This window comes from Cibotium barometz, chromosome 18 (assembly GCF_041138505.1).
Source record: "Cibotium barometz isolate CiBa-2024 chromosome 18, ASM4113850v1, whole genome shotgun sequence".
NCBI classification, from domain to species: Eukaryota; Viridiplantae; Streptophyta; class Polypodiopsida; order Cyatheales; family Cibotiaceae; genus Cibotium; species Cibotium barometz.
This window is the reverse complement of record NC_141063.1, coordinates 41,164,177-41,236,265: the sequence shown is the minus strand read 5'-3', so window position 1 is coordinate 41,236,265 and position 72,089 is coordinate 41,164,177. Positions and strand designations below refer to the sequence as shown.

Here is a 72,089-nt window from a genome sequence, read left to right as displayed (position 1 = left end):
TCCTTCAGGAGCAAATTATTCACTCTCGGTTTCCTTGTTGGGAAATGAGAGATATCTATGTCAACCCCATCATTAATAGTCCAGCTCCACTTCAAAGGAAGGTGATCAGAAAGTGTGGAACTACAATCAACCAAGAGTGTGGGGCACCCACGAGGCCTGCTGTGACTAAAGAAGACTCTATCAATTATGGATGAAGAGGAAAGATATTGAAGACTAAAATAAGTGTGTCCCGGTTTGTCTCTCCAGTCACCTAGATACCAACTATCCTTGAGACCCAACCCCCTTCTAAGCTCTTCCCATTTCCCTTTTTCCTTCCCTATAAGTACAATGCTACCACCACATCTATCAACCATCTTTTCAACCATGTTGAAATCCCCAAGAACAATACAAGGAACTTGTGCATTTAAATTGGCAATCCAATTCCACATATTGCTCCTAACTTTATGATTGTGTGCCCCATATACATTAATAACCCATATTCTCTCCCCATTAACTAAGATCTCAACCACTAAGATTCTTCCCTTAGGGTGATTAGCAATACCACTGGGATTAAGGTCTCTCCTAATAACTAGAGTCATAACTCCACTATACAAAGTTAACTTTGCCATAAAATATTTCCCATTTGCTAAATCTATCTAATCTAGGAGTTTTCCCAAAAAGATTGTGCTCCTAAACAACAAAGACCGACAAGCCCCAAGATTTTACTAATCCCCAAAATAGGGCATTTTTCTTTTTGTCCTTGATGCCCTTAAGGTTCCATGTGCACCCCATAAACTCTAAAGGATTTTTCATGATAAAGCAGTTTCCGAAACCATCTCAACTTCCTCCTCATTCTTCAAACTACTCTGATCAATTTGAAATCCTTTCACAGTTTATCCAGCTAATAGATCAAAATTTTGCTCTAGCGAAGGATAGCTATCTCTATCATTCAGTGTGCTGAAAGGATAGCTATCTCTATCATTCAGTGTGCTGAAAGGATTCGAATGGAAAATAGGAGTCAGATTCCCACTATTCCCAAGCCTTTTAGACTCAGTTCCATGGTTAGGTTGAGTCTTCCTGGCCTCAGCCTTAGCCTGCCTAACACTAGGTTTTTCTTTTACTTTCACCCATCCCCCTTCCACCATATTTTTTCCCGATTCCATCACTCCTTCTTTTCCTTTTTCTTCTTTCTTCTGATTTTCCCGGAGAGTTTTATCTTTGTTGATTCCTCCCACATTATCCTCTTTTACCTCTTCCCTATTAGCGACCAATTTAGGGCAGTCTTTGGTAATATGACCAAATGCACCACACCTGAAGCATGCACTAGGGAAAGCTCCAAATTTAAGACCTAATTCCAGAGTGCCCAATTGACCTAGGTCCACATTTATCGATTTTGGGGTTTCAATGGATGAGTTCCAAGTAATACGCACACTATTACCCTGCCTCCCTCCTATCTCATCACCAGGGACATACAACACAGAACCTAGAGTTTGAGCAATATCATGCAACACAGGCCTGAGCCAGGGGGGATACCGACTACTTCTACCCATACACAACATGCATTCTGCAGGCTTTTATTAACATCAAAAAACGGATCAAAGGGAAAGACATACACCAGACGTTGCCAAAAGAACAGAGGCCCTCTAGCAAATAAGATTACACACCACTAGAGAATTGACCAAATTATCATCAAATAAGGAAAAAGGAAAGTTAAAGTGTTAATGACAACCAAAGATAAGTTAAATCTAGCTAGCCAATCTCTCCATGCCAAAGGATTAAACTACTTGGAAGGAGTAGAGGATGAGGAGGAAGAGCATATCTTAAGGAGAACCCAAGCTTGTCCTCATTATTTGAAGTGGATGTGGAACAGATCATCCTAAGGTATGATCTGAAAATGTTGACAGTGCAACCAAAAAAGCTACCTGCTCAAGAAAGTCAAGAAGATATAATTGAAGGAGAAACAGAAGACATTAGAAGATGGCATAAGGAGCCATTAGGGTAAGACAAGAGCATTCTCACATTCAAAAGGAAAAGGCACAATGTCAAATTAGGAAAATGTACTGATAGAGATCAATTTGGGTCATGATCATCAACAGCCACATATGGTTAGAGGAGGTCAATGCCAAACTGAGTCAAAACCTGAAGGAATATTGTTTACTTCATATAAGGATGTGTTTACATCATGGAGCTATACATATATGAAAGAAATTGACCTAAGCTTTTATCAGTGTAAGATAAATCTAAAGCAAGATATAATTCCTAGTTAAATCTAAAGCAAGATACAATTCCTATCTGGCAGAGTAGATACAAGTTAAATATGGATTATGTGAAAGGGAGAAATAGACAAGTTGCTAAAAGTTAGATTCATTTATCCTATGGACAAAGAAGAATGGATATCACCAATAATCATTATCTCAAGAAAGAATGGAAAGCTCAAGGTCTACATTAACTACAAAAAAGTCAATGTAGAAATAATTTTTGATCCATTTCCTCTTCCTTTTATGATGTAGTGTTAGGACATGATGATGTTATGCTACACGGTGCCCCAAGGGAGCTCGATGAAGTGCTGAAGGCCAACTACATGATGACTGTTGTCACTGGGTGGAAGAATGGTTATTAGGTGTTCAAACTAAATCATCCTACTTGTTATTTACTGATGATTTGAGCAAAGGAAAGTTTTGTAGTGAGAGTAGGGGGGATTGATGATGAAAAACAGGTAGAGGGAGAGGAGACACACACACAGGAGCAAACCTTAATGTATATTGCAAACCCTAACCATAGAGGGAAGCCATCTCCCTTCACACACAATCATAAAGCCATAATCCATAATACACAACACACACTATGTGTTTTGTCCACACACAGCTAACCCTAGCTAATGTCCACACACTATGACCAGCTGGACGCGGTCATTTATGTCTCACATATGTTCCTACCTAACATGCCAGCACATAGCATAGCTGGCACAAGCTGACATCGAGCTTGAATCTCAACAGCCCCTCTCAAGCTCATGATGTACTGCCATAGATGAAGATGTAGATGAGCTTGGGCTATCAAAGCTCTCAACACTCCCCCTCAAGCTCATTCCACGTACTCCCAACATAGTACTCAAACTTCTCCCTACTAAGTGGCTTTGTAAAGATGTCGGCCACCTGCTCTTCAGTCTTCACATACTGCAAATCCACTATACCATCCAACACTTTCTCTCTGACAAAATGATAGTGGACCTCTATGTGTTTGGTCCACGCATGAAAAACTGGATTCTTGGCCAACTGTATACTGCTCATGTTGTCACAATGAATGACAACCTTGCCATCAACAATAGGCTCACCCAAATCAGCCAAGAGACTCTTTAACCATACTCCTTCACATGTAGCAATGGCTGCACCCCTGTATTCAGCCTCTGTATACTAGATAAAGCAACAGTAGGTTGCTTCTTGCTACTCCAACTCACCACTGCACTTCCAAATGTAAAGGCATAACCACTAGTGGACCTCCTGTCATATGAGCTACCTGCCCAATCTGTGTCTATGTAGCCATGTACATCCAAGCCTTTACCATGCTCATAAAGAAGACCATAATGTGCAGTGGTCTTTACATATCGCATAATGCGTCTCACGGCATCCAAATGAGGTTTTCTGGGGCTCTGCATAAATTGGCTTACTAGCTCCACAGCATAACTGAGATCCGGGCATGTGATAGTCATGTAAATAAGACTGCCAACCATCTTTCTATACATAGATGGATCATCCAACTCTTCATCAAAATCAGCCCGCAGCTTCACATTCTGCTCCAAAGGTGTACTCATTGGCTTACACCCTGTCATTCCATATTTTTCCAACATATCCAATGCATATTGGCATTGCACACTAACCATGTACCTGCATGGTCTTTTATCATTTCAATCCCAAGAAAATATCTCAATTCACCCAAGTCTTTCATGTCAAATTGCCCACTCAATGCCTTCTTGACATGCATAACATCTGTAGCATGATCTCCTGTGACAATCAAGTCATCCACATAGATGACAAGTAAGACAATCCCATGATCTGTTTTCTTCACATAGAGTGAAGAATCTGCTGAAGAAACCTAAAATCCAAGGGAGATAAGATATCGGCTTATCTTATCACTCCAAGCACGAGGTGCTTGCTTCAAACCATATAATGCTTTCTTTAATCTGCATACATGAGTGGGATACCTCGGGTGTACATATCCTTCTGGCTGTGCCATATAAACTTCCTCTTGTAGATCACCATTTAGAAATGCATTTTTCACATCCATTTGATGCATTTCCCAACCATTTGTTGTAGCCATAACAATGACTGCTCTCACTGTTCCCATCTTTGCAACTGGACTAAATGTTTCATCATAGTCTAAGCCTTGGGTTTGTGCATAACCCTTAGCTACCAATCGTGCTTTATGGTGCTCAATAGAACCATCTGACCTGCATTTCACCTTGTAAACCCATTTGCAACCAATGACATTTTTGCCTTGTGGTAAAGCAACCAAATCCCATGTTTCATTATATGAACCAATGCGTCCATCTCAACATCCATTGCCTTCTCCCATTCCCAATAGCTTCTGTATAGCGTGTAGGTTCCACATGCTTCACCAAAGAGGTTATATATATGTAATGCATAGCAAAATCACGATATGTCAACCTGTCAACTGGATACCTGACCCTTTGGGATCTCCGCAATGCATGCGGATCACTCTCAACACCTGTCACTCTAGCATGTGGAGGCACATATCTATCCTGCCTTGCACCAGGTGTGCGTAAAACTGGTATGCCAAGTTCCTCATCCAAACTTTTTGAACTTGACGACTCATAGCCTGTAATGCCAATTCCTTCAACCTTATTTTTCTCTTTATCCACAGCACTACTCCACACTCTCATGCCTCAAGCGTCCTGGACCATGGGCGTATAGTGCTACTCTCAGACTCTGTTGGCCCAGAGATAGAAATAGAACTTGCTTGTGGAAAGTTCACATGCACATCAGCATCAAGGGAATCAATGACACCCTCATCCTTTGTTTTGTACCAACTAGCAAGTTCATCAAACACCACATCTCGTGAGATAACCACTTGCCTAGTTTGTGGATTGTAGCATTTGTATGCCTTGCGATCCTGTGTATATCCAACAAACACACACTCCTCTGCATTAGGATCCAACTTCCTCCTTCTCTTGTCAGGCACATGTACATAAGCTATGCAACCAAACACTTTGAGGTGTCCAATGTCTGGCCTAAAACCTGTAAGCCGCATCTCTGGCGTACTTCCATGTATGGCTGATGTGGGTGTCTTATTAAGTACATACACCACTGTGGCACACGCTTCTGCCCAATAATAGTCTGGCATGCTCTTTTCATTGAGCATCACCCTGGCCACATCACAAATGACTCTATTCTTCCTCTCAGCAACACCATTTTACTGAGGTGTGTACCTACAAGTTAACTGCCTTCTTATGCCATGCTTTCTTAAGAAATGCTCAAAAGCATGTGAGGTGTATTCACCACCTCCATCTGTCAAACATTTTATCCAAGAGCCATATTGCTTCTCTGTAAAAGCTTTGAAGTCCATAAACTTTCCCAACACTTCCCTTTTCTCTCTGAGAAAGTAAATCCAAGTCATTCTGCTGAAATCATCAATGAATGTCACATAATACAAGCTGCCTTTAATGGATGGGTTTTGCGCAGGACCCCATACATCGCTATGAACTATCTCAAGTGGCCTGCTACTCATGTTGCCTTCTTTAGGAAACGGTAACCTCGCCTGCTTTCCAAACTGATAGGCATCACAAACATGCATATTTCCATCATACTTGAATCTAGGCAGCCCACTAACAATGCCTCTTGCCAGCATGTTATTTAACCTTTGTATGTTCACATGTCCAATCCTTTTATGCCACATGTCAATGTCCTATACCACATTTCGGCTTTTTGAGAACATGGCTGATTTCAACTCAGGAATCCCAGCATCCAACTTAAATAACCTGCCTTCTTTCTTGCCTTTGGCAATGACTCTACATCCATTTTTGAAATCCTCAACGAAGCACAACCATGCTCGTTGAAACAAACCTATAAACCCTGTTCCACCATTTGACCAACTGAGGCCAAACTTTTTGTAATAGAAGGCACATACAAGACATCTGCCATAGACTTTGTTTCACCATTGTGCATAACCAATGGTACACTTTCAACATGTGTGATAGCATATTGGGTATCATCTCCTATCTTCACATAGCCTTTCACATCCATAGGCTTCATATGCTCAAACCATTCGCCATGACAAGTCATATGGTTTGATGCTCCAGAGTCCATATACCAAGTGTCATCGCTTTCACCATTTGTCATCATAGATCCCACAACATGTTTCATGGCAAACAAGTGATTTGCGCTGCCATCATTACTGCTTGATGCATAATTCCACCACTTGCATAATTTCCACCATGTTGTGCATAATGTCCACCATGTTGTGCTCTACCCCCTCTTAAATCATTTTGTTTGCGGAAACAATCACGTGCCATATGACCAAATTTTCCATAGTAATGGCATTCCACATTTTGCATAGATGATGTTTGTTGGCCTTGGTCCTCTACCACGAGGATTACCTCTGCCTCTCTGAGGTGTATATCCACGACCACCTCTAGCACCATATGTAGGCTGGAAATTCTGTTGTGGTGACCTATCCTGCCATCCACGACAATTACCACGGCCACGTGATGCAAATCTCCCCCTGCCTCTAAATCCCCTTTATGGATAGAAAGCCTCATTTCTGCCATTATCATCATGGCTAGTAGATGCATCATGAAAGGAGTCACTGAGTTTGATTTCCTCAACAAGCAAGAGTGAAACCAACTCATCAAAATCTGGTAAACCTGTACTCTGAACCGAGATGGACGTATCAAAAGACTTATACTCCTTACCAAGACCATGCAAGGTAATGTCTACCAAATCATCATTAGGCACGGGGGCATTGATTGTTGCCAATGCATCTGCATACTTCTTTATCTCTTCTACATAATCATGGACGCTCCTTCCTTTCCGTTTCACATTGTGAATCTATTATCTCAACTGAGACTTGCGAGCACTAGTGTTTGTATCAAACAGCTTTACCAATGTATCCCATGCATCCTTGGGATTCTCAGCATCATGTATATGTATGAGTATAGCATCCAAGATACATATAGATAGGTAATGCAAAACTTTGTATGCTCTTTCTAACCATTTCTTATGAGCTACAACCTGTTGCTGTGTAGGTTGTCGGGGTAGTTCACGCTCTGCTCCGCACACCTGTAAAACAAGGTTCCAAAAACCTTTTCCCTTCAGAAAGCTTTTGATCCTATACTTCCATGCCTGGAAGTTCTTCCTATCCAACTTTTCACATCAACACCATCCAAGGTGCATACATATCAAATTTGTCAGATCCCCTTCTCTATTTTGAGAAAAAACAATAAAACCAGAAAAGACCAGTAGAGTAAAATGGCTCTAATTCTTTTGATTCTTGTCCAAATTGAGAGACCAGGCATTCATTAGCTTAGCATTGATGTCTACTAACTCCATGTAAAAGGAATTAGACCAATTGTTTAAGATGAGAGAGTAATTAGCCGATTAATCACACTTTGTTTCACTAATCACAGTAGACAGCTTGTTTAATCAGCTCATTTCCACCTCCATAATGCATAATTGCTTCAACCAATCATATAGCTTCCTTCTCAACTGTATGTACCACACAATTGCTAAGTCAATTTTGGAATTTATCAACCATAAGACTTGATTTTTGGCCTCCACTTAGCAAAAAAGGTGAAAAACTGCTCTGTTTCCTCATGACATGCTGCGCCGCCTGCTCCTGAGGAGAATTGGTGAGTTCATAAGGTTGTTTGAAGATAGATATTGGTGCCCAACACTCCTAGGCATGTACTCAATTCATCAATTGCTTCTAGGTCAGAGGTACCTAAGGTCGAGATCTGCAACATTGAGAAGAAGGTCAGTCTATTGACTGGTGAGGGCATGTGCCATGCCTTGTTGTTTCCTCTTCTTCTTCTTCTTCTTTTGACACTGTCTCAAGGTTATATTTGATGAGAAGTGTGTTAGTGGTATGAGCAAATAAGAAGGTATGAATTTTAAATTGAGAAGGTGCACATCATGATAGTACTGTGAGATGATAGGGTATAAAACCCGTGAGGTGGGTAAACACCGTGAAAGTGCAGGGTATAATACCGTGAGATGTGTCTACTAGCCTAAACCCATGAAATGGTATTTCCGTGAAATGGCTAAAACTGTGAAAGTGCAGGTTTTAGTTTCGTGAAACATGTTTCCGTGAAATGGCTAAAACTATGAAATGGCAAAAACCGTGAAATGGCTAAAACTGTGAAAGTGTAGGTTTTAGTTCCGTGAAAGTGCAGGTTTTATACCCTGTTTGAAGAGTTAATGGGTGAGTGTAGTTTATGAAGTGGTAGGTTATGGTACAAAAGTTTCGTATGCAATAACCAATTTTTATGAATGTATAGTACCGTGAGAGTGCATGATGTGATCTATCGATAGAGTGCGGGGTTTGTGAGATGATGAGAATGTATGTAATTGAAGACAGAGGGAGCAATCAATCACGCCTATGCAATCAACCACTTTCAATTATGCAATTTATACTCAAGAAGGGAAGAACTAAAAACACCCAAAGAAAATGCAAAGGCAAGGTACGAGCTCCCACCTCAACCCGGATATGTCGATTTCGCAGGCAGATACTTAGATGGGAATCGAAATTGTTGAGATGCAAGCTTAAGGGTTGCACACACGATGAAGACGACAAACGCCAAATGCACGAAAAGGAAAAGAAAATTGATTTTATGGCACAATCGTCGGACTGGGCGCTTGCCTTAATATAACGTGGCTTCCCATGATTAGTCGATAAAAATGTAACTGTTTCACAATGTGAACCTTTGAGAACTCGTTCACGACGTGAACTGATTAGACCGTTTCATGACGTGAACCTTTGAGAACCAGTTCACGGCGTGGACTGTTTAGAGTGTTTCACGATGTGAACCTTTTAGGACCAGTTCACGGCGTGAACTATTTAGATTGTTTCACAACCTGAACTATTTTGTGCCAAGTGTGTGCAAGGTTGATACCCTACGTTTCTTTTATGCTCAGACACTTAATCATGCATTCAAAGGTTAGATGAAGTGAATGATCCCCATTTTTACCTTGTATCCATTTTTGAGTAATGAATACCTTTATTTTGTTTATTGCCATGGAAACCGATGTGGTACTTTGGCACTTCTGGGAAGTTGTTGTTGCAAGCGTTTTAACTCCGTGTGAGAGTGCTTGATCTTTCCCTCCATCCAACTGAAGAGTGCTTCTACTGAGTCCTATGGATTGGGGTTTGTATTTGTGTCCATTTGTTGCACCTTCTCCTTCTTCTTTTCAATAACATTGCCCAGCTCCTCTATCGTGGTGGTCATAAGTAGCGGGCTTGTTATATTTAGTTTATCCTGTTGGATTGGCTTCTTCCTCCACACCAATGTTTATGCATCCCTAGCATTTGTTTTAGTCGAGATTTGGCTTTGAATTCCTTTACTGCCCTTTTCTTTATATCTGTAGGTAATTGCAACAATGGGCTTTGGGTGGAATTTGGGCACCCATATTGTTGTATTGCCTTGGTAATAGCCTTGTGCTACTAGCAATTCCTTTCAAACCCATTGCTTAATGAGGGCCTTGTGGAGTGCTGTTTTGTTTATAATACTGCCAGCTTACATTTGAATACCATTTCTGTCCCTTGTCTGATCTTTAAACTTTTTTCCTTGATTCCTTATTTACGCCCTTCTCATCTTTGTATAGCTGGTTTCCAAGTTGACCCTTAGGTACCCACTACTGAGTACCTTGTGACTTTGGCTATTTTTTGCATATGGATTGTGGGGTTGATGCCTTCTCTAGTATGTGAACTGCTATTACCGTGCTTGGTGTTTCCATATATTCAAACATGGCTTGCTTCCCTTTGTTTATTGGGCTCCATAAGAGCACGGAAATGACGTTGTTGCCCTCGTTCAGTTGTGCCGTCCTCTTTTCCCATTGGATATTACATTTACTGGCACAAATCCAAGATCGTCATAGGATCATTTCCTCCTCCATCGATTCTGCAAGCATAACAAACACCTTTCCAACCAAGGGATTATTTCTGATGGAAACATTAACACTTAGAAATCCCTTGGCTTTTGTAGTTGTCAAGTGCACACTTCATACTTGTGCATCGGTGGCCTCAAGGTGCGGTTTGTCTAGAGCGACCCATGTCTCATATGAGATCAAGTTATGACTTGATCCCGTATCTATCAATGCAATGCTCAATGCATGACATTTAGTCGTAGAGACTCCCACCTTGAGCCATGCTGGCTCAATGTTTAGTTCATCCTTGTCAAGGAGAGTTAGTGAAGCCATATTCACAGGCAACATCCTCTTTTGGAGTATATGTTTGATCGTGGCCTCTCTTGCCTTAGCTTCTTCTTGATCTTGCTTGATTTTTTTCTTTTGCGAGCTCCTTTCGTTGTTTTAAAAGATGTTCTTGCAAGATGTTCTTGCAAAAGCATCTCTTGGGTCAGTGGTCCAATATATTTTTTAAGCTTGCTTCCATTGACGTAACCCTCAGTTGTTTCAATTCTAACCGACCCTTGAGGTGTGATCTTAGACACTCGGAAAGGTCCTAACCCTCTGTACTTGAGTTTCTTTTTTTTTGGGTTCTTCCTACACCATACATGAGGACAAGGTTCTAAGTTATTGTCAAACCAATGTTTTCTTTGTAATTTTTTGACCATAAGTACATGTGATGCAATTAGTCTGGTTTCATCAAGTTTCTCTAAATCTATTAGCCTTAGCTAATGCATTCTTAGTTAAACATTCTTGCACTGCAATTCTCAAGCTTGGAACTAGATACTCCATAGGCATTACCGCTTCAACACCATAAGCTAGACGGAAGGGAGTATATCCCTTGGCTACCTTATACGATGCCCAATATGCCCATAAGGCTACCATTAGCTTATGTTCCCAATCCATTCGACTTGCTTCTAATGTTTTTGTCAAGATAGTACGCAAAATCTTGTTTGTACTCTCCGCTTGACCATTAGCCTATGGATAATAAGGGGATGACTTTCGGTGGACTACAAGGAATCCAGCAAGTAAGTGATCAATCACCTAATTAATGAAGTGTAAACCACGATCACTGACTAACTCTAATGAGCAGCTGAATCTTGAAATGATTTGTTCATATAAGAACTTAGCTATTGTTTGTGCATAAGCTCGCTTAGAGGCTCTAGCTTCTGCCTATTTCGTGAAATAATCTGTGGCCACGATCACATATTAGGCTTGTGTGATGGATGCACAATTGGAATAATAGGTCCAGCATAATCAATTCCCCATTTCTTAAAAGGTTGCCTTATAATAATAAGGGTAGGTGGCATCCTGTCCCTTTGTTGCAAAATAGCAAATCGCTGACACTCTTCACACCTTTTAACAAACTCTATGGCGTCCTCGAACAACGTGGGCCACCATAGTCCTGCTTGAAACACCTTGCGAGCTGTAATCTCTCTAGCGAAATGTCCTTCAGCTACCCCTGAATGTGCTTCATCCAATATTGTGAGACGAACTCTTCTTCCCGCACACATCTCCTTAAGATATTGTCCTTACCTAGCTTGTATAGTTCTCCAGCAATTAATTGATAAGGTGCAGCCAGCTTAACAAGCCACCGCATTTCATCTTTGTTCAAGGGTCGTTCTTCCACAAAACCATAAGCTAGATAATCTGATATTTCTTCGCTCTATTCAGGCACCATGTCCAGTTTGAACACAAACAAGCATTGGAGAGGTCATCATCAACACCCATTTGCCGATTTCCCATTTGGAATCCTCGGCATATGATCAGCCACCACATGTGTTCCCTTTCTCACCGTAACTGTGAAGTCGAATTCCAATAGTAATAACAACCAGCGTGTGATTCTTCCCGTGGTGCAAGGCTTTTTCACCAAATATAATAAAGCCTGATGGTCCACAAAGAATACAAATTTGTTGGCCAATAGGTAATGTTGATACTTCTTGACTGCATAAACCATGGCCAATCCTTCTCGTTCTGTGGTGGTACCCAGCGAAGTGGACTAGGTAGTCCAATATGAACTCACCAGGCTGTGCCAATATGCATCCAATAGCAAAGTTTGATGCATCGATGTGCACATGAAATATAAGGTCCCAATTAGGTGGTCGCAGAATTAGCGCGCTAGCCAGCACTTACTTCAATCTATCATATGCTTCCTGGCATTCTTTAGTCCATTCAAAGACAATGAGTAACTTATATAATGGTGTGGCAATTTCAACATAAAATATTATAAAGCGACGGTAATACCCAACGTGGCCCATAAATCTTTACACATCTTTGTAATTCGTGGGTGGGGGCAATTCCAAGATCAACCTGACCTTGCTGTCATCAATGAATATACCGTTCTTAGAGACAATGTGTCCCTATATCACACCTTGTTTGACCCAAAATTGGCATTTTAAAGGGTTTAAGGATATACGATACAATCGACATCGCTCAAACACCTTCCTCAACCACAAGTCAAATGGTTTGTCCATCGAGAGTGTGCACATAGATCTCATCAATGATTACCTCCAACCACTTTTGCAAGTAGTCCTTTAAGGTTGTGCACATTAATCATTGAAAGGCATGAATTTGTAAGCAAACGTCTCCCACATTATATTGAAGGTTGTCTTATGCTGGTCTTTGGGTGTTATGAACACTTGATTGCAGCCTGAAAATCCGTCTAAGAAGCTGTAAGCTTCTTCACTAGCTACTCTCTCCAAAACGTGTTTCGTATAAGGCAATGGTAATGGTCCTTCCTAGTAGTAGCTGCGTTGACCTTTTTGAGATCGACACATACCCTAAGTTTCCCATTCTTCTTCGGCACTATTACGATTGGTGACAACCAATCCACATGTTCTATCTCGTAGGTGAAATCTGCAGCAATGAGTTTATCAATTTCCTCCTTTATAATTGCCACCACATATTTAGGATTCATCTAGTATGGTTTTTGCCTGGCTGGTCTTGATCCATCCATGATTAGGATCGTATGTTGCACCACTGTGTAGTTCCAGGCGAAACAATCCTTAAACTCTTTAAGGAGAGCAACAAGCTCATTCTCTTCAATCGGAGTCAAGTCCTTAGCGATATAAACAGGTTTGGTTTCCTCCCCTGGTTATGCAATATCAATTTCCTCGACTTCAGTTGGGCCATCGTATGATGTGGACAACCCATCTTCCTTAACTCTTTTGTCGTCAATCGGACCATCTTTCGTTCGTCAATTGTGTATGTTTTGAAATGGTTTGGTACTGAAAGTAGGTATGGTCTTTGATCAAATGATCAATCCCACATTTAGTACAAGTAAGTACTGGCATGTCATTGGGTGGTGCAGTTAATCCTTGAGGTTGATGCATATGAACCACATTCTTGTTATAGAACATTCAGAAATTCGATGTGGTACACTACAACCAAAACATTGTAGTGTTCCTCTCCTCATATTTGCATTTATGTCTTTACCCTTCCACTGTACCATGGTTTGAAACACAGGTACTGGCATGTTATTCTGTAAGACATAAAATTCTGGTGCAATCTCCCGCAGCTTCCTCATAGAACTCACCACTGATTTTTACTTCACGCACCATATCCATATCCTTTGATGGCTCTTCAATCAATACTTGGTTGATTTTAACCTGTGGTGTTTGTGGTGGTAGAATAGGTGGCAGCAGTGGTGAAGTGTCATGTACCCGAAACATCTCCCTAAGTAATCAATACTTGGTTGATTTTAACCTGTGGTGGTTGTGGTGGTAGAATAGGTGGCGGTAGAGGTGATGTACCCGAAACATCCGCCTAGGTAAATAGGAAGGGTTTGCCTGTCCTACAGGCTGTAGTGATTTGTACGGGTGGTGCTGGTAAGGCCAGTGGGGCTGTAGGTACCGACAGGCTATGCTACGGTTGGGAACCTTATTGCACGTGGAGGTGTCATGATTCCCTAATTTTACATAGTGCACACAATAGAGTAATGGTGGCCTTGCTCTTAACTATGGGCATTCAGTGGTAGTGTGATTCAATCTGCACATAGAACACCACACCAAATCTCTACGAGGGTAAAGATGGGTATGCCTATGGTAAGATGTTTCTCTTTCATCCTTCACCTTCAATTTTTCCAGTATGGCATTACTGAGTTCATCCACAGTCATGTTCCTCACTTGCTTGCTCCGAGTTCCAATCTCTTGGTGACTCTCAAAACTCGTGAAGTCATTGCTGCCAAAGATATTTTGACATCTTCTGGTTGTGGTAATTCCAGCATATTGTCTTCATATTCAATTGCCAGCTTACAACATAGTAGCCGGTCAGGCTAATACTAGATAATCATGCATCTTGTGGTCTCAGACTCCTCTTCGGAAGCAAGGCAATAGCTGATCATCAGTTAGCCTCTCCCGTGGTTTGCACCTTAAATTCAAGTGCTTTAGACGAGACACATATTCTCACATCGACTCCATTTCTTTTTGTTTGATGTTGTGTAGCTATGCCACATAACTCCATCTATCACCACTTCTGGCAAATCTTGGCACAAACACATTCTTGAGCCGCGTGAAATTAATCTTATCTTCTAGCTTGAGGGTTTGGAACCATTGATGAGCTTTTCCTTCTAGGGTCAGTGAGAAGGCATGAATCATGGTTACATCACTTACTGGCCCGTAGTTTTTGCATGTGGACTCAAAGATCTCTACATGCTGAATTGGATCCCCATCCCTATAGAATTTTTGTATGAGCTTTGAAATGATGTGTGGCTTCATTTGGGATGGTCTGGATTCTAGAGCAGTGCCTAGTTCCTTGACCATTCCTCGGCCCATTTCCGCAGCCATATTCAACAAATCCCTCCTCATGGTCGCATTAAGATCTATGGTTGGCCCTTGGTTTTTGAGGAGCTATTCCCCCCTACCTAGACCTCGTCCTCTTCTAACATTGGCTCTTCTAGGCATTTCCGGTCTATAGGATGGTCCGGCCACTTAATTCTGGATTGGCTCATCATTAGTCGCATATGTACGCCTTTGTAGAATTAAAAGCTCCATGTCTTGTAAGGACATGGGATGATTGATCATTTGCTCGATGTCCTTCTTGGTGTACATGCGGTCTTCTACTTCACCTGTTTCCCTTGGTAGATTATCCCCTTCATCTTGGGTTACAAAACCCTTCCTCCGCTCTTGGCTCTTCATTAATGGGCTCTAAGTTTGGAATTTCTCCCTCACTCTTGCCCATGACTATTTCAGAATCTTTACCACGTGATTGAATTAGGTTCACACTTCCCATCTCCTTTGTTTGGCCCTAGCCCTTTGAGTATCGAGCTCTTATTTCCTTAAGCTCAATTCTCATAGTTGTCATTCTACTTCAATCCTTTTTAGATCTAATTCTATTTCCTTTAGGTTGGGAAGAATTATTGACCTGTCCTAGCTGCACTTTCCACGTCTCTTCTCATTTGGAGGGTGCCAGTGTTTGACCGCCTAGAATTGGAAGGTTGGGTAGGTAATTCTTGCCTTGGACCAGGTCCAGCGCTAGTTGACAGCCGTGGATTGCACCTCCTCATCGTTTGCTGGTTTGGAGACCAAAAAATCCTTGGGCTATATCAATGATACCACTAGATCTGGTAGGGGGAGGGTGGTTTCTTCTCTTTCCCAAACCCAAAGTATCGCAACCCTTCTTTCATGGATTCTTCACTACTAGTCTCGACGGTGGTTAGATTCCTTAAGACACTCAATTGAGTGCTCATTGAGTGGCATAAACCAACGATCCTGGGTGATTTGATTCACTATTGTCAAGAGTGAGGTCATCTCCGATGAGCTTTCCAGACCTCAAGTGCATGTGAATATGATTTGATAAGCTATTTTGCTACCTTGATTAAATTCTGGTAAGATACTGTCGATTTGTTTTCTGAGGCCGTGAGAATGCAAAGAATAGTTCACAGCATGAAAAGTCAGAGAACCGTTCACATCGTGAATAAATTTTTGTACTTTCACGTGCCCAAAATTTTGCTTCGGACTCAGAAATCCACGTTACCTTGTTATAATTTTTACTGGTCTCAAGCACTTCCTTAACCTTAATCTGACAATACCAGGTTCATGAGCTAGATCTGCTTAAAGCGTGAAACTGCAGAAATAGTTCACTCTTGAAGTGGAAACCTGTTCACGTCATGTGAGTTCCTATCTAGTTCATGTCATGAAGTGGAATTGGTTCATGTTGTGAAAGAAAATTGGTTCACGCCATGAAAGGAATTTGGTTCACACTGTGAAATATAAATCGTTGACGTCGTGAAGTATTTAATGCTTCACATCTTGAAGCATTTTCTGCTAGTTCACGGATTATAATTTTGTCAGACTTGTAGTGTCAGAAGTGTTAGGATAAGATGGCCTATTTTTAGCAGGGTAGTCCCATGAAATCTCATAGCACAATCTCTCTCTCAAGACAAAAGCAAGAAATCTCAAAGCACAAAGGGGCATTGTGTCCATTCATTATGAGAAAGTTCTTTATATAACAATTGGCCCTTATTCACACTTGGGCGCCTAAAACTTACTCAACTAAGGCCTTGGGTAGCCAATATCTCATGATGTACAACTTTTATAGTGCCTTTGCATGACACTTATTAATGTCCTCAAATGGAGCATATTTGTTAATCCAAAATGGGATTAACAGAAATGCAAAATGGGATGAGCCATCACCTTGTACACATTATTCGCATGGTAAGAGGTCTAAAGTTTTTAGCCTCCAACCTGTCTCCCCCTTTGGATATCAACTTGATAATGCTAGTATAAACACATTCATGCAACATCTTCTTCCTTCTGTAGACATTCAAGAAGTTACATAGGTCCCCTCATGCGTGTGGAAATAACTCCTACAGAACTTCAGTCGGCACTCCATCAGGTCCTGGCGACTTTTCTCTCTTAAGAGGGAATACATCATGTTCAATTTCAGCCACTGAGAAGGGCATGTCCGATAATAGCCTCTTCTCCTCTGATATAACTTTGTTTATTGGCTACAAGAACTTCTCTAATCTTTCCTCCTTCATCCCTTGTGATTGACCTGTCTGGCTTCTTGATTTCCCTTATCATGTCTAGGTCTTTCTTAACTCTTACTGCCTTGAAGAAGGCCACAGTAGGAGCATCCCCTATAGTTAGCCAGTATAGACCAGCTTGCACCAGCTTCGGCCTTTTCTAGTTCCCTTCTTTTACAGTGTTATTCAAGGTCTTTCAGAGCAGCTGTTTAAGGAAGCAGTCTTCCTGATTGATATGGCCTCCTTGATAGATATCATAATCTCATTTCTCCTTCTTCTCAGCAGTTCTTTTGGATTTTTCTCTCCTTTTACCTTCTTTTTGGCCAAGTCTATAATAGCTTTCATACCATCAAGCCACACCTCCTCCTGGTCTGTACACTGTTCCATACCCTCCATCCAAGTTGTTTTCATTTGATAACATAACTTTTTATCTCTCAAAAAGGATGCATTGAATTTAAAGGGAGGTGGACCTCCATGCACCCTCCTTTCCACTTTGCACCTAAACCTCATATAGACTGGGGTATGATCTGACACAATATGGTTAAGGAGTAACCCACCAAAGGTGTCCTCCCCTAACCACAATCCTTGTTCCGATATGTACAATCTATCTAATGTTCTTGATTCAAAAGCCTTCTGATTGTTTATTGGACTAAGTGTGACCTCTTAGCCCTCCATACAAGCCACATCGATGATGATTAATACTGTAATGTAGTGAAAACAAACAAGGAAAATTTCAGCTATCTTATGGAGGTTTATGAGGAGTTTTGCAGAGTGTCAAGTTCAAAAATTGCACCAAGAAAGACTGAATGCATCTTGCTGAATTACAATGAGGAGTTTTGCAGAGTGTCAAGTTCAAAAATTGCACCAAGAGATACTGAATACATCTTGCTGAATTACAATGAGGATAACTAAAAGAAATTGGATTCAAAGATACTAGGCCTGGAAAGATTGTCATGCATCTTGGCTATCCAATTGAACTGGGGATTTCAAACCACCAGAGATATGAGTGGCTGAAGGAAAGGATTGACAAGAAGGTAAAAGCCAGAGCTAGCATCAAACTTAGTATTGCTGGAAGTTTGATAATGATTAGGCGCATTCTGGCAGCCCTACCAGTGTATGTAGCCACCTTGGTTAAATTTTCCAAAAAGGATTGGGACATGCTATGCAAGTACTTCAAGGATTATCTCTGGAACTTTGCTGATAAGAAGACATGGTGCTTCACACCATGGAATCATGCATGCACAAGGAAGGAGGATGGTGAATGGGGAATACCTGATGTCATGATGCAAGCTAAATGATTACTTGGCAAGTGATTGGGAAAGCTAAATACTAGTCAGCCATGGGCTGTTATAGTAAGGCACATGATAGCAGATGCTGAGGTCCATAAGGACAAGTGGGATGACACTCATTGGATGGACAAATTAATGAGTAAACGGAAGATGAGGATACAAGGGTAGTCCTATGTCTAGAGTTTGGTGGATAGTTGGAAGGAGGTTTTAAAGCGACAACAAATGGGAGGGGGGGGACCAGATGTGACTCTGGTCTAAGCCAGTCAATTTGGCTAACTAGCCAAGCTATGGTTGACGATAGATAAATCTTGCCAGAAACTTAAGGATTGCAAAAGAGCATTTATAGGAAAGGCCTCAAGGTGTGGGGTGACATATGGAACATAAGGGAACACCAATGTGCCTGATCCATGAAGCTAAATGGAGTAGTCTGACTAGAGTGGAGCAACTTTACATGTTGGACCTTTTGAGCAGGATCAAAGAAGAATGGCCATTTTCTAAGCTTGCCACCACCTGTACAGACTCTTAAGGAATGGACAATCAATGGAAGGAGAGCATACAAGAGGCTTAAGTTGATTGGGAGATAAAAACTATTTGCTTACCCGCACCACTAAGCTATGCTCTAAAGTGCAACTTTAGTTTGATCGCTCCTCTCCTTTGTTTGGTCTCTCCTCTCCTTCGTTTGGTCTCTCCTCTCCTTTGTTTGCTCCAACAATGTGCCACTCACTAGGGTTGCCCTATCACATGACATGGTTAAATGTCTCATTCAAGCTCTCTCACACATAAGCAAGAAAATAAGAGGCAAATGCACAACATACTCCACCGGGGTTTATATAGGCAAGAAGTACTGGCAAGTACGCCAACATCTCCCTCGTTCTCAAAAAGAAATGGCATGGACATGCATGTTTTAAAGACATATTATGTTTTTGAAATTTCGCCTAGAATCTAGTCGAGCAGGCAGAGGACATCGCAAAAAAATCGAAAGTTTGAGGCACCTTTTCCCGAAAATGGAGGTTCAAGCCTTGGTATGTGAAGGCTCTCTAAGACACATAAATTTCGTCCTTATAACAAATTTCAACAAGGATTTTTAAATGACACTTTATGGAATATTATGGTCCAAGGGCGTTTGGTTTTATTGACTAGGCTCTCTGCGATCTAGAGAAGCGCGCTTTCTTTTTGTGTGCGCGCGCGCGCGCAAAATGCATCTTCAGCATCATCATCATCGTCATCATGCATATGCACCCCTCCTGACCAACCCAACATCTCCTCGAGGCTACCAATCCTCCATCCCATTTCCTGTATTCAGCGTTTCCGCCCTCGTGAATGTCATGATACCCTCCCTGTACCTCTTTGTCCGGATGCAGACCCCTCACCAACAGTAATCCATCCATACAGATGTCCTCTCCCTCTCCCCTGCCTTGCAACAGATCAGTTTAGGATTCGAGTTTGCAATGGTAGAAGAAACAGAAGACACGTTTGGGTTAGGGTTTGAGCTTTCAATACCGGCCGAAGCAGCAGGCCCTGGGTTTTTGGTTTGTTCAGAGACGCAGATCGTTTTTCATAAGGGTCTCTGCTTGGATTGATGGGGAAAGAGGAGACTTCCTGTTAGGGTGTGCACTCAAAATGTGTGCTAGGGTTAGGGTTTGAGCTCGAGCGCATTGTTTTCATGGCATGTCAAGCTTCCGCGAGCAGTAATTCGAAGTGTTTTTGATCCTGCTTTCTTGGCCTATCCATCAGGGGTTCCTCATTCAAGGTTACACAACAGGGTGAAAGATGCCAACAGTTGGTAATTTGCAGGATTTACGCTGATCAATTATCGAGGCATCCTTCTAACAGCTATCAAAGGTACGGTCTCTGTCAAAACACTGCTATTGTACGTGTACTCGCCTTCTTCCATGACGGCTCAGAACGGTCGTTGCGAGGCAAACGGCTCCCGCCTGCTGCCGTTCGCCATTTCTTGAAAAATGGCGTCCCAACGGCCGTTCTGAATAGATTAGCTTAAGATGGGAAAATAACATAAAAATTACAAAAAACGTTGGATTGTCCTGCCGTCAAGATAGTATCTTCCCTTTAGAACATGGACTAAATCCTGTTTTGTCAAGGAATTTCTCAAGATGTCTCAACGCATCAAGCCATATGTGTACTTGCCACTTCAGCACCTTATGCTCCAACTTCTGGTTCTAATGCTCTTTTCTTGGCTGCCCTCTTTTGAACTAGCTCCAGAGAATGTCCATGGCATTTCTTGCACATGACATCCCCCTCTGCTAAACTTGATGACGGGATTCCAACCTGTTCTTGGATGACTGTCATCATCCCATTCTTTTTCCGAAGTCCCTCTGTCATCCATCCATCTCTGGCGACCCTTTTCTTTGAAAACCCGGCCCGGTCTCCAAAACCACTCTTGACTCTGAATAAGATCTATGTATCTGTTCCATCCAGACCTCAATCCATTCCTGCCCTGACTCTGAATACTGTCTTTGTCTTCATTCCTGAGAAATGAGTCTGGCTCTCTCACATCACCCCTTGGAGGGTAATCCTCCCCTGGGACCGTTGCCCGAGAACCTATCGGCTCACAGGACTGCCATCCCCTCTGGCTTTGTGGAACACCACCAACAAACCTCCTGGGAGCTCTTCTCGTTCCTGTGTTCCTTGCCTTGGGCTTCGTAACCGTGTACTTTCTTGTACCTTGGACCTGTATACCATCATATGGGACTGAATCAGTGTTTAGTTTTGTTGAGCCTGATGCTCTGATACCAATACGCGGAAGCTCTGGGGGTCTTCTTTCAGCCCTAAACACCACTGAAAACATGCTGATGCAAAAACGCAGAAAGAAGGGAGAGTAGATAGAGAGAGAGATGCTGGAAATTTTGTATATTTCATATGGTACAAAAAGGTACCTACATCTACAGCCATAGGTTGCCTTCATGAAAAGGTGTAAATCACCAAAACAATCCTAGAATCTGGACCCATTCCCTAGTGGAATGAATGACTATCACAATGAGCATACATGCCTATTTATAGGCTCTTGGACTTCTTGGAGTGCTGGTTGACTGGTCATATAATCCATAAAAGCTGCGCCGTCTGATCTTCTTGCCATGTAATGATGCGCTTTCAGCCGCCTTGCTCTCTGGTACAGCCGACAGTATCCTGTCATGCAACCGACAACACCTAAGTCCTTCTCCAAGTTCAAACTTGCCACTTCAGCACCTTATGCTCCAACTTCTGGTTCTAATACTCTTTTTCTGGCTGCCCCCTTCTGGACTAGCTCCAGAGAACGTCCATGGCATTTCTTGCACATGATAGGGCTTTCTGCTATTTCAAGCTTCAGAAGGCATAATTGTATGCAAAGCCTTTGTAGGACACCTATTTAAAATATTTGTTGTACACATGACTTCTTTTAGCTAGAAACTATGAGATAACTCTTGACTTTGGATCATACAATGTACCATTTCCATGAGAGACTTGTTTTTATGTTCAGCTACACCGTTTTGCTGAGGTGTATAGGGTACAATACATTGGTATTTTATCCTATGATCAGCCATGTATGCATGAAATTCCTTAGATATATATCAACTACTTATTTATTGTACTAATTCTTTCTATTTGCTACTTCTCTTAGTGCTAGGCTTCATTATGGCTGAGTTTGCCTTGCATCTTCGGAGGTTTGACAGAAACTCAGTACAAAGGGCTTTGTGTGAATATATGCTCTTGCGTGTGCGTGTGCGTGTGCGTGTGTGCGTGTGTGTGTGAGAGCATATCTTGATACTGAGTTCTATACCCACTATTGGGCACTGATGACGTTAGTGGGGATGTCTGTCACGTGCATCCCGCACTTGGATGCCACGTAGACATTTCTGTACAGAAGGTGCAGGACCTGGGATGGTGAACTGGTCCCATGTGAGCCCAGTCCGGGACGAGTCAGCCAGGGATCCATCTCAGTCGTCCGAGGTCAGGTGTGCATTGTCCTGCACATGAGTCCAAGGTCAGGTGTGCACTGTCTTGCACATGAAACAGTGCCAGTCCGCGCTGTGAGTCTCCCTCTAGAATGATGTCAGTGGTTCTGTGTATTTGGTATGGTACCGGATGCCAGATCACTGAGTAGATTATGTTTAGGACAAGGGGCCAGCCCATAGGGCTAACCCGGATCTGAGTGTGGGCATGGGAATGGTGTAGAACCACTCCCATGAGGGCCAGGAAGGCCCATGCTGAACCCACCAGCCATGGAGGGGCTGTAGAATAGCCCTAGGACACAGATAAGGCAATCTCCAGGAGATTATAGCCTTTATATGGTTGTAGGGCATGTATGGGGCAGCCCATACAGGCTGCCCAGCCTTGGGATTGTGGACAAAAGTGGTGTCCAGCCAATCAGAAGCAGGCGCATCACTTTTAGCCTGTTAGGAAAAAAAGGTAGTATTTTTTGGGATTTAATTCAGCATTTATTGTTGAATTTCACCAGTCGTGGGACATAGCTTGTTTTTTCAGCTGGCCGACTGCTCCTCAGGAGGAGTATAAATAGTGGAGGCCATAATCCCATCATTCATCTCAGTTTTCACCAAGTGCTCAAGCCAATCAAGGGCCAGTCAAGCCAAGAAGATTGCCAAGCAAAGGGGTGGACTTCTGAAGGTCAAGGGCAGGATTTTCCAGCCAAGAAAAGGTCAAGTTTTCTGTATTTGTTTTCAGATTTACATCATTCTAATAAAGCAAATACACCATCCGTGGTGGGGGCCCTACAGAGGGTAATTGGGACCCAATACTGTGTCCTCTCCATCTCCCCCTTCTCCCTCTATTTTCTGCACATCTCCTTTCAGTTTGTGCGTTAATTCCGTCGCGAAAAGATTGCTGATTTCTGAGTTTTGAAGTACCGATCCTTCTTCGAAGCTTTCGCATATTACAGTGGTATCAGAGCCTACTTCAAGGAGAAAGATTCAGCAAAGAAAACCAGAAAATTTTTCCGCTCGTGTGGTTGGTTTTTAGACGCCGGTGGACTACCCCTTTCGGAGTGACTCCTGTCCCTCGAAGGACGGTTGGTTTTTAGCCTTCGGAAGCCTCCGGAAGTCTCCCACACAGATAGTGGATGGTCAGATTGCGTTCCGGAAAGGAATTGCATTTTCCCGCTATGGCGAGCTTTGGCAACGAGAGAGAACCAGAACCATGGGACAAGAGTGCACCAGGCAGCCCAGCTAGGGCACTCGGCTTGAGTGTCACAAACATGTTCTAGCAGATGATGTGAGCAATTGCAGACCAGACAGCCAAGTTGGATGAGCAGAAGGCGCGGATCTTGGCTCTGGAGGAGCGTTCTCACTCTCCAGTGTCGCGTTTTCCATCTCCTCCTCCCTCTCCTTCCGTATCCCAGATACCAGATTCTCGTCACAGGGACCCTCTCGTTGGGTCACAGCTGCAGCCAAGCTCCTTGCTTGAGATGCAGATGCGTGCATTGGAGATCCGACAACGAGAAGACGACGCCATGCGACGCGTGGAACACGAGCGTTACCTCAGAGCTTTGGACGCCAGATTGACACCGGCAACGCCCTCGAATCATTTTCTCGAGAAAATGAATTTCAGTAAGTATAATGGTAAACTCGATCCCACAACTCTTTATTCATGGTTGCATCAATTTGAAGCTTACTTTGCCGCAATTAGGAAAACAGATACTGACAAAGTGATCTTAGCTAGTTGGTACTTGGAAGGTGAGGCCATTCCTTGGTGGACTCAGTGGGCTCATGCCCACACCAGAGCAGGTATGGCAGCTTATGTGTGGGACGAGTTCGTCCGCGACCTTAAGCAGCGGTTTCTACCGCCCCACTACCTTGAGCGACTCGAAGACGAGTTCAGGGGAGCGCGTCAGAATGCGCAACCAATCCTTCAGTTTGCCAAGAAAATTTCGACCTTGTGTCTACAATTAGGCTTATTTGATTCGAACAAGAAAGTGCAGTTTTTGTATGGCCTGGACACGCAAATCCAATGGGAGGTGCGTATGTTTAGGCCAGCCACCTTTGAGGACGCACTCTCGCTTGCGCAGAGTGCAGAAATGAAACACAATGGTGGCAAGCCCAAGACTTCCCAACCGGCTTCTCCCAAGGCTAACACCTCGGGGAACAAAAGCCAGAACCAGACGGGGTCTTCCCCAGGACAGAGCCCGGGAGCCTCTGGCTCCAAGAACTCGAACAATGCGTCTAAGCTTACTCCAGACTAGAAAGCGGAGGCAGGCAAGACAGGTGGCAAGTTGAGTGCTGAGGAGCTTTCTCAGTACAAGGAGGAGGGTAGATGCTTCTTTTGTCATACAAAAGGACATACTTCTCGGGATTGTCCGAAGAAGCCTCCAAAGGCCGCCGCCGCCTCCACAGCTTCCGTGGTGAGCACAGCTCCCACACAGACCCCAGCGGCTACCACTAGTTCTTCAACCCCCGGTGCTTCAGTTGGAGCAATTATTAGCTGGGAGCTCGAAGATAAGTAGAAGGGCGCCCATGACCAAGAGTATGAGCGCAACGAATTGCTCAAGTCCTTTGGCTACATAGGTGGCTAGAGAGTCGTTGTCTTGTTTGACAGCGGCAGCACGGAGGATGTGGTCACGGAATAGGCTGCTAGGCGTGCCCGTTTCGAGCTGACTCCGGTGGACAAACAGGTGGAGGGTTTTAGCACAGGTATGACAACGAGCGTCAAGTATGAAGCTCTAGGTGCTAAGTTAGTGATTCAAGGCATAGAGTTTGTGCGTGACTTTATGGTTGCGCCTCTTGTAGGAGCAGACATAATTTTGGGTATCCAGTGGTTTCACAAGTTTCTTCTTGATGTCAAGTGGGACAAACACACGTTCCAGATCAATCGGAATGTGTCAAACACCCCGGTGACCATTAAGTGTGAGCCAGGTATTCCAAACTTTCCGCTCATAAGCCACTTGCAGGCTAAGCGAGCAGTCAGGAAAGGCGCACAGTGTGCGATGATTTATATCCAGACAGCCCAGACGGTGGCCAGTGCTTCCGAGAAGTACTCGGTTCTCCATGAAAAGTTCCAGAAGATTTTTCTTCGGGACAGTCTCCCTCCCTAGCTCCCCCCGTCCAGACCGGAGGATCACAAGATTGAGCTCCTCCCAGGCTCGGAACCCCCGAGCAAGTTTTCGTATCGCCTTTCTAAGGCAATGGAATCGGAGTTGGACCGCCAACTCCAAGAATTGTTGCAAGCTGACTTCATCCGCCCAAGCGTGTCGCCATTTGCAGCATCGATCTTGTTTGTCAAGAAGAAAGATGGGTCTTCTCGGTTGTGTGTCGATTATCGTGCACTCAACAAGCTGACTATCAAGAGCAGATTCCGGATGCCTCGAATTGACTATATTCTTGAGAGGCTGAATGGAGCTAAGGTGTTCTCTAAATTGGATTTAAAGAGTGGGTACCACCAGGTACGGATTGTAGAGGGGGACATCCCCAAAACAACCTTCCGTACAGAACGGGCCCACTATGAATTTGTGGTCATGCCATTTGGTTTGACGAACGCCCCAGCTACATTTAACCGCATGATGATGCGTGTTTTTCGGGAGTTGATTGGAGAGTGTGTGTTCATATTTTTGGACGACATACTCATATTTTCAGCTACAGTTGAGCAGCATGACATTGATCAGTGGAGGGGCTTGATCTCCCTCCAAGAGAAACATTAGGGGAAATGATTCTAGACCAACATAGCTAACTCAGTTGTGTTCCATCATCCCATGTCTTTTTCCATTTTTATTCCAAACCCTATCAAAATCACACCATTAGAATCTCTCATTCCTTCTCCTCCTCTAGTTTTTTCCATGTCCTATCTACACTCGTCACAAAATTCATCTCATATATTGCCTCTACCCCTATGGTGAAACACTTTTTAGTGTTTCACATCTCTTCTTATACTCTGACTTCATCCTCTTTCAAAACATTCCTCCATGAAACTTTAAAAACAACAACAAGGTCATCATTCTCAACACCCCATGGGTAAATTGGATATAGTATCTCCCTCCATGGACATCCAACAGGAGTGTTCCCTCTCTCCTAGATCATATACCTCCAAACAACTTTAAGTTGCTGGAAAGCAACGAGCTCTACATCAATGAAAAGAAGTCAGAATTTTATCTGTTCCAGGTACATTACTTGGGATATATAATTAGTGCTGAAGGCATTCGACTGGATCCGGCTAAAGTGGCCGAGATTGTTAACTGGGAAGTACCTTAGACAGCTTATGACATTAGATCATTTGTGGGTATATGCCAGGCATATTCCACCCACATTGACAAGTTTTTCGGATCTCTCGGCAGATCTCACCGATCTCCTAAAGGGAGTGAAAACAAGAAGGCAAAAGATTCGAATGACTCCACGAGCGTTGGAGGCATTCTAGAACCTCAAGGTGGCTTTGTTAGAAGCTCCTTGTTTAGCCCTTGCCTCGTGGGACGAACCATTTCAAGTGATCACCGATGCGAGTAACATCGCAATTGGAGGTTATTGCAACAGAATGCATGCCACAACTTAGCATCATCCATTGTCTTTGTGACATAAACTGTACATATAGCATGCCTTTGTCTTTCATATGTATCTAACCCGTAAAGGCCATGAGACAAAGTACCAGAAGTAACAATTGTCTTTTCGTCACTACGATCATGAACAATACATCTGTAATTCTCAAAAACTGAACCACTAAGCCAACCTTAGTAATGGTAGAGATAGATAACAAGTTCTTCTTGATCCCTGGTATATATAATACATCTAAATTGTTCCACCATTTGCAGTAATGAGAAGAATTTTAACAACTTCTTTTACAAGGTATGAGGAGATGTTTAAACATGTTACAATGTTTCCATGTGGAGCAGATTCAAGTGATGAGAACAAACACAATGAGAAGAGATGTGCTTACTATCATCACTATCAAAATACTAGACATGTACATCTGTAACAACCATGCATACATCCTTATGTGAAGGATTATAACTCTATTACACAATAAAATTCCAATCATTATGTGCATAGTTTGCAGATTCTTTGTTTTTTACATTGGATGTTGATGCATCAGCTACAGCTATGCTCGAGTCTTTATTTTTTTCCTTCTCTAGCCGTTTCCTGCACTCATTAATGTAGTGACTAGGTTTCCTGCAATAGTTGCATTCACCCTTTTTCTTTGGCTTGTCGTCTTTCTTGTCTGCAAGGTTGCCTGATGACTCTAATTTTGGCTTGTAACTACCTTGAGAAAAGGATTTACCTTTGCCTTTTTGTTGATTGGCAGCAAAAGCCTGATCTCCTGTACGCATGAGAGATTTGATTTGCGTGGATTGCTCTTCTTGTAAGAGCACAGAAACCCACTTCTTAAACTTCAAGGCATTTGGATTGCCATTCATCATGAGTCTCATGGTAGAAGCAAAACCGTGATACAAGTTCGGCAATACATTCAAGACACTACACACCAATAAATTGTTAGGATATATTTCATCAACACTGGTCAAGTGCTCCTTAAAGTCCTTCATTTTTGTAAGGAGACTCTCCATGGAGTCTCTCTCATTTATATGCTTTGACTCTAATTGCTTGCGTATATAGGCAACACGCGTTTCATTACGTACTTGGTACAATGACACAAGTGCATCTTAAGTATGTTTAGCAGTCCTGCATGACCAAATGTGTGGAATGATGCTCCTCTTAATAGACAAAGCAAGCAATGCATGTACTTGCGCATTTCTTCCATCGCACTTTGTTTGTTTCTATATAGAAGGTATGCTATGCTATGGTAACGCACCATGTGAAATTGAGTCCGTGTTTGCAAATGTACCTTTTGCATCATGTTCATCAGAGAAACCAGGATGTTTCTCAATACCAACCATATCATTCCATAGCCCTTGGGCTACCAATACAGGCCGCATCATATAGGACCATAATGGGTAGTTAGTCTCGTCAAGCTTATCCTTAGTAGATAACATTCGAAATACATCATTGTCTGCCATTTCTTATAATACCTAAGCAAGTAGTTATGCAACTTGCAAAGTGACGAGTGCTCTTTGACGCAACCGAGATGGTTGCTAATAAGGTCGTTGACAATAGAGACCTACAAGATGCATGAAAGAAATACAGAGTATAGTGTGTAGAAATTTTACTCGTAAGAGGTAGAGTGAAAGCTTGTAGATGCTTTCTCGTGTATCTGCACACCCTTCTGTAGTAGATCTGACAAAATTACTCTAGAATCTGATGAAGAACAATACAAATCCGGTCCTCGAAGATGTATGCAGAAAATTGAAACTGTGTGAACGACTCCCAAAACGTGTCTGAAATGAAAAATTTGTCCGCAAAACAACAATACAAAGTACTACACACATCACGATCCTCTTTCTTTTCCCAAAAGGGCTCCTTGATCCGATTCAAGAAGATAGGCGACTCGGGGTGAAGGGTAGGCACAGGGTATGCTATGATACCAAATGTTGGAAATAGGGTTGCAGGAATACATACGCGCACACACACAGTGGAGAAGCAGCACACAATGAGACGATATATAGATAATGACTCCCTCTCTCCCCTCCCCTATCTGCTCTTTCCATAATCAACAATTAACGCACACTTAGCCACAATAAGAAGCTTCCGCTATGCCACTTGTAACAATAGATATATATGCAAGATGATATTTGTTTTTGGATATTTGGGATTTATCTAAGGATTGCAGCTCATTTTATATCATACGGAGTAAAGGAATTGTGAAAGATGGCATAATAGCAAGGAAACATTTTTCCTACCTATTGGAAACGAAACGTTTTTTCAATCAGTTTTACATCTTTTACAACACGTCTTTTTCTTGCGTGTTTGATGATAAATCTGTGCACTAGGTAGCTTTTGAATCTTAAAAGCTGCTGATCTTCCATTATGGAACAGGGGATCATTGGCTGTATAGACACTAGCATGCGTTTCAGCCACGACGGCTAGTAAGGATCCATTATATGTGGGCATTGGCACAATGGCCACATACAACTTCAAACCCTCAAATCATCTATCTAAACCTAAAGTCGAGGTAATGAGCTTGGACATTTCGACATGTATGGGTCTCCTATCCCTCCTTCATTATGGTGAGTACAGTTGTGTAATGGTGGACTAAGATCTGTATGCTGGAGCCTGGTTTTTAGAATTCGTGTCACATGCATCAGGCCTACCGGGGCCATGTGTAGGGTGATCACACGGTGAGAGAGACGTTGTGATGAAGGGACATGGTTGCTCAGTTCCACATGAATTCAATGGTCGAGCGATCATTCCACCTCGGAATTGTGTCACCATTGGTGGTAATTGATTCTCTTTTGGTAATGGTGATGACGATAGGCTCCCCGGGATTGGAGGCCCAAGAAGATTCCTCTTGTGAGGCTTTCTTTTCCTATTGACTCAAGAGAACTTGAACGGGTAGCTCTAAGATTTTCCCTAAGCGCAAAGAAACCATCTACTATTTTTTTTTTTGTTTTTGCACAAGAGTGCATGATTCTAATTTCACATGGGCAGTGGAAGGTGTGTGATTAAGGTGGCTGTTGGAATTCTGAATGCTTGCGCTTGCAGGGCTGAAGCAAAACGCTGATGCTTGTGCTTGATTGCCAAATAGCCTTTTGATTAAGTGGGGAAGAGGAGGGGCCTTTATATATAGGTGAACATCCGGCAGAAAAACAGCAAAGTTGACTTTTCATCGAAGGCTAGCTTTCTCATGTGGGCACCCAGATCTGGCTGGCCCCAATGAAGTTGCCTGCTCCCAAAACAGTCCGCCCAAACACATGCAAACTTTTTGCGATTGTGTGTCACTGCTACTTATAGTCCTTGAACCACTTCGATGAAGATGCCACATATATCATAGAATTTTACAAACATTCTAGTTTCCTTACAAGTCTTGTTGCTACTTGCAACCGTCATGGTCCTTGGTTGCAGATATTCCAGCCTAACCTGTAATTTTTAACTGGCAACCTGCATTTATTCCTACTCTGTTAAGCTGTTGTGAGCTGTCCATTCTGATCCCTGCCGAGGTGTCGTCCACTGAGCTGCTGTCCATTCTGGTAGCTGAGTTGTCGCACAGACATTGAGTTATGTGCTTTCTGATAGCTGACACCTGTAATTTTTAACTGGCAACCTGCATTTATTCCTACTCTGTTGAGCTGTTGTGAGCTGTCCATTCTGATCCCTCCTGATGTGTCGTCCACTGAGCTGCTGTCCATTCTGGTAGCTGAGTTGTCGCACAGACATTGAATTATGTGCTTTCTGATAGCTGACGTGTCACGTACTGAACTGTTGTCATGCTCCCAATGACCATGACGGCCAGGAATGGTTTCCCGGTCGAACCATTCCTGCTGCAGGCTCCCGGCTGCTGCCGGTCGCCCGAATGGCAAGAATGGTCCTCCCGACGGCCATTCCCTACACCTTGAACTTCAACATGCACCTCTTCTCTGTCAAAGAAATGAAGTGTACATACCGGCTCCTCTTCTCCAACAAAGAAATGAAGAGTGTATTGCTAAAAGGAATGAAGAGTGCGTTGCTGTCATGTGCACACATGGACATGCTGATCCCCAGGCTAATCCCTGATTTGGGCAGCAGATAAATAATAGGTTAGGGTTTTGGAAAGGCTCAGGATTTACACAGAAGAAGCCCTAGATTGGTCAGGACAGCAGTCGAGAGGGTGAATAAGGCCAGCCAGATGAAGTTGGGATGATCATAGTATCAGGATGTTGTCTTTGCTGCTGGCTGACAGTAGTTTCCAGTTCATGAGCATTGGAAGAGCCTATAAAAGGATAGGCCAGCCTTCAGTCTTAGCATCTGACCCCCTTTTTGGGGCAGGTGAAGTGTAGCTTTTAGGGTCTTTATGTTTCCTCTTTTGGAAGGCCAAAGGCCACATACTTGTACAATCTTTATGTACTATATAATATACTGAAAATACAGCTCTCTCTCTCTTCTCTCTATCTTTGTTGGTGATTTGCATCAAGGTTCCTATTCAGTTTCTTAGGGCTGAAAGAAGACACAGAGCTTCCAGGCATGTGACGTTTGCCTTGGCTAGTTATCTCGCTATCACCAAAACTAAACTCTCTTGACCATACCAAGTCCTTATACCTAAAGTCTTCTCTACTTATAGGTCTCATTAGCCTCTGAAGTCATCCCGAAATAACAAATATACCAAAGTCTTGCCAACTTTGTATAGCATGCAAACATGTTCTGCACATGGACTGTGCACATGGACGGTCATGACAAACACAGCTCTTTAGACCTGTCCCCATTACTGGTAGGATGAATCAAAGCGAAGATCTTTCATCACAGGTGTGCATATACCGGCTTAGAGCATTCCTACTTGTCTGTACACTTAGTGCCCCTGTTCCTTTATCAATTAGGGCTCACAGGTGGCAAGCATTCACCTAGTCTACCATGTACATGGCCTTAGTCAGGATCCTCATCAAAAACCTCGAAGTGGCACCTCCAAGTCATGCATTAAAATCTTAAAATCTGCTGGACACTTCTAAGTGGATATGATTATTGGAGGGTTGATTAATGCTGACCCAAAGGTTGAAAACGTGTACTTACGATTGTAGTTTCTTATTCAAATATGAAAGTGAATAGTATAAATGCATGATGCATCAAGTGTCCCAACATTTTCTTTAAAATTGCACTGCAGGTGTCTTAACTTTGAGCCAAGCACAGTGTGAGGCTCGAAATACTGCACTCAAGTCCAAGGACACATAAAATTATGGCTGTGTCTGACGATGAAGAGGCTTTGATCGATCCCTCGAAATCGAGAATACCGGTAGAGTTTTCCAATGATCGGTTCCCACAGTGCATTGTATGGACTCCCTTGCCCATAGTTTCATGGCTAGCTCCATTCTTGGGTCATGTGGGCGTCTGCCGTGAAGATGGTACCATTTTGGATTTTGCGGGTTCATACCATGTGAACATCGACAGTTTCACATTCGGTGCTGCAGCAAGATATGTTCATCTGGATGGGCAACAGGTTGTACCCGAGCCATTCATATTTTTTAAAGTTTGTTCAGCATTAAAGAGTACTAAAGGAGTAACGCGTGCAATATATTAAGTAAATAAAAAAAAAACCAACAAAAATCTATATGGTAGTAGTTGACTTGACCTTGAAATTATCGACTTGACCTAGAGGTCGTGGGTTCAAAACCTCCCTTGGTGCTTCCTCGTAGTATCGCCTACAAGCAAATAATTAAGTAGAGTACATGCGGTGAAAAATCGGTAACTACGTGGGCCAATTAGAAAAAAATAATTTAAAAGTATCGAATGAATCAGAAATGTGATATTTGTATTTCTGTTCATTTCAAAAGAAAAAAAAATAATTAGCACCCAATGAAGCAGTACAAAATCAAGAGTGTAATATTTTCTTCTACTCATTTTTGAATTTATACTTAATAATGGTCATAGAATTAGATTAAAGCTCTCATCTATTCATATCGAAATGTGACTGAAAATGTAAATGATCAATTTATACATCCCTCCCAATATATTGCTCATTTTGGAAACATATCTATGGAGAAGAGAATTTAATAAGAGTTTATTATGGATGAATGTCAATGAAAATCAATACTTAATTTGTTTAAATCGACTAACTATATGCAAGGCTTCATTTAGGAACTATTTAATAGGTTGAATAGGGAACGTCTCTATGTTATAGAGTAGAAGAGCCAGTAAACATATATGTGTGGTGCTGAATTGCAGTGCTGCTTTCCACCTTATCTGTCCAGCCACACCTGTGAATCCGGGTTCAAGCATGTGCAGGTTGGCACGGCATTGTCATGGGATGATGGACTCCAGAGTTGTATGCACCACTTTGAACACAAGTCTTACAACCCCTTCACATGTAACTGCCACTCCTTTGTTTCGAGCTTCCTCAACAGGATTGCTTACCAAGGATCTATCAAGTGGAGTGTCATCAAGGTGGTTCTATTGATCTTTTCAAAGGGCCGATGGGTCAGCAAATGGGCTGCAGCAAGGTCCTTCACTCCTTTCACACTAGTTATGTGTCTGGGCCTGGTTGTGGCTGGCTGGCCTTTCTTGGTGGGCTGGGCAGTGTTTGATATTCTCTTAATTGGGTGGTTCATTTTTGCAACCTACATAAAGAGTGGTCTGCTTGATTGCTAACCAGGCTGTGAACATATCCTAGGGCTAATGATACATAAACTCGGCAGCAAGGGCCCTTCTGAACACTTACAACCGTGCACACTACTGTGAAAACTTGTAGCTTTTTGTGGAGAAATCAGGCCCAGTTTTGTCTCCTCTTGAAACTTGGTTCTACTCAGAATGCTTGGCTGAGAGAGCTTCTATCCAGATATACAAATTCTTCAACTCTAGGGGCACGACTTTGTGAATGCGTGCAATTCATTGACCCCTTTCTCAACAAAGGCAATAAGTGATTTCTTTCAAAAGAAAATAAGCCATTTTAGTGAAAGGATTACAATGCAGCTTCCATTCATTGAAGGACTTTGCTTGATTAGGGCTTTGCTTAATTACTAGAAATGCATGGGCTCTCAATGCACATTAAGTAAGGCTTGTTGAATTCAATGAAGGAAAGCACACCTTTACATGTGCAGATACTACAAGGGTTTATTTTTCCGAACCGAGTCTCTCTCCGACTGAGTCTCTCTCGAAGTGTTTTGCATTGCTTTATTGTGCCAGCATGTGCCTGAAGAGGCCAACCCTTCAGAGCATATAGTAGTGGACTGTGAAACTTTGAAGTTTATGCATGTGCAAGTATGTTTCGAGTTTTGTTAAATGGTGAAAGGTGTCATTTCCAAACAAACGAAGCAATTGGAAGTAGGTAGGTTTGTTTTTGTTGCTTATTCAAACCTTTTCAAAGGTAGGAGGGACTGCCAATTATGTGAATTAGTGTTCTTTTTCTTGCACCCCTTGGGTTTAAAGGTCTTGCTAGTCTCTACAGCTTTTTGTAGTATCAAGAGTACTTAAGAGTCTTAGACCCGGTTCATGCATTACTTCTTGAATAGATCCTACACCATTGTAGTTTACCACTGGGCCTTGGTGTAGGTTCCTTAGTTGTTTATAGGCTTGGGCCAATAAAAGTTTACCAGTCCTCCATCCTTTGTGAATATGTCTGAGGATGCCAACACACACTGGACCATATGTCTCACTTTCATTTGATCGGACCCTAAATCTTTTTTCTTATTCAGAAAGGAGACTTTTAAGTAAAATAAAATCATACAAAGGGAGATCTCAAACCAAGATGTAGGGAGATCTCAATCAATCAGGGGCATTATGTTGCCTTGTAGGAGTGCACGAGAAGAAAATACCATGGTCCACTCTCTTATAAATTTGTTACGCCTCGTTTGTGCAGCTCTACAAGATCTGTATATGCAGGCCCGAGCGGCCAAAAGAGTGTGAACGATGGCGGGCGGGGTCAACACCAAAAAAAGATCTCCATTGGTTAGTGGGCAACTTGTGGAGAAACAGCCATAAGAACTAGGATGGATACTAGACTCCTGTTGTAAGAGGTGACAGAGTGCCAGAATCTTGTCTACGTAGGGGTAAGAGTGGGAACTCTCTAGGTTTGTGCAAGGATGTGCAACGTGGTGTTACACACAGATTAGCTGAAGAAAGGTATACTCATGGGGTTAGTCTCATATCAGTCCATTTCTACTCACAAGGGTTCAATGTAGAATTTGATAGGGCATCCACCATGTAACCATGGGCATCCACCATCTGGCCATGGTCACCACAAAGCATGAGTAACCATCAATAGGGAAGGGTCAGTATACCAACGCTTCCTAGAACACGACCCACTACTCTCATTGGGGACGGATTACAAGGCTAGGTGTGATCACCTATACATCACATCTCTGCATCCAACATCCTAAGTGAATGGAATAGAAGGCAGTAACTTTTTCCTCCTCAAGTTTCAAGAATTGCGTCACTGAAAGGGGCACGCATGTGCCAAAAAAAACCACAAATGGTGATACTCATCTAAGAATGTATCAACGAGCTAGTGGTTAGGTACATCAAGGTGTGCAATTTGTCGACGGTCCCTCTAAGATGCTGGGTCTATAGATGGCTCTCTCTAATCATATGGAAGACTTAAGTTCTTCCAATCTAGTATTGTCGCTCCTCATCTCTCCTAGCTAGTTGGCCACTACTGTATATATCCAGATGGTCCAGGGGTCTGCGAAGATCATCTCTGATAAGGTCGCTCCACATAATGGGTTGCATATCAGCCTCATCTATTGAGTTAGGGGTTGTATGACATAAAAATATCCACATACTACCCCAAGCTCGGATGATGGAAGAACATTGGGGAGGATCGGGGGGCACATCCAAGTATAAGGCACATGAATAAATCCTTCTAAGGTTGAGTACCAACCATGAAGGAATGCTCTAATCACCAGCTCGCAAAGCACAACTTTGCACTGGATCTTTGGATCAATGATGTTCAATCCCCCTTAGTGCTTGGGAAGGATGATAGTTTCCTAAGTAACTCCGAACAACTTGTGTGGCATTTTTCGTTCCTCCCTCTTGAATAGGTATGCCTCTTTTTCTTCTTCCTCCTTTGGTTCCCATGCTGCCACTTCCTCATCAAAAGTGTCTTCATCGGCCTTTGGTATGTTCAGCATGGCTACAACACTTAGCATGTAAACAAAAGTTATCTCTTTGCCACCACAATAGAAAATTTCGTGCCAATCTTTTGAGGAAGAACATCCATTGTAGCCATATGCATTCGACTTTGAGAGTTTTCAGGTAGTCTAGGAGAGGTGCAAATTTCAAAATCTCACGCTCTTCTTTCAATTTTTTGCTACAAGTATGGCATAGGTTTGGACTGTTGTGGATCGTGCAATCATGGTCGCTTTCATCAAGGGACCTTCACTCATGGGGTGGGTCTTCCGGTCCCTCTTTTTGATGGAGATGTAGTCCGAGTCCCAATTGTGGAGGACTAATCTTGCTTCTCGCATGTGTAGTTGGCCTGTAGGTTTAGGAGTTAGGTTGCGTAGTAAAGATCACTACAAAGGAACTCATGTGAAATGTTCTAACCTTTCCCACACAAGTCCCACAAGATTTGCAAGACAATAAGCTTTACCACTAAGCTTGTGTCATCTAGAGGATCTTGAAATAGATTATTTTGTAATGGATCTCATCTTGGTTCATACATCTTTGCCTTCGGCATTTATTTCATGACCATGGAGATAATTGATTTCTTTTTGAGAGTCTCTGGTTCTAGCTTGTAGAATTGGTGTCCTTGACTTCAATCTATAGACCTACAAATTTGTGAGCACATTCAAACCTAATCTTCTTCTCTATGGGATTAGGATACTCTACCAACTTGTTCGGATTAATTGAAACTTCTTCACGCCTAATGGTTGGCTTAAGAACCACAGCTTTTTTACGAACACATATTTTCAGCTTTGAACTTGCTCATCTCCTCCACGAGATTAGGATACTCTGCCTACTTCTTTATTTGGATATCGATTCAAGCTTCTTCAGGTTTAGTGCCTGGATTAAGAACCATTTCCTCCTAGGAGGATAATGATGAAGCATTATCGGTTGTATCTTTGTGAGAGCAAATCTGCAGTCACTCAATCATCCCCCATCTAGTCCATGTCAGAGAGTATTGGGGGCTACTCTCATATATTCAGGTACCTCTTTTAGGTGATAGACACATGTATATCCTGGACCTCTAGGGGTTCTAGCGGTAGAAGCCTCTCCTACTACATGAGCAACTGCTCTCCTATATGGGTAGTAACCTCTCCTACTATATGAGCAACTATTCTCCTACTACATGAGCAACTGCTCTCCTATATGGGTAGAAACCTCTCCTACTATATGAGCAACTATACAGGTACCTCTCTAAGGTGATATGACACGTGTGTATCCTGGACCTCTAGGGGTTCTAGAGGTAGAAGCCTCTCCTACTACATGAGTAACTGCTCTCCTATAGGGGTTCTAGAGGTAGAAACCTCTCCTACTACATGAGCAATTGCTCTCCTCTAGGGGTTCTAGAGGTAGAAGCCTCTTACTACGTCAACAACTGTGCTCTCCTTTTGGCTTTCATGCATGTTACTACATTTAGAGGGATGGCTTAAATGCATTCATCTCTTATGCTCAATAAGTTGAGAATTGCCATCAGCTTTTTCTGTTGAGCTTGCTTTGATGAGGACGCTCTCTTGGGGCAGTCTTTATACCCCCTTTTGTAATGGCCCATCCATATATTATTTTGAAGTAATACGCCATTAGAAGATGTCAAAAAATGGGACTAGTATGTTGGAGCTTGGCTTGATGATGTGGGTGACTGGTAAGATCCAAAGCACTCAAGCTAGGATGGGAAGTAACATCTTTGGCATTGGCGAGGCAGGGCCAGTTACTTGTTTGCTAGGTTATCAAACTTCAAATATTTTCCTGTGTTCTTTGAACATGCTGCTACCGTGGGTGTATGTTGAGATTTTATTTTGAAGTTTTTTTTTTTTCACATTGAAAGATGAATTAAAAACATTGGGAAAACCAAGTAAATGGGAGATTTTATTTAATTACATGTTTAATTTTTGGTTCGATTTCATGCATTTTGTTTATAAAATTACTTTTTTTCTTTCTATTATATATGTATATATATATATATATATATATATATATATATATATATATATAATATAATATACTAGATATTTCTAATTGGTAGCAAAATGAGGTGTGTACATATGCTTGCTACGTTTATTGAAAACGAAAGACCCAATTAGAACTAAAATATGCTTGTTGACATTAGGGGATTTCTAGATACAAAAAGGGACTCTTTGAAAGAAAGGCGTCTTATTGTCTAATGAGCAAGCTTGGATTCTACATGCATGTAACATGGATCTTTTAGAATCTATGACACAAGGTCAAGCATATTTTATATTATCTTATCACACAAGGTCAAGCATATCTTATATAATCTTGGGACGTCATATTAAGAAAAGAGAGAAATGTCAGATGTGCTTCTTTATTATCAAATGTCAGAAAAGTAAGCTTCATATTGATTTGCAAATTTCATTTCCCCCTGTGAGATCCCCACCTCTCTATCTAAACGATAATCTTGCAACAAAAATCACACTAAGAGTAGAGTGACTCACTTGGGGCCTCATATTACAATATCCTAATGTTTGCCTATTTCGTTAGATCCCCTCAGTCTGATTGGAACAATCCTTGTATAAGGAAAGGTGAATGATTCCTCTACGTGTTTTCTCTTCATAATTCTCATAAGGTCACATTGATGAGCTCCTCCTTGAGGCTCAACAAGATGTCTCAACTCCTTGATTATGAAAGCATTTTCTCTCTCTTTTTTCGTGACTTCTATTGGTCTAGACTACTCACCCTAAACTTCTCGTTCTAAATTATAGTTTGGTCTCATTTTGGAAAGCACTCGTGAGCTTGGGTACCCACTTTCTAGTGTTTGATCCTTTTTTTTGCTTCTTAGACCAGTTCCACATAGGCTCAGCGAGGCTTTGTCCAATCCCATGGGTTTGGCCTTCCGCCTGACCACTGGATCTATGGAGCCAGTGTGAACTTACACTCATAATTAAAGTCACATTTTTACTCACACACTACTTAAATTGAGTTCACACACACACACACTTCTTTGAAAACAATTCTACGATAAAAAATATTATTTCATACAAATTTTTTCACATATCATGCATATTTCCATATGTCCAATCATATAACAAGGTAACACATCAATGTCCCACCATCATTATATATCTCTTTGCACTGCGACTATGATCCTCAACACCTTGTAAACTTAGTCCTAAAAGTCACCATGTAAAAACACATTCTTTACATTCATCTAATGTAAGGCCCATCCCTTAGCTATAACTATAATAATGAATACTCTCACAGTCCATAACAGTTCGGCTGAATGTCTCCTCATAGTCAATGCCATATATCTATGCATATCCCTTGGTAACTAATCTTGCTTTATGGAGCTGCTAATAGGACTATTTAGGCAAAGGCACCAAATCCCATATCTCATTAGCATGTGACATACATGGTATCTTCTCAATGCTTACATCCAAGTTCCTCCTCAAAACATGCGACGTAGATGGCATCTTCCCAATGCTTACATCCAAGTTCCTCATCAAAACACGTGGTCTCTACCTCTTATATAGCTTTAACCATATATGTATAATTATGGGTTGTATACTCATTATGTCTCAACAATCATTGCTAGTGTGGGTTCTTTTATGTGTGGGAGAAACCTCTTAAGAGGATCTTATGTAAGAAATGATGTATTTAGGTATCACCTCTTAGGGATAATTATCATCATAGGTTTGACATGTGGCATATGTGGTGGCAGCCTATGTATACACCATATGTTATGTGTATGCCTAATCTTTTCAAGTTTATCTTATGCCCTCCCTTTATCACTCTTATTTAACTCTTGTGAGATTAACCCCAATCTATAGTAATGAACCAACAAATTAAAGATCAAGACCGAGAAATATTACAAAGGTTTATAAGGAGAGAAAGACAAAGATAATATTAAGAAATATAAGAATGAGTAGATGAGGCCTAGAAGCTATACAATTCTTGCTCCTTGTTGGCATGATGGTGTCCCCAATCTAGATAGCTGTCGAGAATGTTATTGATTACCTTGTGAATCTTGTGAATCTTGTCCCATTAATAATTTTGAAATGACAATATAATGAAGATCCTCATCTTCATGCTACAAACTTCCTAGTAGCAGGAATAGCTAATAATGCCAAAATCCCCTAGCATTGGCTAGCCATCTTTCTTGCCACCCCTTAAAAGCATGGTGTTTCAATGGTACGAGAGACAAAATAATGGAAGATTTGGTATTTGGGATGAGCTATAGTAGGAGTTCCTTACACACTTTTGGAGGGAAGGATTTGTGGATAGAATGAGAGATGATTTTACAAACCTGCAATAAAAATAGAAGGAGAAAGTGTAGAGTCTTATGTATTAATTATGGAGTCAATACTTAGAAGATGGGAAACCATACCTTGGATGGTTATATGGTTGCATGATAGAATACAAAAGGGAGTATTCTTATAGGGGAGATGAAACCAATTACCTTACAAGAAGGTTTGTGGAGATGAAACCAATTACCTTACAAGATGCAGTAACAACAGTTAGGTTATATGATGAGGTAGAGACTAGGATATAGCACAACCGACAAGAAGAGAAGTGTTACCCACACCCACACCCACACCCACACCCCCACCAACATAGAACACATGCCAATCTATTGATGATGAATCATGGAACACATGAAACCCAAGGATTACCTCCTCAAATATCCTTCCATGGTCCCAGTCCCAACCTCCTCTTTTGCACCTCCCTAGCCATGATGTAACCAACCTTCATGTTGGAATCAATAGCTAAGTTAATCCCCTCTTTTGCACCTCCCTAGCCATGATGTAACCAACCTTCATGTTGGAATCAATAGCTAAGTTAATCCCCTCAAAAAGCTAGTCACAAAGGAACTCCACCCCATCAAGGCTAGTGTATGTAGTCATAAATGGAGAACTCTTGCCCAAAGTTCACCTGAAGAGAATATTAAGGGTTACTTTGCTACCTCTCTAGCCAACATCAAGAAATAATTAATGATGTCATGAGTCAATAAGTGTCAATACCGCCACTTATTTAAACCCATCAAGACCAGATGGAGACGCCTTGAGGTGTGGTGTGGTAAGTGCCACCAAAAGAAGAGGACACTTAGCCATAGAGTGTACAAGGAAGCTGCTCATCCGAATGGACTTTTTTGTTATTATTGTTTAAGAAAGAACCAAGTGAAGAAATTTACTCCTTGAAGAAAATGCATGAAAGAAGAAAGAAGAAAGAAGATAAAAATCAGAGGTTTATGTATTAGAAGCCAATATGTCAACTCAGAACATTGGACCTAAGCCCCACGAGTTTGATTCTAATTTTAGCCCAATGACGTTCACATCCCAAAGTTATAGAGGAAGATATCAAACCCCAAATCAAAGGAGCCAAGTGTGCAGGATCTTTCCAACGAACCAACCAATTGGCTTATTTGAATGGCATAACAAAGCCTTTTGGTATCTTTCCCAATGTTAAGATAAAAATGGCATGAAATTATGGCTAGCATACTTGGTGGTGCAACCAATATCATATGGTATTTCCTACCTCCTCATGGCTATTCCAAGAAAGAGAAAGGACATATTGGTGTATAAAGTCAGATCCAGATCTCAATTCCAAACAGAATTCCTCAAATTCTGTTAACTTGATCCTCAGATCAAAATCAAAAGTCTTAACTAGTTTCAGATTCGGTGGGTGTTTTGAGTGCATTTTTCCTAAACTGATCACATCGTCATTGACAAAGGGATTAGGTCTTGGTCAATAGTCTGAATCAGAGTTTGGGTCTGGAAAGGTTCTTCCTAAACTAACTTTCTCGAAAGGTACTATTTCAATTTCTCTTTTTCTAAATTTCGTTCGACGAATATTTGCTTACAGATTTCTAAAACATGAATTTCTTATGAGGAATAAAATAATCATTTATCTCAATCTCCGACTTCGATAGTTTAATTGAATTTTCTCATTACCATCTTAATGAATATGAAACGGTAGCATTTCTTCTCACAGATTATCTACTTATTCATTTTTCTAATTTTTACAAAAATTAAACAGAGGATTAAGGAGAACCCTTATTTAATTATAAAGATTCTATATGCATCTAATTATGCATAAAATCCAATTCTGATGAAAGTCACACTTTTATCATTAAAAAAATCATTTATGGTGAAAATCACTCTTTTAATAAAAAAATATCTTTTATGCACCCATTTAAGCATCAAAACCATTTATGATGAAAATCACACTTTTAATATAAAAAAATATCTTATATGCACATGTTTATGCATAAAAATTATTTATGATGAAAGTAACACTTTTATAATAAAAAATAATCTTTTATGCATACTTCTATGTATGAAATTCAATTATGATAAAAGTAACACTTTTATAATAAAAATAATCTTTTATGCATACTTCTATGCATGAAAATCAATATGATAAAAGTAACATTTTTATAATAAAAAAATAATCTTTTATGCATACTTCTATGCATGAAAATCAAATATGATAAAAGTAACACTTTTATAATAAAAAAATAATCTTTTATGCATACTTCTATGCATGAAATTCAAATATGATAAAAGTAACACTTTTATAATAAAAATAATCTTTTATGTATACTTTTATGCATGAAATTTAATATGATAAAAGTAACACTTTTATAATAAAAAAATAATCTTTTATGCATACTTCTATGCATGAAAATCAAATATGATAAAAGTAATACTTTTATAATAAAAAAATAATCTTTTATGCATACTTCTATGCATGAAATTCAAATATGATAAAAGTAACACTTTTATAATAAAAAAAAAATCTTTTATGCATACTTCTATGCATGAAAATCAAATATGATAAAAGTAACACTTTTATAATAAAAAAATAATCTTTTATGCATACTTCTATGCATGAAAATCAAATATGATAAAAGTAACACTTTTATTTTTAAAAAAATATTTTATGCATAAAAATCCATTTTGATGAAAGTAACACTTTCATAATAAAAGAAAATTATTCCTTTATGCCTAAAAATCTATTTTGATGAAAATAACACTTTCATAATAAAAAAAAATTATTCCTTTATGCATAAAAATCTATTTTGATGAAAGTAACACTTTCATAATAAAAAGATGATTCTTTTATGCATAAAAATAATAATAATCAATATGCATCTTCTATGCATGAAAATGACACTTTTAAAGTATAGGATTGATAGGAATTACTCTTTTAGCATAATAAAAGATAATTCTTATTTCTAAAAATTTTACCATAACCTCCTTTGTATGGTTGATCATTTTTTAAAATTTTCTACTTAATTTTATCTTAAGAATTAACTCTAATTGATTTAAAGTAACCTATACTAATCAGGATTCACTTATAAAAGAGAAAACATTATAAAAAGTTTAATTCCAACAATTATCACTTAACTAGGATAAAGAAGGGTTGATTCTAAGAAGAGAGAGGAGAAAAGCCTTTCGATCAAGGCAAAGCATCCATTTATCACTTCAAACAATCATAAACATTAGAAAAACATAAAATCAATAAGAAAATTACAAAAATCTCTACTTACATAATTTCTTGGAGCTTTCCTTTGGCTTGATGGTTTGAGGGTTCAACTCTTGTTTGTAACAAGAGTGGCCACCAATCTTCTAGAAGAAGGAAGGTCAAAAACTAATGAATTATGAATACAATTCACTATTTTTGGCACTTGGGAGAGACAGGGTAACAGTGCAAAACACTATTGAGTTTCAATAAAGGGGAGGGCTTTTATTTATAGGAAAAAGTGAGCTTCTAACCAAGCCAACTGATCCTAGAATTTTCCAGATCAGTTTGGTCAATTTTTGACCATTTTTGGGTCAGTTTTGGTCACTTTTTGGATCTAGTTGAAATAGGAGAGAGGAGAGATAAAAATATCCCATTATTTGGGAGTTTAAAACTCATTCAAGCATGTGAAATAGGCGCCTCCTTCATGAGGGAAATTTCCCCATGCAGAGGTGTCAAAAATGCATCATTTCACCTAAATATCTCTCTTTTTTAACTATTAACCTTGTCCTTAGTCAACTCTTCATCTTATGTGAGTATTTACTCATTTTTGGGAGATTTTTCTTTTATTTTTTTTTCTATTTATCTCCTCCCTACATTTGGATGAATCTTATTGGTCCATAGGAACCTTAATTTAAAATTTCAAAAAAAATCTTCACCCCCATGATAATGCCTCTTGAACAGATTATACTTAATTTCTAATGCACCTTCTGAAAATCTTTTCAAACTTCTGTTTCAGGGGAACTTATTTTAATAAGATGAGACTTTTTTTCTATCCAAAAATATTTAATATCTGAATATTATCTCTCTAGAATATTTTCTCTCTCTAGGTCAAAATTGGTAGAAACAAAATCTTTTATATTTCTGAAGAGGGATTTGATTACAGGGGAAGATGCTGGACATCTTGAGAGCCTGGGGAGGAATCTTACACAGAAATTGTCTGTTGTAGATTTCTGATTATTGTAGGAAAACATGTCAAGTGACGGAATCAATCAGATTATCAGTGATGACAAGCTCAACAAGAACAACTTCCATGCCTCGAAGTTCTGAATGACCAATTTCCTTATAGGTAAAGGATTTTGGGACTATGTTGAAGGAGACAATGAGGAGCCTCTTGAGTTGTCTAAAGAGAATGCCACTTAAGTAGACATAAAGGCATTTAAGGATTGAACCACAAGGGTGTGTGTATTAGCTTTCAATTAGTGTCAGAGACACGATGATAGGACAAAGACATGATGCTAACACTCTTGCGTGGTAAAATCTGGTATAGATGTTCCATACCAACATAAAGGCAAGGAAATTGAAGCTAAAGCAAGAGCTGCATACTATAGAAAAGAAAAGCATGTCAATCAATGAGTATGCTTTAAAGATTAAGGGCATTGTTGAATCCCTTGGGTCTATCAATGTATCGGTGGAAGATGATGACTTGGTAAGTGTGTGTTTGAATGGGCTTGGCAAAGAGTATAAGCCATTCAAGACCTCCATTTGCAGTGAGAGAGAATATTTCTAAATTTTGAGACTTGGTGTCTATGCTGATCATAGAAGAAAAGGATTTAGATGAGGAATCTTCTTCACAAAGCAAGAACACATGAGTGACAAGCCTTCTACTCCAATTTAGGTAGAGGTAGAGGTCGTGGTCGCGAGACCAAGTTGGTGGTTGACAAGGAAATCAGAATTTTGGACAACAACAGTCAATGATTTATAGTAGCAATCATACATAGGTGGAAGAGGCCAGTCTAGAGGTAGGGATAGACAAAGAGGCCGAGGTGGTTGGTAAAGAAATCAGAATGCAAATTGTATAGAGTGCTATTATTGTGGAAAACCAAGGCACATGGCAAAGGACTGCTATAAAAAGCAGAATGACATTAAAAGTGGAAAGTTGCAGTAAGGCAACTGTGCATCATCTAGTAAACATGGAGGTGATGATAGAAGTGAGCATTTGCTTGGGATGCAGAACATGCTCAGCTTCGTAACAGGAGATGTGTTAGGATCTCAAGATACATGGTACGTGGATTCAGGCGCCTCTAACTACTTGACTAGTCATGCTGAGTGGTTTAGAGACATGCAAAAAATGAAAAATCGGGTTAAGTAGAAACAAGTGATGATACTGTGCATCCTATTGCGCATGTTGGTAAAGTGCCATTGTCTATGTAGGATGGCAAAATGAAGTACTTGGAAGATGTACTTCATGTGTCCGAAGTATTATAAAGAACCTGGTTTCTGTTGGACAGATGGTTGAGAAGGGTCTGCAACAACAAGTGAGGTTTAATCCTCAATGATGTTTTGTGGAAGACTTCAAAAATCATTGTTGCTTGGTTGCAAAGGGTAATAGAAATGGTAGGATGTTTAATTTGGATGTGAACATGCTTGAAGTAAAGGCAGCCATGTTTGCACATGCCTGAAGTAAAGGTAGCCATGTTTGCACATGGAACATGTGTCATTATTACAGATATTGACATATGGCACAAGCACATTGGTCATGTGAATGTATAGCAGACTTAAGTCTATGTTGGTCCAAAATATTATTACAGGTTTGCCAAAGTTTACAGTTGATGGTATTGCACAAAGTATGTGAAGCATGCCAGCTTGGTATAAGCAGGCCAAACATGCTTTCCCACATGAAAAGCATGTCTTCGCAAACAACTAGACTATTGGCACCATTAGCCCATATTTCATCAGCACCCACCATTGGAGCTTTTGTTATGACCCTCCACTTACTAGACTCATGTTACTCCACCACTGAGATTCATGCCACTGGCAGCACCCTTCATACCACATGCTTTACTTGTTGTACCAATTTCTCTTGTTGCACTACCAACCGATCCAATAGCTTTTACACAAGCATTAGGGAGAGTAGTATAGCTAAGAGTATAGCACCTATCAATAAGAGATAATGGATGGAGTAGCTCTAGAAAGGCTACACAGATTGCAAAGCTCACGCATAAGTGTAATAGGAAGGGTGATCCTAGAGGACATCTCAAAAATTTTGATCAAGTTTGTGAAGCCCTACGTGAGAGGAATGAGCTTGCAAAGATCAAAACCTTTAGCCTTACACTGAAAAGATTGGGCAGGAGAAGATGGTCCATAATGTGAACACACTAAGTAAGTGAGCTAGTTGGATAAGTATGCCATAAGTGAACACACTAAGTAAGTGGTCCATAATGTGAACACACTAAGTAAGTGAGCTAGTTGGATAAGTATGCCATAAGTTGGTTGGACTAGGTAGAATCATTAGCGAAGATTTGTCATGCTACAAATGCGCCATTGGTGTAAAGATGGAATGGTCACCCAGGAATGTCATGAGTGTTGGCTCGTGTTGAGCTTGACATCTCAACACTCCCGCTGTAGAATCAGGAGGCAAAGATTTGTGATGTTAGCTACTACGAATGTGCCAGTGGTGTAAAGATGGAATGGTCACCCAGGAATTCCATCTGCTAGCTGCAAGCGCATCCTGGTACTCCTAATAGCTGGTTTGCCCCACTTTTCCCAAATGGACCTTGTCACAATGCCCACTCCTGTGCCACTATCAAGTATTGCAGTTGAAGATACTTTTCGCACTTCTAATGGGAGGGTAGCATTTCCCTGATCGTCCTCACAAAATTTTCCTACTTTGTTGATAGGAACTGGCATTACATGCTTTGTTTCAGGGTGTATAGTACACTCATGGTGACCCTTTTGTAGCAATACCTGCTCTGACAAACATGTGGCAATATCATTCCACAACTCAGGTCGAATTTTCATCAAATCAAGCAATGGTAAGGTACAAGCCACTGGTGCTGACAAAATAGCTTGCACCATACTTATATCTTTCTCCTTTGTCAACCTTTTATGCATGGAGGGTATCCTCAAGGTTTGAGAACAGTTCTCATATTCTCCCAGATATGATGGTAAGGTTTTCATTGTATGCTTACTTCTAGGAGAAACAATTGTTTGAACTTCCTCCTGGATGCTTGGGTGTCTAAATTTGTTTTCCGTGCCCCTGGTAAAATCCACCTCAGAGAATGGAGGCGAACTAATAGAATACATGTTCTCATTAACTTTCTCATGAACTGCGGCCCACATCTCATTTGCCATGTCCTCATTAGCATCAATAACTTCATCATTGCATGGGAGGACAAGGCTAGGTGGTGGCAGATTACCCCCTGTCAATTGGGTGTCAATTTTGGTGCAGACCTTTCGCTATGAGCTTGTGAAATGAGCTCACTTTTCATTTCCCGACTTGATGACACTTCTGGTATGGTTTCTAATGTTGGCTTAAGAGAGGTTGGGCCCCGAGTAATAGGTGGTGGTGGTCCCTCAAGTATTGACTGAGCTTCCCTAATGAGTTGCTGATGTACAGCTAAATTGATCTTCTCCTCACGAGGGTTTGGGTATTCTTGAAGCTTCTTGGGTAGCTCAGATAAAGTTGCAATGCGACTTCTATGAGCATCAATGATGGCCTCTAGAGTCTCATTCACTTTATCCACAAAAACAGAACCCCCAGAACTATCCTCAGTCGTACTAGCCTCATCTTGTTTAACACTAGGCCCAGGTTGAGGTTGATGTTCCTCATGCACTTCTTGGGATGTAAAAGTTTTATCCCTCATGTTTTGTTTAGAGGCTTCTTGAGAACTAGTGGATGTACTTTTAGTTCGCTTGTTTCGGTTCTTCTTCCTCCTAGTGGTCTTTTTTCTATTGGACTGTAGAGTCTTGTCCACTAGATTTGTTTTTGCATCCCTAGTTCGAGGTGTCTCATCAGTCTGTATTTCGGCATTTCGTGTCTGTGATCTAGTCATGACTCTAAGTGGCACGACATCCTCATTCTCAGATGAAGGTGGCGATGGAACTGCCCCTACAAGGTTGAGTGAGACCTTTGGTTGAGAGGTGCCTTCCTCATGTGGTTTCAGCAGACAATCCTTTGGGAAGTGTTCTACACAACACCCTAGACAATATCTTTCAATTGGTGGAAACTGTTGTACTGTTGTATTGGACCGAGATGCTTGCCTTGAGCGATGTGGACAATCACGAGCCCAATGGGGTTCTCCGCACTCATAACAGGGGCCCATTGGTTTGGCCTCTACTTTCCTTGGCTACCATTGACCTGAGGGGCCTGGAGTCCTAGGTTGGTAGCCGCCTAGCAATATTAAAGAGTTTTGTTCCCCTGGTTGAGCGTCCAGTGCTGGGCTTGGGTATGCGGGACTTTCAAAGATATTTTCTTTGGATGAATATGATACATATTCTTCCTCCACATAGCCTGGGTTTACCAAGTTTCTACACATATTTGAATTGTCGTAGTCAACAACCCTCACAGGAGCAGTCCCTGGAGCAGGAGGTTGAGCACCAAGAACAGGTCGTGCTTGCTCTTGTGCCATCGGTGGCTTACGTTCAAAATTAGTATACTGTTGATACATTTGTGGAGCCACTCCACCCCTTGGCTGCTCACGTTCCTGTCTCATTCTCGCAATGCGAGTGCATTCCTGTGTGGTATGGGTAAAGTTCCAAGCACAGGCTTGGCACCACTTTTTTGTGGGTTGGTTTGTTACTAGAGGAGAAAAGGTATTACAATCCTCTATTTTATGGTTACCGCCACATGCTCCACAAAGATGAGGACCTGTAGGAAGTACACTCCTCATTCTCTGCTGCTGTTGTTGTGGCTGCATGGGTGGATGATAGGTCTGTCCCAATCTCCTTAGTACTAGGTTAGCTATCTGGTCTGGATTTACTAGCGCGCTAGACCCTGAACTTTGGTCATCTCCCCACTGATCTCTAGGTTTCACCTCTGGGCCAGACCCATCTTGGAACTTGAAGTTATCGGTGAAATCCATAGCATCATGGCAACACTCATTGAAATTTGTATGCTTCTTCGCATAGAGATGTGTATGCAGTGTTGAATTTTTGAGTCCTTTTAAGAAGAGAGAAATTAATCGACTTTGGGCGGGCTTCTCATCTTCTGGGCAATGATTAATGTACTGCTTCATTCTATTTACACAGTCTCTAACACTCTCATTCTCGCCTTGCTTGAAAGAGTAGATGTGTGCTACCGTGTCATGTTGTATTCCCATCAAGGAAAAAGCAGCAATGAATCTCTCTTCCAAAACTCGTAAAGAAGATTTGTCTGAAGCCTCTAATGCCTGCTGAAACCAAGCCAGGGCTTTTCCCTCAAGAGTGAGTCCAAATCCTTCAATTTGAGTATGCTTATCAGCCACTTGCTCAGCTCGAACTGCTTGCCTAAATGCTGCTACATGATCGTATGGATCTCCCGACCCTTCATACTTCTTTACCAGTTTCTGAAGAGTTGATGGCCTTACTTGTCTTGAATACTCATCATAGGGCCTACGGCCTCTTACTCTCAGTGGGAATTGTTCCTCTCTTTGGAAAGATGGTCCACATGTTTCCAAAATTGGTGTGGGCACCCTATTACCAGCCTCACCAAACCCCTCCAAAGATCTTGTCACCCGCATTTCAGGAGGTGCATTTATGGGATGCCGAGTTGACTCCCCTACCCTCCGATTGTTATAATGAGAAAGATGTTGGTGTGGTGTGACCTGTGGTCGCACATTTGGTGTAGGACGATATCTTGGTGCTAGAGTTGGGCTACTAGCTGTGGTCCGCTTAGATGTTGAAGGTCCCTCTCTAGTGAACTCTCGTAGGGGAGGAGCAACAGTTTCTCCAAGAAAGGCTGTCTCTCCTGGTTTGGCTGTATTTGTTGAGAACACTTCCATGAATAATGGTTGTCCTTTCCGTGAGTTCCCGAATCTCTTTCCAATCTAAGGTTCGGTATTCATTGGCCCATTTATCATTTCTGTTCATGTGTCCTGCAAGCTTCTCAACTACCACCACATGAGCTAGAGGAAGATCCAGCTGTGGCAATCTAGTTGTGGCATAATATCCCTCTAACGAGTCCTTATAGACCTCTTGAAGTGGGTCATCCTGTAAGATCTTTGTCACTGGAATTTGTCGTACAAACTCCCATTGGTTTTCAGCCCCCTGATCCATTTTACTCTTGCCTTTCCTATCCCTTTCCAAATTTAGATCTACAAGAAGTAAATCATCTATGGATGGCTTTGAGGACTGGGCATTGGATGGTCCAGGCATGTCCGGCTCGATGAGCCAATCATCTCTAGACTCCCTTGCTCTGGAAAGTTCTGATAAGTCTAAGAACTCGGTTTTAGAGAGCTCCCCTAATTTGTCTACCTTTTCTGGATGGTAGGTGACTGTAGCGAACACCATCTCCACCCATGTACATGTTACCCTGGTCATTGACTAGAGGTGCTCTATCAAGTTCTGAGAAAATGTCTGCGATCTTAACAAGATACCGTTGTTGTGGATCCCTAAAGATCTCAGCTCCTTGAGCATTTGTGTAGACATATTGGAGTCTCACATTGAGTGTTAACCCCATGGTGTCGGCTTCAAATGGATTAAAGGATCTTGAGGGTGTCCTATTTGGGGCTACGGGATGACTATTTGTCGGCCCTAGATTGTCCATGGACAATGAACTAGTTGTTCTGGAGGAAAGGGTATCGGATTGGGATTCATAAAGGTTTTCAGCAATATCTGCCAAATTGCCTACCGATTGGGTCCCACTTTCTTGCGTAGGTACTCTAGAAGGTGCCCTAGGCCCTATGTCAGAATCTACAAGACGTCCCGACCGCAAGTGCATAAGGTCAAATTTTTTTGGTTTTTTTATGTGTTTTTGTTTTGTTTTGTTTTTGTTTTTGTTTTTAAATAATATATATATATATATATATATATATTATTTAACCTACCTAATCACTAAATGTAACTAAAAGGAATATGTGTGGCGTAACTATCTATCCTATTTTTTTTTATTTTTATTTAATTATGATTTTTTAAAATGATTTTATGTTTTTATTTATTATTTTTTTTAAAAACACAAAAATTATGAATCATACTAAAAAAAATACTAATTATGCACAAAGTTACAAAAACTAAAAAAATGCAAGTTACACTAATTATGCAAAAATTAAAAAATAAAGAATTTCAAATTATGCAAAAAAGTAGACTCCTAAAAAACACTCAATTTCTCAAATTTTTTTCTCCTTTTGTTGTTTTTTTTTTTGGTTTGTTTGTTTGTTTTTTTTAAACTAATAAATTTCGTGCCAAATATAAAAATATGAATTTACTAATTATGCAATAATTACAAAAGTTCTAAAAAAATAAAAATAAAAAATGCAAGCTACTTTAATTATGCAAAAATTTAAATAAGGAACAATGGATTCAAAAAATAAAAATTGTTTTTTTCTTTGAATTTAATTGTTTTTTCTCTTTTTTTTTAAAATTTTTTACTATCCCCCTTTTTTTTCTTTCTTTTTTTAATTTCTTTTTTTCTAAATTTAATTGTTTTTCTTTCTTTTTTTCTTTTTTAATCTCTTTTTCTTTTCTTTTTTTTTAAAAATATTATTTTTTTTGTTTTTTTTTAATTTAAAAATACAAAAAAATATTAAAAATATTAAAAATAAAAAAATAGAAAATTCCACCTACCTTATCTTTCACGCTCGCCCGCTCGCCGCTCGCCGTCTTTGCCGATGCATTCACGTGGGTCACCTTCAACGCATCCTTCACGCTTCTACCAGCTGCCTTGATGCGTTGGTGGCGGGCCGTCTACTCCTTTCAGCTGCCGCCTTCTGTACTAGCAGCACTCAACGCCGACGGCCCCCTCCACGCAGAGCTCGATGCCGACCTCTCTGCCTTCTTTCGCTTCCTCCAGTCGCCGTCTGCTGCAGGCTGCGCCCAGCTTCTTCCACTGCCGTCTGCAGGTAGCTCCCACTGCAGAGCTCGAACTGCTACGCCGACTCTTCCCACTGCTCTGCTCGCCGCCTTCTACAGCCAACTTCGCCTACGCCGCCGGCCGTCTCTCATCTACTCTCCTACCCACCTACGCCAGCTTCACCTTCTCACCCTCGACTGGCCGCCTTAACGCCAGCGCCACTTTACCTCCACGCTAACCTTCGCCACTGCTCTGCTCCCGCCTCCTTGCAGCTACCTCTCGCCGGCAGCTCTTCCTTTTTTTTTCTTCTGCGCTCGCTTATGCCAACGCCGTCGGCCGCCTACACCAATCGTAAAAAAAACGATTATATATATATATATAATTGTTTTTGTTTTTAAAAAGCCGTCTGCTGCACGCCTCTTTGCAGCCGTCTGCCTTTCCACGATGCAGCGTTTGATACTGCAGCCCTCACATCACTGCAAATCTATATATATATATATATAGATTTATAATGTTTTTTTTTAAAGGTCGCCTTCTTTTTTTCAGCTGGCCGCCTCCCTGCACATATATATATACATATATATAGATATAGATATATATATATATATATGTATATCTATTTGTCTTTGCCTCTAATGATGGAGATGTCTCCCAACAAAACAACAAAACCATAAAGGAAAAGCCGCCGTCAACACTTCCAACCTACCTCTCTTCCTTTCACCCTTCTCTTTCCCTCTCTCCTCTCATCCTTAAGCGGACTTCATGCTTGGGAGTCTATGGGGCTTGCATAAGCTATGGAAGAGCTTAGCAACGCACCTCTTTTCTTTTTATTTATTTTTACTAATTACATGTTAACGAAAAGCATGAAAGACTGAAATGACAAAAAACAATGAAGGTAAGCATAATGAACGGTACTTGAAAAAGCATAAAAGCAATAAAACATAAAAAACAATGCGGGAGAAACCTCAACCGCTCAATGGTTTTTTTCTTATCCTAACCTTATCTACTCACACCGGGATCGCACACCCGAACTTAACCTAATCACTCAATGGTTTTGCAACCAAAAGAGGAAATAGTGGTGGTTTCCACACACTCTCAACCGGATTTGAGTCTTCTCCCCGGCAGTGGCGCTAATGGAGAGACGGAAAAACTCTCTCACTTGTAGCAAGAGTAGTATGATCCACACTTAGCTCAATCCAATGGGATTTGCATCCTTTTTGGAGCTAGGGATTCAACCCGTACCGGTGCACAAAAGCTTATCCATTTGATGGAGAGAATGCTAAGAAAACTACTACTATTGACATAGACTCAACACACACTCAAGCTCAATCTTGCTATTGCTCACTCAACTCCACATTCCACTCATCCATACATCCAAACAAGAAGAAAGCTTAGCTATTGCTTACACAAGATCAAAGCATTCTTCATTCTCAAATACTCATTTCCCTAGCATGCACACAATCCTTGAAGCTATCAATAAGAAACATGCACACTAGAGAATTGACATGAGAAGAGAGACAAATATCAACTCATTGCATTGAATTAACAAAAGAATAGAACTTACAACAATGTAGATGGGGAGAGAGAAGAGCTTGCACCTCTATGGAAGAAGAGGGAGAGCTAGTCTCAAGAGAGCTCAAACATGAGTTTTCCCAATGTGTCCATAAGCTCTCAAATGAGCCACTTTTTATACAAAAACTCTAAAACTCCCAAAAGTTCCCATGTGGGATTATTGTCAAACCCACTCCCACACTCATCCACAACTTGGAACTCTTTTCAAGAGCCCTAAGTGTCTTTTTTGTTGCATCCTTGTATTGATCTTCATTCGTCATGCAACAGGGGCTTGCATAAAAACTAACCCACCAATCCAATAACATGGTTTAAATCTAGCCTTTTAATCACCTCTATACCTACAAAGTATCATAGCTCACTTAAATCCTTCATTTCAAATTTTTTCTTAAGGAGCATCTTCACCTTATTAATGTCCACACACATCATCGTCCCTTGTGATAATCAAGTCATCAACATAGATGATTATTAGAATAATACCCCTATCATTTTTTCACATATAGCAAAAATCTATTGTACATATATGAGATCCAATAGTGATAAGATACTCTCCTATCTTATCTTACCATACTCTAAGTGCTTGCTTCAAGTCATACAAGACTTTGTGCAACCTACAAATAAAATATGGGTATGCATGATTCTCATATCATGGTGAAAAGAACCAATACACTATGTGGTAGTTCAAAATGAAGGTAATCTTTTCTTTGTATAAGTTGTGGGGAGATATTTGTTGTGATTAGTAGGATGCCATTAGTAATACTCCATCCACAAGATTCAATGCAAACAATTATGTCAAATTGTGCTCTTATTTTTGTTGTGGAGGAGAAGAGATATTGTAGACATTGTTTCAAGTGTCAATGATTACGTTATGACATTGATTCAGAATGTGGGTATACTATAGAAGCCTTCTTGGTTCTAAGAAATTAGTATGAGACCACTAGTAAGATAAGGATTTAGAGCCTTGAGAATTAGTTTTACCTCGGAGAAGGAGAAGCACTAAAGTAATTCATCACAAGGATTATGAAGTTTTCCTAAAAGTTTGATGGTCTTGTCACTTCATTTAATACTCAAATCACGGATATTCCCATTGCTTTTGAGGAATTAAGTGCAATGCTTCTCTAGGGGAGGAGACGTTCCAAATAGCGCAAGATGGTGGGGATGGAATGATGTTTTCCATAAGCATAAAGAAATGCAAAGGAAATTATCTTGTAGCCCCTCTTTGTCAAAGGTAAAGAAGAAAACTAAGAAGGTGAAATGTTCTCCATTAGCACAAACAAAGGCAAGGACAAATGCTCTTGTAACCCCTCTTTGTTAAAAGTAAAGAAAGAATAAGAAGGTGAAATGTTTCTACTATTACAAACTTGGTCATATTTAAAATGAATGCAGGAAGAGACAAGAAGATAAGAAAATTGACACTTTAAGCCCACCAAGAATGATTCCAACAATAGTGCCATAGTTGATGTGGAGCTCTTCATGGTGATTGAAACTATCTATGCAAAGGCTAACCATTCACTTCATGCAATGGATATTAGATCACCTGTTAAGATATCGAGCTCAACTAGTGTGCATATAGATGACATGCCAAGATGAAAGCTCTTCATGGTGATTATAAATATCTATGCAAAGGCTAACCATTCACTACATGCAATGGATCTTGGATCACCTATTGAGATATCAAACTCAACCATTGTGGATATAGATGACACGCCAAGATGAAAGATCTCTACTTATGCCACTGGCATGGTTGATAAGATTATGGGTAATATACCACCAATGGTTTACAGTTTATAATTAATGATGTGTTGAGAAGGATCTTCTAGAACATAAAAGCTTCTAGAATAATAACGATATCTTATTAATTAAGAAGTTATGGTTCACTAGAGTCATAGCATAGTTATAACACTAGTTCATAGACTGATCTTTGCATGAAATTTAGGAGAGTATTCCATTATAGTAATGTGCTCTTATCTTTATATTTTGGTTATAGAGAAGATAAAAAAATTTAGCTATCCATCTCACTTGTGGACTTATCTATGCTTGTGTATGTGTTTTTGCTTGTAAGGAGCTTAACGTTACCCTCTCCTCCATGTTCTTCTCATAGTATCATAGTGTCAATTTGCATGAGGAGATTAAGAGGAAAGCAAAGGAAGCGGTACATAGGTAAGAGCAACACTGTGATTTCCATTTAATTTTGATTTGGAAGAAAATCTCTGTATGTAGTTTGCTAGTCAAGAGCAGCAGGCAACAGTAAGGTGCACTTCCACATCTTGAGCTGCTCCTCTCGAGAAAGTAGAGAGACATTATACTATGTGGGAGTGGTCCATAGAGCCTTAGTAATTTCATCCAAGAACATTTTTGCCAGTTTTAGCTTTGAAAGTTTTTTGGCAAACATTGTGGAAGTGTTGATTCTGATTATGTATGCCTAATTTGTGGTTCGGTGTATAGTTGTGGTGGAAGAAATTCGGATGTAGGATAGGCCATGCATAGAATCTGAGATTTGAAGGTTGTTGATGTATGTTTATGTGACTAGTTCACATACAATTACAGTATAACAGGTTTACAGTACCGCAAGAGATGTAATTGTGTTGGAGATTACATGTTTGTTTTAAGTGCAGAAGTTTTTACAAGCACTGTTTGGTAAGTTGCTAGGTAATCATATATGATAGTCTATCCTAGATTATGAGCAAGAAACTAGACAAGAAAGCATGGAGTTTATGATGAGAAATTTCCTCATATGAAAAGGATATTGGGAGTTTGTTTTGAGTGATATGAAGGAGTTTGAGCTTCCGAAAGGAAATGTCACTCCTCAAAAAGGCTTGGCATGAGAAAGCCAACAAAGTGATGTATTAGTTGTGTTATTATGGAAAATGCTATGATTATTCATATATAGGATACAATGATACCTAAGGATGCACGAGATACCTTGGTTAAGTTGTATGGGACAAGTACCAAGGCAAGAATGATGTAGTTGAAGCAAGATCTACATAATGTGCAGAGGAATAAGATGAATATTAGTTACTTGCTGAAACTGAAGATGCCCTCAGCTCTATTGGAGCTTTAGTTGATTATGATGACTTGGTGTCAGTCACATTGAATGGACTTGGTAAAGATTATAATAAGTTTCAGACATCCATCCAAACTCGAAAAAACTTTCCAAACTTTAAGGACCTTATAGTCCTTTTGATCACTGATGTGAGGAGATATATGGAGTAAATTAAAACATCAAATGTGGGAAGCTGCAAGCAAGGGACCTATGCATCTTTTTGTAAGAATACCAAAGATAGAAGTGAGAAACTCTTTGTGATGCATTATATGCCTAGCTCCACAACTGCAGATGCATAAAATCCTAGAGTACGGTATGTTGATTCACGTGCTTCTAACCATAAGATAGAAGTAATAAGCTCTTTGTGATGCATTATATGCTTAGTTCCATGACTGTAGATGCATAAAATCCTAGAGTATGGTATGTTGATTCGGGTGCCTTTAACGATAAGATAGAAGTATGTTGATTCGGGTGCCTTTAACGATAAGATAGAAGTAATAAGCTCTTTGTGATGCATTATATACTTAGTTCCAAGACTATAGATTCACAAAATCCTAGGGATGGATGGTATGTTGATTCAGGTGCTTTTAATCACATGACTAGTCATGGTGGTGAGTGGTTTAGAGATATGTAGAATAGAAAAACTAGCGTATGTGAAAACAAGTAATGATATTGCCACGTCCACTTGAGCATGTTGGTAAGGTGCCATTATCTATGCAGGATGACAAAATAATTTACTTGGCCGCCGATGTACTTCATATTCCAAACACTACAAAAATGAACTTGGTTTTTATTGGACAAATGGTTGATCAGGGTCAGCCAACAGCTAAGGTTTAATCCTCAAAGAAGATTTCAAAACAAGTGCCGCGTGGTTGCAAAGGGGAACATAATTGGAAGAATGTTTGCATTAGATGTAAGCATGCTTGAAGTGGAGGATGTAATGTTTGCACATAATACATGTGTGATTGTTGATGACATTGACATTTGACATAAACACATTGGTCATGTCAATATTGAGCGGACTGAAAAATATGCAGGCCCAAAGTATTGTTATAGGTTTTCCAAAGTTCGAAGTGGATGGAATGCACAAAGTATGTGAAGCATGCCGATTGGGAAAACAGTCTAAGCATGCATTTCCACATGATAAGAATGTAAGTCAAGGCCCAAAGTATTGTTCTAGGTTTTCCAAAGTTCAAAGTGGATGGAATGCACAAAGTATATGAAGCATGTCGATTGGGAAAACAGTCTCTAAGCATGCATTTCCACATGATAAGAATGTAAGTCAAGGACCTTTGGATGTGGTGCATTTTGATGTTTGAAAACCAACAAAGATGGCATCAATCAAAAGGATGCCACTATCATGTATCTTTCATTGATTGTCACACTAGAAAGCTATGGGTATACTTTATGAAAGAGAAAAGCACAATATTTACGCACTTTCAGAGATTCAAGGCTATGGTTGAGAAAGACAAAGGCATACACATAAAATGCTTAAGATCAGATGGTGGGGGAGAATATTTCTCTAATGAATTCAGTGATTAACTAAGAGAGCATGGGATAAAGAGGTAGTTTACATGTAGGTATACATGTACTCCCCGTAGAAAAATGGGGTTGCAAAAAGGAAGAACTTGTATATTGTAGAAGTTGCATGTGCATTGAAGAATGAGAAATGAATGCCTCACTATTTTTCGATTAATGGGAGTAGTAGCAACTGCAACTCATATTTTGAACATAACCTTGACTGCAACAGTTCATGGCATGATGCTTTGACATAAATTAAATGGCAGAAAACTAGATTTGGCACACTTAAACATGTTTGGGTTCGTTGCATAATACCATATGAGGTGAGAAGCAAGCTGGATCCCAAGGCAGAAAAATGTATCTTTATTGGTATTCCCTTTAGGAGTAGAAAGGCTATAGATGCTATAACCCCACTGTGTCAGATGTGAGTGAGACCAAGGATGTTTTTGATGAGATGAGTAGCTAGTGTAGAAGGATTCCATAGAGGTTGATGTAAACAACATTGTGGCTGGAACAAAACAACAATCACGTGTGCATAGTGGACCTTGTTAGATCTTGGTCCTAGGAATTCTAGCACATCATTTGGTGATGCTACACGTGCTGAAAATTCAACGAATTCACATGTATCACAAAAGTGAAAAGATAAGGTGAATCAAATAGTGCTTGATGTCTCAGGTCATTCATTTGTTGTGGGGATAGTGGCTCAGAACAGAGCCTTGATGAGGAGTTTGGGATTCCAAATGTTTTTACACTTGGTGTACAAAGAGCCAAATTAGTGTTGAGAACACCTGACAGTGCTCCAAGTGTATGCAGATCTACGAGGGTTAGATATCTAATGAAAAGGTTGAGATATGATGGGTTCATTGTGCATATATAATCAAAGTAATACAAGAGATAGACCACATGTTTTGAGGAGGCAATTGGACATAAGCATTGGGAAGATGCCATGGATGAAGAGATGGTTACATTGGATGCAAATGAGACATGGGAGTTGGTGCCTTGAGAAGGAAGGCAATTGGATGCAAATGGATCTACAAAAAGTAAAGAATTCAGATGGGTCTATGAGTAAGTACAAGGCAAATTGGTGTCCAAAGGATATGCACATTGACTATGAAGAGACTCACCCTGATTGTTAGGATGGGAATTGTGAGAGCAATCATTGCTATGGTTGCAGCTAAGGGATGGTCTTTACATCATGGATGTAAAGAAATCATTTTTACATGGTGATTTAGAGGAGGCGGCCTACATGGTGCAGCTTCATTGCCAAACGGTGGTGGTCAAGTCCATGGAGTTGCCAAACGGTGGTGGTCAAGTCCATGGAGTTGTGTTGTGAGTTGTTTTACCTGCAAGGTGAGCGATTTCTCCAAATCTACTCGCTATTAGCAATTTGCCCAAAGATCCTTGTTTAGAGCCCAAGCTATGATACTATAACAAACAACAAAGCAACTTGCCAAAGATCCTTATGTAGGAATTTACAAATTATGCATCAACACAAAAACACGATCTTCAAGAAGGACAAGGTTCAACAAGATGCATAGATGAAAAATAAATTGAATTACTATTGTAAACCAAGATGACAACTAATGGTAACTACTTTCTCACCGTGTACACTGGTAAAGGAGCTTAGATAGCAATATGGAAAGACACTAAGATGGAGACTATATACACTATGAAAGGAGGACACAAAATGCAATGAAGGTAGATCCGAAAGTGATGATTTGGAAGCTATTAAATGCATCTATAAATTGGCCAGGGAAAATCATATGATAGGTGGGTCACCCCACATTAAGTTCAACTAGACCCAACCGACCACCTCACCCGAGTGAGGTAAAAGTATAGTATACTAGATTTATGGTTTATTGCACCTAGACTTGTGCAAGGCCATTTGGACACCTATTTTGAGCCCGCAACCCTAGGGGGACTTTTCTAGGAATTTCACCCTCTACCCTATGTATGAATATAAATATATTCACTACTATGAGCCCACACGTGCATGTAGCCACTTTGGTGCAATACCAAATCTACCTAAGCGGTCCCTTAACCATTCCATGTGGCCACATATGGCCCATCCTCGGTGAGGAAATTAGTATCAAAAGGAACCTTATCGAGCAAACCATTGCCACGCAATCAAAACATTCCTACTTACCTTTAAGTCGCTCCTTTTCACCATAGGTTGAATGGAATTGAAAATTTTGAACATGTATTTTTTCTATAAAAACTTAAAAATTTTGAAGAGGCTTTTTTTTCCTCCCACCATTTTGTACATGGCTCTAGCTCAAAGCAAACGCAGGACATGTTTCTCAAACATACTAAGGGGGTATGTTCTCGCAAAGCACACCTTCCTTACAACATGGCAAATTGTGCTGGCTATGGTACCTTTTGATTCCCTAACATCACTTGGTCCCTCTGCTAGGGTGCCTGCTTTTGATAGCCTCTGCCTTCCTCTTGTACACACCTCTTACCCTCCAAGACAGGGCAGCACTCAACACCATACCAACAGCACAAACACCCACCATGATCCAACAAGTTAGGTAAAAACAAACTTGCCCTGTGCAGTCAGAGCTATGTTGCTTCTCTGCCTCTCTGTCATAGATCGTGCCTGCAACAAACCCTGCTAGCACAGTTGAGCTTGCGGGAGCAGATAGGGTCAACAGACCAAAGATAGGTCCAAAGCTCTTGAGGCCAAAAAGCTCAGAAGAGATGGCCGGATTGATGGAGGAGAAAGAGCCATATGATAAGCCCAGGCAAATGGAGGCAAAATACAACGAGCCTGTCCATGCCATTGCGAAAAGGAATTGTGCCAACATCATAATCCCTTCAACTAAAACCAGAGAGGCTGGCCTTGGAATGCCATTCCTGTAAGCAAAAGAACTTCGTTATCTTCTGGAAAATTAACACAAGTAACACCATATAAAAAGTCATGCTCTCTCTCTCTCTCTGCCCTCTCTCTCAGCTAATTTCGGAAAGCCAAGATGTGCGCGCGCACACATGTACAACCCCACAAACACCTCCCTCTCCCCCCCTGATGTGCATGCACACACACATGGACCTATATATATGCACATGCACACACACACGTACAACCCCACAAACATCACCCTCTTCCTCATACACATGCACACACACATGTACAATCCCACAAACGCCTCCCTCTCCCCCCTGATGTGCACGCATGCACATGCTGACACACACATATGCACATGCACATACACCCACAACTTGCTCACCTTACCACGACCTCAGACATGTGACCACCAACCAAATGGCCAATGTAGCTTGATATGCTGAAGATCGACACAAATGTCTGCGTGTTCTCATATCCCTGAGCTTGAGCCATTTGCCCCAAATTGTCCAAAGCTGTAGAGCCTGAACCCAAGCCACAATAGAGGGCCAAAAACAGCAGCCAAAATTCAACCGTCCGAAGAGCCTGAAGAAAGGTTACCTCTTCCCCCAACTGGGGGACTTCTCCTCCTCTTCTCCAGAATGGTATTGATCTGATGACTGGTGGTTCTGAGGTTGAAGTTGTGGGTCTCTCTTTACTCTCCGTCTCAGCATTTTCTTCTGAACCTTGAAGTCGAATCCTGGGCTTGTCAGTGTCGCCTTCTTGAAGAAGAGCTTCGTTCACGCTGGCCTCCATCGTTGAGTCGGTTTTCTTGCTTAGAACAGTCACGGGGATTACAGTGGCCACAAGAGGACTGAATATGAGGGCCAACAGGCCAAAAAACATCAGAATACTCCTGTAATCGCCAGCAGGTAGGTCACCTTGAAAGAAAAGAAGAAACACCATGTATCCTGCAATGAGGAAACATATAACATATAAAATCGTGTACATAATGCCTTCAGTTCTCTTATCTTCTGCATATGCTCTCCCAACAGGCCTCACGATGGGGCTTGTCATGAAGGCCACCAGGGCAGGACCGATGGCAACTATAAGTAAGGCAGCCGATCGAAGTGGGGAGAAGAAGGTACTGTATATATGAGAGAATATTGCTCCAGAGAGTCCCTTAAAGGCCTTAAGCACACCCAACAGAGACCCTCTGCTGTCTGGAAAGCTTGGTAAGCAGGATACCACTGCAGCCATGTCTAGATACTTTTGGGCATTGGCGCCTATAAATATCAGAATAAAAACCTGTGGACAAAACTTGTAAGATGCGCAAAGTAGGGCTTCATTGTTGCTTTATCTAGATTGACATAGAAATTATTTTTGTAGGAAAGGGTTTGTCAAAGAAAAACATGTTTGACAAAACTACAGGCATTTCATCATCTCTGTCCCAAAGCAGGATCTATGCATATTTTTGCAGTGATTCTGTTTGCTACTATCAAATATAACAGAGATGATTACTAAGCCCTTAAACATGGCTTCTATGTTTTGCCACTGCAAAGCAAAGTTGCTCTACTAAGCCAACATTAAAAGGAATCTCTGCATATAAAATCAGATGGAGATTTGGGCGGCGGAGGGAGGGGGGGGGGGGTGTTGTGAATTAAATTTGGTTTTACCAGCCAGAAAGGGGGAGCTGCAATCTTGTTCACAACGATGAGCCAAAGGAGGCCATAGCCCAGGAGGAACTGAACGCCTCCAAGGAAGAGGAGGCCCCTGGTGGACATGACCTGGCTGAGGCAGCCAGCGATGATCTCTGCTGCGTTCCCAAAGTCCTTAGCAACCCCGAGCCTGCTGATTTGCTTCTGGTTGTAGCCCAGTGAAGCCTTGATCGCCGAAGAGAATGTGGCATACATCACATTCAGCCCAGTGCACGTCTCAACCCACGACGCGCTCACCAGCACCAGCCACCTGCTGTTCCATAGCCGGTAAGCCCAAGAGGTGCCCATCTCCTCACTATTCAACTAGAATTCTTGTGGCTATGGTGATGCATCAAAGCTGTTAACACTGTTGTTGTTGCTTCTCAAAGGGTTCTTGTGGCCATGCAAACGCTGCCCACAATCATATCAAACAGATGGAGGACACAAAGCTTCTGCGATCTGAAAAACACACAACAATTCAGACAGCCCACAATGAAATTGAGCTCAAATATGATGGATAATGGTTGCCCACCATGCAAGCGAGCTCATTCATCGTAAATAAATATGTGTCCACTATGGAGTTAAGCTCCCCTTGACAGCCCACAGCTGCTGTCCATAAGAGAGATTAAAACGGTGCAGAATTGACTTAATTAACTTTGATGGACAGAGAATTGCCCAGAGTGGGCATGTAATAGGGAAGGTAAAGCACCTGTGGAGAAGAGAGCTCAAAAGGCTGTGAAGAGCTCCAAATCTGGGCCAGTATAAACAGAGAACTGTTGGGTGAGATAGAAAGCTTGTGAGAGAGGTGGGGGCAACCGAATCAGGCAAAAAGAACTCAAAGAAAGGCCACAATAAGCTTGAAAAGAACTTCGTTATCTGCAACACAAGTTACATATATATATATATATATGTGTGTGTAATTTATGCAGGTGAGAAACAGAGGAGCTTTTTCTTGCTTATGGACATGCAATTCACGCCACGATTCAGAAGGGTGCTCCAGAATCTTTTGATGCATTTAGAAAGATGATGTGACATGGACAAGTGGCCCTATAAAGTAGCAAGCTTGCCTTGTAATGTAAAGGAACGTTAGATACATAGATATAGCCAGAGTAAATAATAAGTGTGTGTATAATTAATAATACTGTGTATATATATAAAAATATTTTTTAAAAAGTTGGACGATTTTTATTACATGAGAGGCCCTTTTTACAAACGCACACACCTAAGGGTTCACACACGAGGTACAAGGTAGCATCATGCAATGTAGGCAGCAGTGGATCGAACCCATTACCTCGGGTTACAAGCCAATATCACACATTAATATTTTGTATATCTCTCTACAGAATCTAATATTTTCTTATTATTTATTAACCTTTTTCTTCTCCTCTCCAACAAAATGTAATATCCACACAGGTAAGAGAAATGCTTTTATGAAGCTCAATATATTATATAGCCTTGGATCTTCTTAAAACATAGCAATCCTTTCCTTTCCTCAAAGGGTGGGTAACAAAGAGTATGTGTGGGTAAAACCATGGGGGACTCCCACCCTCTGACACACATGTGAACTCCCAATTCCATTTTACATACACAACACAAACCACTTCTTTTCCAACAGTCAATGCCCAGTTAATAATGTGTGCAATTTAGTCACAGCTAGTTCTGTTCTTTTTGGACAAAGGAGTGGTGCCTACAAGGTTCACAATAGGCTAGAAGAGATGCTCCAAAGAGAAAAATACAGTTTATGCACACATGAATGCACCACGTATGCGCACTCACACATTTCTACTACTTACTCCAACCCCATCCCCTCTTGGCCTTCACAAAATTTGAAGAGGTCTACCTTTATTTCCTTTTGTTGATAAGTGCACGCATGAAAACGCACGTGTGTGTGTGTGTGTGTGTGTGTGTGTGTGTGTGTGAGAGAGAGAGAGAGAGAGAGAGAGAGAGAGGGGTAAACTTTCAAAGAAAGCTTATAAGTTGCAAACACTAATTTAACATCAATAACCAAACTTGCTTGTATGTGACAATTGCTCAAATTTGTGATGTAAGTAGGGCTTTGCCTAACTCATTGATAATGATTTACCTAAAAAATTGTGCTTAATCTATGTCTTCTTATGGACCTGCAAACTTCTCATCTTTCATTGAAAGGAGCATGCCATAAAGCTTTGCTTGACTTATTCTTTTGTGAATTAAAAAAAAGGGCCACAATAATTGTATATCATTTAATTCTAATAACAATGGTTATTCACCATTTCTTTAAATGCCAAGGTTAAACAAACATATATTCCCCATGCTTGAAAGTGATATTAGTGTTTTCATCCAAGAACAAATAGAGGTGAACAAGCTTACTTTGATGTAACATTTAATCTTAAAAGTTTATGTAGGCTCTTGTAAGGTAGCAAATTCTAATAACAATGGTTATTCATTTAATTCTAATAACATTGGTTATTCACCATTTCTTTAAATGCTAAGGTTAAACAAACATATATTCCCCATGCTTGATTAATTAGCTAAAAAAATCAAGTCATCTTCATCTTCTTCATCTTCATCTTCTTTGTGAAAGTTTTGGCTACATCATAAGCCCTAATGATGGATTTCCTTGATTTGACCTACTTACTAAGAATGTGCATGTTAATAGCACAAGCCGTTTTGAAAGTGATATTAGTGTTTTCATCCAAGAACAAATAGAGGTGAACAAGCTTACTTTGATGTAACATTTAATCTTAAAAGTTTATGTAGGCTCTTGTAAGGTAGCAAATTCTATGATGGCTAAAGGAAAACAACAAAGCAAAGTCATACAACTGTTGACACATCTAGTAATTACTCCAAGTGGGTAAATTTTCCTTTTTGTTAAATATTAGATATTCTATTTAGGTTTCGGAGTTCAAACTCACATCTCTTGCTTGGTAACATGATGTGGTAGCCACTTGGGTAAGAAACTGTACGACAAACTTAAGCAAAGGCGTGATGACAAGTGTGCAACTTTTTGATGGTCTTGTTAAGGGATTCAAAGAACATTAAGACAATCAATATCATATGCAAGGGATGATAATCTCCATGCTTAATGCACACTAACCCTTTCACAAAGCACAAAGATAAGTGTGCAACTATTTAATGATCTTGGGATTTAAAGATCATTAACGTAAGGGATGATAATCTCCATGCTCTTAACACACACTAAATCCCATTTTAACCCTTTCACAAAGGGCTTGAAGATAAGTGTGCAAGAATTTATTAATGATCTTGGGATTTAAAGAACACTAACGTAATCAATACCAATACGACGAGGGGTTACTAATAATTTTCATGCTTTTTAATGCTTACTAAATCTCATTTTAACCTTTTTATAAGAAGGGCACAATAAATTGTAATTGTACTTGAAACTTGTAAGTTGGGAGTGATTAGGGTGGACAGTAATGGATTAGGCTCAACCTTTTGGCATAATCTAAGTAGAGAAAGCGATGAGCACCAATGACAAGATAATGACAATGCTAGAGAGTTGATCCAACACACATAATCTAAGGCTCAACCTTTTGGCATAATCTAAGTAGAGAAAGCGATGAGCACCAATGACAAGATAATGACAATGCTAGAGAGTTGATTCAACACACATAATTTCCTTAAGATGGGGGGCCTTTAAATAGGTTGACGTACATCATCATTAGCCCATGGTTTAGCTTAATCCTTACCTAAACATGCCCTAAATCTTCTCCCTTGATTCTTGATTCTTGGCTCATTGAGAATGTTGATTGAAGACTTTTATACTCTCCACATGCCCACTTAAATGCTCTCCACACCACTTGAAGAATTTTGTGCTCTCCACATGCCACATGAAGTAGACGCCTTCTTCCTACGAATCTACCATGCCTTCTTTTGACTAACATTTACTAGTGTGATTTCTCATAACATTTACTAGTGTGGAAGGATGCTTGTTCTCTCGTTATAGGTGTAATTTTGGCTTTGATCCTTTGGTCTTTCTCCATGATTGCAGCTTGTATACCTTTAAGCTTTGGGCCAGGAAGAGACTTCAAGGTGGCTAAACCACCAATGGCCTACACTCTTCACTTGGCATGGTTTTTAACAGGATGTCAATGCCATCTTCTTCTCCTATGAGGGAGCCAATACTTGCTAATTGTTGTATGATGCTCTTCATTTTGTTGACATGTGTGGAAAAAAACCATTTATTTTCATGTCCAAACCAAAAAAACAAAATTTAAGGCTGATTTTAGAGTTCTTTCCCTTCGCCCCAAATAATTTATCTAATTCATTCCATGCCCCTCTGGACTTCTGCTCCGATGATGTAATGTGGTGTATAAATGCAACACCACTGAATCCTAACACAATGGTGGATAGAGTTTTTCCATCTATTCATCTCAAGTTAGGACACTCCTCTCTCGTATTTACAATGCCCCAAAAACTCTCTCATGTGAGTAGATACTTGATGTCTACTTGCCAATTAAGGTTGCACAAAACTTTTTGGTTACCAACCTTGTCTGGTGCACCATATAGAACCACCAAAACCATTAACAACAGGCCATGTCTTGTCCTCCACCCACTCCCCACCATCCGCCCCACTACCTCCTCTGCCACACAACATGGCGTAACAGGAATCTCAACCCCAATTTCAATGGGAAGAAAGGGAAAATCCAAACACACATGTGGCACAATTTGAAAACATGTGGTTAGCCAATGGAATGAGGCCCACAAATTTTTATGGACATAAAAAATCAGTTTTTCATGGAACCTTTGGCAAAAAGGCTAGGCAAGAAGACCATTGAATAGATGTCACAATATGATTAGACATATGTTGACCTCAAAGAAGCTTTCTTGCTCAAGTTTTGTATGGGTAGAATATCTCCTCAACTGCTGGATAAGCTATGCAATCCACAACAAATGTATCTATATATAGAAGAATATGCCATGACGTTCCACACCCTCAGGACTTGCTTGGAATCGATGAATAGGCCAACTAAAGCAGCCTTAGGGAGAATGCTTCATCAAAGGTATCTTAAGTGGGATGTTGCCTCAGTGGATGTAACAGTCACACTAATGACAGCTTTGCTGAATTGGTGGAAGTAGAAAAAAGGGCGCAAAAGAGCCTTACACATACCAAGAAAAAGAAGCAAGAATCTGACTATGAAGACTCGAGGGAAGATCAGTTAGACTATAAAGACTTGAGGGAAGATGAGTGAGACTCACACTAAGAATCTAGTTCCAACTTAAAAATGTTAGAAAATAAGTGATGAAGGGTACTTGGAAATGAGGGGGATGAGATAAAAAATTTTCTATGGTTATGAGAAATCAAAAATGTTAGAAAATAAGTGATGAAGCCTACTTGGAAATGAAGTAGGCACCTTAGAGATAAAAATTTGCTACGGTTATGAGAAATCACATTGGAAAATGTTAGGAAGCAATGTAAACCTTAAAAAGTGTTAACCAAGCATGGTAGATTGCCACGAAGAAGGCACCTACTTCAAGTGGGAGCATAAAAGTCTCTAATGAGCCTCCAATCAAGTGTTAAAATCAAGCATCATAGATTCCCACAAAGAAGCCACCTACTTCAAGTGGGCATGAGAGGAGAATAAAAGTGTCTAATGAGCAAAAAATAATTCGATGAGCCTCAAATCAAGGGGAGGTGGACCTAGAATAAAGGGAGATGATTAGGGCATGTTTGGGTAAAGACTAAGCTAAGTAAGCTTAAGCTATGGGATAATGATAGTGTACCTCAGCCTATTTAAATGCCCCCATTTAATGGAAATTATGAGTTGGATCAACTCTCTAGCATTATCATTATCTTATCATCATAAGGGCATGTTCAGGTGAGGATTAAACTAAGCCATGGGCTAATGATGTATCTTAGCCTATTTAAAACCCCCCATCTAATGGAAATTATGGATCAACTCTCTAGCATCGTCATGATCTTGCTTTGTTTCATTATATTTGTATTTGTTGCCATATATATAGGCAGTGATGTGTGTGAACACACTTAGGACCGCCAGGGCACTTTTTCCCTCTTTAGAAGGTTTTTTCCCCCGGCTTGTATATACGTCCATCATTCTAGGACTAACTCATCTTTTGTACATTGACACAATCTAATACACTTTGTGTTGTGTGCATTCTTGCTTGTTCTTCTCCAAGCTTTGTGTGCTTTCCTGCAACCCTAATTCCAACAATTGGTATCAGAGCAGGCATCGGCTCCCAAGGCTACGCCGCCGCTGGCACCCTCTGACTCACGTTCTCCGATTGAGGTGAGCTTTCACGAGCGCTTGCAGGTTCCTATACTCTGCAAATAAGCCCGTATGGCTTTGCGTTCTCAGAAATTGCATTTGAGATCGTTTCGGGCTCCGTTTTTGCATTTCAAGTTCTGCACAGGTGTTTTCGTCATTTTGTGCAGAAATTTTGACAGTGCAGTTTTCTGCAAAACAGGCATACGTATTCTATTGTGGACCATGCTACATAGCATGAGTTGTTTTCTATTCAGTCTTTGCTTCATTACAGGTAGCTTTTGCATCAGTTTCAGTCAGTGGCCATGACTGATAACAGCAATGATGTATTTTGCATGTTGTCTGCTGATGACAAACTGGATGGAGACAACAACTACCCACTTTGGGCATACATGATGCAGCATGTTTTGGTTGCAAAAGGAGTGTGGAACATTGTGCAGGGTATGGATGTATGTCCAGGTTCTGTGGATGTAGGATCTGTTGAGGATGTTGCAGGTTCTAGCAGCTCTATTGTTGCTGCTGTTTTACCCACTGCTGAACAAGCTCGTTGGGATGGTAAAGATGCGCAAGCTCATGCCTTGATTGCACTTTCTGTCAAACGTAACATCACCCCACATATTCGTTCAGCTAAAATAGCAAAACAGGCTTGGGATATTCTAGCTGGTTTGTATGCAGGTCGTAACGAGGCAAAAATCTCTTACTTGTGTAAAGAGCTAGAATCGAAGATTATGCAGGAAGATGACAACATGAATGTTTTTCTTGCTGAGATTAAAGATCTCAAGGAACAGTTGATTTCTACAGGTGAGATTATTTTTGATCATCCTCTGGTGCAGACTGTTCTTGATGCTTTACCTGAGTCATATCAGACTTTTGCTTCCACGTGGAGACTTGTTACTGAGGACAGACCTGATGTTGTCAAGTATGATAATTTAGTCAACAAGCTCTTGCAAGAAGTGCAGTCCAAGCAAAACAGGGCTAGGCAGCGTGCAGTTGATCAGGCATTTATTGCTACCCAGTAGAGAAGAAGTGGTAAGGCAGTCCCTTCCACTGTTTCTTCTCCTATTAATAGGTTTGCAACTTCTTCTACTTCCATAGGTAGCAACAATAAGTCTGAGAAGGCTCTTGATAAAGAGAAGAAAAAGATCAGGTGCAACTATTGTAAGGCAAATGATCATGTCATTAAGAATTGCCCTAAGCTAAAGGCTAAAGAGGCAAAGAAGAAAGAGTCAAATGCAGCCACAATAGCGGATGCTTCTACAAATGCACATTCTGCAAATGTTGTGCAGGATACAGAATGGGCGTTGCCAGTATGGCCCATCTGTACATGAGGCATGTTTGGTAGTTTCTGTTGACTCTCATGTATGGTAGTTTTTGCTGACTCTCATGTATGGTATTTTGACAGTGGTGCTAATGGGAATACTGTCACATGTGCCAATAATGCTTCTTACCCAGTGAAGGGCATTGGTAAAATTATGCTTACTGCTGCAAATGGCAGCGCTTTCACACTTTCAGATGCTTTGTATGTACCAGGGATAAAGAAGAATCTATTGTCTGTCTCTGCGCTTGCTAGACTTGGACTTGTAGTCAAATTTGTGGATGACAGATGTACTGTTCATGATTTGACTTCTGGTGATACGATTATTGTATCTGGCACCTTGTTTCGTGGGCTGTATAGGCTCAATTCTTATGACAAGTGTGTGGAAGATTCAGCAAATGCAGTTTCTGATGATGAAAAGGCAGTTTCAGATGAAAAACTATGGCATGCTCGTTTTGGTCATCTGAACTTTGCTAGTTTACTGCGTTTGCAAAAATTTGATATGGTTGCTTCATTGCCCCCTCTTGAGGCACCATTGAAACATGTTTGTGAAGGCTGTATTTTGGGCAAAATGCAGCGTTCTGCGTTTCCAAATGATGGTTCTGTGCAGGTCACTCGCAAATTGCAACTTGTACATAGTGATGTATGTGGGCCTATGCAAACTCCGTCATTTAGTACTTCGTGACTTTCATTGATGATTACTCAAGGCATGCATGGATATATCCACTGAAGGCAAAGTCCAAAGTGTTTGTGCTTCAAATAGTTTATGCTTATGGTTGAAAATGTATCCAATTGTACTGTGGGCACCCTCCGTTCTGATCGAGGGGGGGAGTACATGTCTAAAGAGTTTGATGCATTTCTAGCTAGTCGTGGGATAAAACACCAATGTACAGTGCCGTATACCCCTCAGCAAAATGGTGTTGCTGAGAGAAAAAATAGGTCACTTATGGAGATGGCACGATGTATGGTCAAGAGCCAAGCTTTGCCACATGCGTTTTGGCTTGAGGCTGTCATGTGTGCTGCATATGTACTCAACAGGTGTCCCACTAAGGCCTTGCAGTCTATTACTCCATACGAAGCTTGGCATGGCAAGAAGCCTTCTATTGGTCACTTGCGTGTCTTTGGTTGCTTGGCCTATGCCTTAGTGCCTATGCGACAACGTAGAAAATTGGATGATAAGGCTGTCAAATGCATTTTTGTTGGTTACACTGCTGAGAGCAAGGGTTACAGATTGTATCATCCGCAGTCAAAGCGTATCTTGATTAGTCGAGATGGTTACAGTGCTGAGAGCAAGGGTTACAGATTGTATCATCCGTAGTCAAAGCGTATCTTGATTAGTCGAGATGTTGTTTTTGTGGAAGATGCTGTGCAGCCTTTGTTATCATGTACCAAAGAGACAGGTGTGAGCTCACGGGATGTATTTGGGAAGAGAGCTTGAGCTCTTGCAAGCACACACACACACTCACAAAACCCTAATAGAGAACACACAAGGTGAGAGGCTGAAAATCTTCTTCTTCTTCACTCAACACTCAACACACCATATACAAGATAAGAGTACACACAATATGAAAGGTACTCAACCAATACATACACGGGTTCTCTATAGTGTGAACCCAACTAAATGAGCTGGCGCTATAACTATGCCAGCAGTCTCTAGAATGGCTGTCACACAGCCTGTCATCCCACTGGCCGCATATCACCCAAGATCTCACCAACCATGCCAGTGGTGTAAGTGTGGGGCCTATCCCCCA

At 40.8% G+C, this 72,089-nt stretch overlaps 2 protein-coding genes across 5 annotated transcripts; one reads left to right on the top strand and one right to left on the bottom strand.

The window, feature by feature from the left end:
- The first annotated feature begins 19,504 nt into the window (after nt 1–19,504).
- LOC147629351 (protein REVERSION-TO-ETHYLENE SENSITIVITY1-like) lies at nt 19,505–33,933 on the top strand. Of its 3 annotated transcripts, XM_086812586.1 has the most exons (4): nt 19,533–20,207; nt 29,222–29,357; nt 31,974–32,306; nt 33,032–33,933. In XM_086812586.1, exons 3-4 carry the CDS (start codon nt 32,046–32,048, stop codon nt 33,452–33,454), a joined length of 684 nt encoding a protein of 227 aa, XP_086668712.1. In that variant the 5' UTR covers nt 19,533–20,207; nt 29,222–29,357; nt 31,974–32,045; the 3' UTR covers nt 33,455–33,933. The 3 variants fall into 3 exon arrangements, with proteins under 3 accessions (XP_086668711.1, XP_086668713.1, XP_086668712.1); XM_086812585.1 differs by lacking the exon at nt 29,222–29,357 and having other exon boundaries at nt 19,505–20,207; XM_086812587.1 differs by lacking the exon at nt 29,222–29,357 and having other exon boundaries at nt 19,505–20,207; nt 33,058–33,182.
- Nucleotides 33,934–60,469: 26,536 nt separating this feature from the next.
- On the bottom strand, nt 60,470–63,822 carry LOC147629350 (protein NUCLEAR FUSION DEFECTIVE 4-like). 2 transcript variants are annotated; one of them, XM_086812583.1, is made up of 4 exons: nt 63,509–63,822; nt 62,779–63,258; nt 61,509–62,410; nt 60,470–61,137 (listed from the first exon to the last, which is right to left on the bottom strand). In XM_086812583.1, the coding sequence occupies exons 2-4, from the start codon at nt 63,106–63,108 to the stop codon at nt 60,675–60,677; spliced, it is 1,695 nt and encodes a 564-aa protein (XP_086668709.1). In that variant the 5' UTR covers nt 63,109–63,258; nt 63,509–63,822; the 3' UTR covers nt 60,470–60,674. The 2 variants fall into 2 exon arrangements, with proteins under 2 accessions (XP_086668709.1, XP_086668710.1); XM_086812584.1 differs by having other exon boundaries at nt 62,779–63,405; nt 63,509–63,644.
- Between the last annotated feature and the right edge of the window lie 8,267 nt (nt 63,823–72,089).

Coding starts and splice junctions, on each gene's coding strand:
- LOC147629351 (XM_086812585.1), top strand. CDS start 32,046: ATGGCTGTGTCTGACGATGAAGAGGCTTTGATCGATCCCTCGAAATCG. Junction 32,307..33,031: donor TTCATCTGGATGGGCAACAG/GTTGTACCCGAG, acceptor GCTGAATTGCAG/TGCTGCTTTCCACCTTATCT.
- LOC147629350 (XM_086812583.1), bottom strand. CDS start 63,108: ATGGGCACCTCTTGGGCTTACCGGCTATGGAACAGCAGGTGGCTGGTG. Junction 62,411..62,778: donor CAGCTCCCCCTTTCTGGCTG/GTAAAACCAAAT, acceptor TTTTGTCCACAG/GTTTTTATTCTGATATTTAT. Junction 61,138..61,508: donor ATGTCTGAGGTCGTGGTAAG/GTGAGCAAGTTG, acceptor TTTTGCTTACAG/GAATGGCATTCCAAGGCCAG.